At 51.6% G+C, this 70,250-nt stretch overlaps 1 protein-coding gene and 2 long non-coding RNA genes across 4 annotated transcripts; all 3 read left to right on the forward strand.

Moving 5' to 3' along the window:
* The first annotated feature begins 30,758 nt into the window (after positions 1 to 30,758).
* LOC131562466 (uncharacterized) lies at positions 30,759 to 35,724 on the forward strand. The gene is made up of 3 exons (XR_009275157.1): positions 30,759 to 31,445; positions 32,360 to 32,460; positions 35,621 to 35,724. It is a non-coding gene; the product is annotated as an uncharacterized LOC131562466 (long non-coding RNA).
* A 653-nt stretch (positions 35,725 to 36,377) lies between these two features.
* On the forward strand, positions 36,378 to 43,180 carry LOC131562280 (steroid 21-hydroxylase-like). The gene is made up of 10 exons (XM_058811877.1): positions 36,378 to 36,564; positions 36,931 to 37,020; positions 37,545 to 37,696; positions 38,168 to 38,263; positions 38,536 to 38,643; positions 39,300 to 39,386; positions 39,745 to 39,930; positions 40,617 to 40,777; positions 41,784 to 41,887; positions 42,477 to 43,180. Exons 1-10 carry the CDS (start codon positions 36,378 to 36,380, stop codon positions 42,722 to 42,724), a joined length of 1,419 nt encoding a protein of 472 aa, XP_058667860.1. The 3' UTR covers positions 42,725 to 43,180.
* A 19,455-nt stretch (positions 43,181 to 62,635) lies between these two features.
* LOC131562625 (uncharacterized) lies at positions 62,636 to 66,656 on the forward strand. 2 transcript variants are annotated; one of them, XR_009275167.1, is made up of 4 exons: positions 62,636 to 62,877; positions 63,502 to 63,565; positions 64,263 to 64,338; positions 64,456 to 66,656. It is a non-coding gene; the product is annotated as an uncharacterized LOC131562625 (long non-coding RNA). The 2 variants fall into 2 exon arrangements; XR_009275166.1 differs by having other exon boundaries at positions 64,263 to 66,656.
* The last annotated feature ends 3,594 nt before the right edge of the window (positions 66,657 to 70,250 follow it).

Genomic DNA, 70,250 nt, shown 5'->3' on the forward strand with positions numbered 1-70,250 from the left:
AGACCAGGCCCAGTGATCTCAGCCCTTTTAGCTCTTCCCCACAAGCTTTATTTTACTGCCAGCTCTCTTCTTGCAGCTTCAGCTCTGTGTTTTTCCAGCTTCAAATGCCAGCATCTGGCTCTTGGCTCCAGCTTGGAAACAATTCAGCTCCCGCACCAGCCTCCGAAAGCCCACCCCACCATCCATATGCTAGCCCTGCAGTGATTTTAGCCCCCACCGAGCAGTCCCCAGTCACTTTGCCACCCCCTGCGTAAGTTCTCCTGGATGCCCACAGCCCCGTTCACAGGTCTAGTGCCTTTGCCATTTCCATTGACGTTGCCAGCCCCGCAGTCCACTTCCCAGCCCCACAGTGCGCCCCAAGAGGTGCCATCACAGGCGCAGACAATATTCTGCCATCGACGGGGTTTTCAGGCGCAAGCTTCCAGCCTCCCTTTCGCCACCCCGCACATTCGGTTCTACTATTAGCGGCAATACCCAGCCCCTGCACCCATGTCACGGGCCTACAGTGATCTCGGCGCAAGAACGCTACAGTCTCAGGTACCAGCCCTAAGGTTGCTGCGATGTGTTAAGCCGCAATTCCAGTCGCACAATGACAAGACCAGGCCCAGTGATCTCAGCCCTTTTAGCTCTTTCCCCACAAGCTTTATTTTACTGCCAGCTCTCTTCTTGCAGCTCCAGCTCTGTATTTTTCCAGCTTCAAATGCCAGCATCTGGCTCTTGGCTCCAGCTTGGAAACAATTCAGCTCCCGCACCAGCCTCCGAAAGCCCACCCCACCATCCATATGCTAGCCCTGCAGTGATTTTAGCCCCCAGCGAGCAGTCCCCAGTCATTTTGCCACCCCCTGCGTAAGTTCTCCTGGATGCCCACAGCCCCGTTCACAGGTCTAGTGCCTTTGCCATTTCCATTGACGTTGCCAGCCCCGCAGTCCACTTCCCAGCCCCACAGTGCGCCCCAAGAGGTGCCATCACAGGCGCAGACAATATTCTGCCATCGACGGGGTTTTCAGGCGCAAGCTTCCAGCCTCCCTTTCGCCACCCCGCACATCCGGTTCTACTATTAGCGGCAATACCCAGCCCCTGCACCCATGTCACGGGCCTACAGTGATCTCGGCGCAAGAACGCTACAGTTTCAGGTACAAGCCCTAAGGTTGCTGCGATGTGTTAAGCCGCAATTCCAGTCGCACAATGACAAGACCAGGCCCAGTGATCTCAGCCCTTTTAGCTCTTCCCCACAAGCTTTATTTTACTGCCAGCTCTCTTCTTGCAGCTCCAGCTCTGTGTTTTTCCAGCTTCAAATGCCAGCATCTGGCTCTTGGCTCCAGCTTGGAAACAATTCAGCTCCCGCACCAGCCTCCGAAAGCCCACCCCACCATCCATATGCTAGCCCTGCAGTGATTTTAGCCCCCACCGAGCAGTCCCCAGTCACTTTGCCACCCCCTGCGTAAGTTCTCCTGGATGCCCACAGCCCCGTTCACAGGTCTAGTGCCTTTGCCATTTCCATTGACGCTGCCAGCCCTGCAGTCCACTTCCCAGCCCCACAGTGCGCCCCAAGAGGTGCCATCACAGGCGCAGACAATATTCTGCCATCGACGGGGTTTTCAGGCGCAAGCTTCCAGCCTCCCTTTCGCCACCCCGCACATCCGGTTCTACTATTAGCGGCAATACCCAGCCCCTGCACCCATGTCACGGGCCTACAGTGATCTCGGCGCAAGAACGCTACAGTCTCAGGTACCAGCCCTAAGGTTGCTGCGATGTGTTAAGCCGCAATTCCAGTCGCACAATGACAAGACCAGGCCCAGTGATCTCAGCCCTTTTAGCTCTTCCCCACAAGCTTTATTTTACTGCCAGCTCTCTTCTTGCAGCTCCAGCTCTGTGTTTTTCCAGCTTCAAATGCCAGCATCTGGCTCTTGGCTCCAGCTTGGAAACAATTCAGCTCCCGCACCAGCCTCCGAAAGCCCACCCCACCATCCATATGCTAGCCCTGCAGTGATTTTAGCCCCCACCGAGCAGTCCCCAGTCACTTTGCCACCCCCTGCGTAAGTTCTCCTGGATGCCCACAGCCCCGTTCACAGGTCTAGTGCCTTTGCCATTTCCATTGACGTTGCCAGCCCCGCAGTCCACTTCCCAGCCCCACAGTGCGCCCCAAGAGGTGCCATCACAGGCGCAGACAATATTCTGCCATCGACGGGGTTTTCAGGCGCAAGCTTCCAGCCTCCCTTTCGCCACCCCGCACATCCGGTTCTACTATTAGCGGCAATACCCAGCCCCTGCACCCATGTCACGGGCCTACAGTGATCTCGGCGCAAGAACGCTACAGTCTCAGGTACCAGCCCTAAGGTTGCTGCGATGTGTTAAGCCGCAATTCCAGTCGCACAATGACAAGACCAGGCCCAGTGATCTCAGCCCTTTTAGCTCTTCCCCACAAGCTTTATTTTACTGCCAGCTCTCTTCTTGCAGCTCCAGCTCTGTGTTTTTCCAGCTTCAAATGCCAGCATCTGGCTCTTGGCTCCAGCTTGGAAACAATTCAGCTCCCGCACCAGCCTCCGAAAGCCCACCCCACCATCCATATGCTAGCCCTGCAGTGATTTTAGCCCCCACCGAGCAGTCCCCAGTCACTTTGCCACCCCCTGCGTAAGTTCTCCTGGATGCCCACAGCCCCGTTCACAGGTCTAGTGCCTTTGCCATTTCCATTGACGTTGCCAGCCCCGCAGTCCACTTCCCAGCCCCACAGTGCGCCCCAAGAGGTGCCATCACAGGCGCAGACAATATTCTGCCATCGACGGGGTTTTCAGGCGCAAGCTTCCAGCCTCCCTTTCGCCACCCCGCACATCCTGTTCTACTATTAGCGGCAATACCCAGCCCCTGCACCCATGTCACGGGCCTACAGTGATCTCGGCGCAAGAACGCTACAGTTTCAGGTACCAGCCCTAAGGTTGCTGCGATGTGTTAAGCCGCAATTCCAGTCGCACAATGACAAGACCAGGCCCAGTGATCTCAGCCCTTTTAGCTCTTCCCCACAAGCTTTATTTTACTGCCAGCTCTCTTCTTCCAGCTGTGTCCCATTCTGCGATTAGTCCTCAGATCCACAGTGAGTATCTCTTGTAGCAGTGACTCTTTCTGCAGCACTGCAGTCCCCACCCCGGCCCCAGTGATTTCAGCTCCAGTCCCACAAGCTTTATTTAACTGCCAGCTCTTCTTTTACACTTTCTGCTCTAAATCTTCACAGTAGTGCCACACAATACTACTTGTGCTTCTCAGGACAGGATCTTTCTTTTAGCTCTCGTTCTTGAGCTCTGATCACAGCCCTTACAGCAATTTCAATTCCAACCATGCAGTTCACCTCCCCGCTCCGCAATCCCTATCCCAGCCCCACGGGGGTTTTACACCAAACCCTACCATATTTCTGTCTCCTCCAGGTCTGCTGCCTCAGCTCCAACTCCTCAGCTTCCTACTGGCTGCAGCTAAAAGCTGCTCATGCTTCTCACTGCACCTTGGGGCTGTTGATAAGGCCACAAATCAGTTACTGCCATCATTACAATTTCAGTATCTCTAGAAGCTGTCCCATCCACCCACCCAGCCCTAAGTGGCAACCCTAAGTGGCATCCCAACTCTGGGGACACTGGAGGCCTGAAGCTCAACATCCACCCTCCCCCTCACCCTGGCTCTCAGCCCAGCACCTGCACAAAGGCCTCCTCACCTCCCCTCAGGCAGCTCCAGGGGCTGGCAATAGCCACTGGACTCCTGCCCCCCCCCATCCCAAAAGGCACTCTTGGGCTGGTTCTTGGGCCCTAGAACCCTCTGAGCCCCCACACCCTCAGCCCCTTGTTGGTACCACAGGGCAGGGGCTGGGATCCCCCAGGCATAACCTGCAGGCCCTGTGCTGCAGCTCCATGCCTTCCTCCCATGGCATTTATCTAGCCTCAGCATTTCCACCACTCCACGTTGTTTTGGGCCTGGCTCATGCCAAAATCATTATTCCACACCCTGGGGTTTTATGTCCCCACTGCTCTCACAACTGGTGCTTCAGCCCCAGTCCCACAACCCTTACCGAATTAACATGAGATATCTAGTAAAGAAAACAAATCAAACCAAAAAGATGTATTAAAACGGGCAATAATAAAATAACACAATTAAGAAAAAAAACATAACAAGTAAAAACAAAATAAAGTAATAAAAATACAAAAAGCAAGCTTTATTCTTTGTATTCTGAACATTTCTTTAAATCCAGAAAACGCAAAACGGCTACTTTCCAGCCCCCAGTGACAGCAGGCAGTGCCCCCCCCCCGCACCGCGCCACTCCAGGCCCCACACTAGCCGCCGTCTACCTGAGCCACGCAGGGCGCGGCAGAAAGAACTGGACACGGCCGGCCCCAGATACGGCCGCAGGCGTCGCGTCCGTGCTCACCAGCGCTCCCCGGATCAGCTGCCGCGGGGGTCCCGTCCTGGCGCAGCGCCGCTCCTCGGACCGCGCATCCGCAGCTCCCGTCGCTCCCAGCTTCACCGCCGAACTGACGCCATCGCGCTCCAACGCCCGCTATTTATGCCCCACGGGCGGACAGCCAGCCAATCACAACCCGAGGCGGCGCCTGCCGGCTCCACCAATCCCAGCCCGCAAATTCCCGCCGCGCTCGGCTCCGTGACTCCCCGCGGTCCCCTCAAGCGCTGCTCCCGCCGCCGCCATTGCTGTGGCCGCGTCCGCCCGCTGCCCGCCGCCTGCCCGCTTCCCTGGACCAGAACCTGATCCCGACCAGGACCTGAACTGGAAGCTCCCGGCCGCCCTTCCCGTCCGCAACAGCGCCTGCCGAGGCAGCGGCAGCGGGGACGCTGCTCCGCCGGCTCCCAAAGCGGCGGTGGCGGGAGCGGCGCCTCAGACGTACGGGCGAGCGGGGCCAGTCTGAGGCGGCGAGCCGCGACTGAGCGGGCTGAGATCGGCGAGACCGCTTCCGGTTTGAAAGGGCGGCTGTGATTGGACAGGGCGGACGGAGAAAGGCGGGCCGTGATTGGCAGGCTTAGGAGCCGTCAGGCTGAGGCCCGTGGGAGCGTGGGGCGGAGCTCGGGCTGCCCGAAGGGCTCGCAGGCGGCGGCGGCGGCGGCGGCGGCGGCGGCGGCGGCGGCGGCGGCGGCGGCGGCGGCGGCGGCGGCGGCGGCGGCGGCGGCGGCGGCGGCGGCGGCGGCGGCGGCGGCGCTCGCCAAACCCCCGTCCCCTTCTCCGGCCTTCTCTCGTGCCCAGGTCCCGGCGAAAAGACCCCCGCAGAGCCCCTACCGGAGCGCCCCATCGGCACTCGGGGCAGGAGGCGGAGAGGAGTGTAGCCCGGGAGGAGTTCCGGGTCGTCTTTGCGGCAGCAGGGCGGACTAGGGAGCGGCGGCGATTTGGTGAGGAGAGGGCTCGGGAGCGGGGAGGGCGTGCAGCGCCCGCTGCGGGCTCTGGGTGCCTCTTCTACCGCAGTGCTTCCGCTTCTGCGGGGACTTGGCCTGCCCCGACTGGCCGAGATCAGCACCCTGGCCAAAGTTAAGTGCCCGCGTCCCCCTGCCCGCCCTCCGCCTGCTGCGGGCCCGCTGCTCACCCTCGTCGTCGGATGTTATAGATGATAAAACAATATTGGCTTTCACATTCATAGATTAGCTTTTTGCATTACAAGTATTTTGATATGGTAAAACTTATACTTACTTTTAACTGCTTTGTATAGTGTAATATGCCAGTTTATGTATGCACTGTATATTTCATATGAATAGTAGCCTGATAAATATATCGTAGGCTTTAGCAAAATGTTGAAATAGAAACTAAAGTACTTCTATGTAACTAACTCAGAAAATGGTGTAAAGCAATTATTCTGTTTCTTATAACTGCAGACTGCCCCTACCAAGTGATAATAGTGACAAAAAGAGCTTAAGCATCCAGGAAGCATTTATCGACTCTTATCGGTATTATCAGGGAGTGCGAAGCAACAGGATAAAACTACAGGAAGAAATAAAATGTGTAGACCTCATTTACAGAACGTTCTGCAGACAAGTCAGAGGTTAAAACCAAACAAGAGAGTTCCTGGAACATCAAAAAGTCAAAGGAATGTTTGAATAATGTGTAAGTTAATGAATATGCATGTAACCTCAGCAATGTAACAGTATATAGTGAACATGTTTTTAAGCTACCTCTGTGCTCTTTGGCTGTGTGCTAAAAGCATCCCAGTGCTGGATTATTTTGTCCTTTTATCCTTTAATAAACTTTTAAAAATTTTAAAGAATGAACTCTGTTTATCACATCAGTGAAGCTTAAGCTGATCTGCATCCAGGTGTTTTGGGACCTGCTGGGGCAGGCCATCGAGGTAAGTGTGGGGCTACTGCAGTGGAGGCCAAGTATTTCAACACAATAGCATAATCAGCAACGTTAATTAATTTTGTGTTCCTCATGCAAGCCTCAGCCTTAAGAACTCTACCAGCCTCTAATAGGATTAATAATACGCATAGTAAGTGTTACTAGTATTAATATTTAGGTAAGGATTGTTAGTGTTAACACTGGTACTAAGTATGTTAGCTGGTATTTACTGTGAAGCTCTGCTCTCCCACAGTATGACAAGGTCCTGAAGCTGTTCTCAGGTGCACAGTTAGGTGAGCACTGCTGTCCTTACCACGATCCCCCGATGGAGCCATGCTCCAGAGACGGGCAGCAATGAATCTGCAGGTGCCTTCCCAAGGTGACAGAGCTCGCCCTCCTTCCCATCTGCAGTCAGGGGATGTGAAGGCAACCATTGCTGTCCTCGGCTTCATCATCTGCAGTGCAGCCAAGCACAGCATAGACAATGAGTCTCTGTCAAGTGAGCTGCAGCAGCTGGGACTGCCCAAAGGCAGGGGAAGCCCTCAGGGTGGCACCATCAGCCAGACCTGCTGGGATGTTGCTTACAGTTCCCAGCCCTGCCTTCTTCACACCCAGATGGAGGGCAGGCTGCCTGCTGTGCTGTCCTCCATCACCTCCCTTCTGTACCATCCGTCCCTGGGGGCTCCTCAGGTGCTTTGGTGAGGTTTGGCAGCTGCAGGTCTGGTGTGAGCAGAGGGATTCTTCTCTTGTCTCCCCTCATAAGCAAAGCATGCCAGCCAGCTGTGCTGTTTTACATGTCACTGACCCACAAAATTGCAGGAGACTGAGGACTCGTAACAGGTGCAGGACAGGTTCAAAAGGAACTTGGGACAAAACCTCTGTCTTTGTCAGTCCAAAGGGACAGCAGAGCTCACATCTGCTCACAATAATCCTCTGGAGAGCGGAGCAATGTTTGTATGGAAAGATGACTGGGGGTAAAATCAGTGGAAACCGAGTTACATTTGTATCCTAACAGGATACAAATGTAGGATACAAATATCCTACATTTGTCCCCTATAATGGGACAGAAATTTTAGGGTAAAATACAGGAAAACAGTAGTCTTTTGCATCTGCATATCAGCTGTTGAAATTTTGGGTTCAATTTCTTGAATCACAAATGTCATAGGATTCCTCCCAGATGGCAGCTGCCATGAAGTATGGCTCTTCTTGGTCTTGAGTTTCAGGGGCTGTTTCCAAAGTGACCTACAGACATTGGAATGAAATCATTATTTACTGTGTAAAGGAATCGCTCTCCAAAGCATCAGCCAGGGTCTAAATGTGCCATTCTGCCTTTTAAAAGTACCAACATCACAGGATTTTTCTCAGATTAAAGCTTCCATGGAGTCGGATCTCTCAAGCCTGGCCCTTGAGAATTGTGGGCCTCCTGTGAACTGGTCTTGCCAGAAGGGCTTGCTGAGTTTTCCACTGTGTGGAAAAGAGATCCCATTTGGAGCCTGAAGCCTCGTGTTTCCTGTAGGATTTCCACTCCTAGAATTGCACACTTTGAAGGATTTCTTATAGCTGAAGTTTTCTGGGAGCTAGGACTCTGGCTGGATTTGGGTCTCTGGACTCTCAGGTGAAGTGACCTTGAGACACTAGGGCATGCAGATTTCCTTGCTGTTGAAGAGCTATTGTTCGCACCCAGGAGCCATGGTCTGAATGGGGGTGTCACCTCTTAAATTTGCAAATGTAACAGGATTTCTTCTAAATGAATGGTGCTAAGAACATAAGGTCTGGCTGGCTTTCGACTTAGAGGCGCCTCCTCTAAATTGGTCTTCAGATGCTAGGTTGGAAAGTGTTCCTACATATGCCAAATAGCCCTTGCTATGCAGTTAATAAGCTTCAAAGTACCATGGAGTAGCTGCCCCTGCAAAGATTTTGGCAGAGCCTGGTTGTGGTGCCCCATTCCACTCCACCCCCCTTAGCAGGTCCTTATGGTTGTATGGGGAATCATTGTGGAGCATGCCAACCCAGCTCCATCCTGGGAACAGCACCTGTATTTTACCCTAAAATTTCTGTCCCATTATAGCTCCTGTTAGGATACAAATGTAACTCGGTTCCCACTGATTTTACCCCCAGTCATCTTTCCATACAAACATTGCTCCGCTCTCCAGAGGATTATTGTGAGCAGATGTGAGCTCTGCTGTCCCTTTGGACTGACAAAGACAGAGGTTTTGTCCCAAGTTCCTTTTGAACCTGTCCTGCACCTGTTACGAGTCCTCAGTCTCCTGCAATTTTGTGGGTCAGTGACATGTAAAACAGCACAGCTGGCTGGCATGCTTTGTTTATGAGGGGAGACAAGAGAAGAATCCCTCTGCTCACACCAGACCTGCAGCTGCCAAACCTCACCAAAGCACCTGAGGAGCCCCCAGGGACGGATGGTACAGAAGGGAGGTGATGGAGGACAGCACAGCAGGCAGCCTGCCCTCCATCTGGGTGTGAAGAAGGCAGGGCTGGGAACTGTAAGCAACATCCCAGCAGGTCTGGCTGATGGTGCCACCCTGAGGGCTTCCCCTGCCTTTGGGCAGTCCCAGCTGCTGCAGCTCACTTGACAGAGACTCATTGTCTATGCTGTGCTTGGCTGCACTGCAGATGATGAAGCCGAGGACAGCAATGGTTGCCTTCACATCCCCTGACTGCAGATGGGAAGGAGGGCGAGCTCTGTCACCTTGGGAAGGCACCTGCAGATTCATTGCTGCCCGTCTCTGGAGCATGGCTCCATCGGGCGATCGTGGTAAGGACAGCAGTGCTCACCTAACTGTGCACCTGAGAACAGCTTCAGGACCTTGTCATACTGTGGGAGAGCAGAGCTTCACAGTAAATACCAGCTAACATACTTAGTACCAGTGTTAACACTAACAATCCTTACCTAAATATTAATACTAGTAACACTTACTATGCGTATTATTAATCCTATTAGAGGCTGGTAGAGTTCTTAAGGCTGAGGCTTGCATGAGGAACACAAAATTAATTAACGTTGCTGATTATGCTATTGTGTTGAAATACTTGGCCTCCACTGCAGTAGCCCCACACTTACCTCGATGGCCTGCCCCAGCAGGTCCCAAAACACCTGGATGCAGATCAGCTTAAGCTTCACTGATGTGATAAACAGAGTTCATTCTTTAAAATTTTTAAAAGTTTATTAAAGGATAAAAGGACAAAATAATCCAGCACTGGGATGCTTTTAGCACACAGCCAAAGAGCACAGAGGTAGCTTAAAAACATGTTCACTATATACTGTTACATTGCTGAGGTTACATGCATATTCATTAACTTACACATTATTCAAACATTCCTTTGACTTTTTGATGTTCCAGGAACTCTCTTGTTTGGTTTTAACCTCTGACTTGTCTGCAGAACGTTCTGTAAATGAGGTCTACACATTTTATTTCTTCCTGTAGTTTTATCCTGTTGCTTCGCACTCCCTGATAATACCGATAAGAGTCGATAAATGCTTCCTGGATGCTTAAGCTCTTTTTGTCACTATTATCACTTGGTAGGGGCAGTCTGCAGTTATAAGAAACAGAATAATTGCTTTACACCATTTTCTGAGTTAGTTACATAGAAGTACTTTAGTTTCTATTTCAACATTTTGCTAAAGCCTACGATATATTTATCAGGCTACTATTCATATGAAATATACAGTGCATACATAAACTGGCATATTACACTATACAAAGCAGTTAAGTATAAGTTTTACCATATCAAAATACTTGTAATGCAAAAAGCTAATCTATGAATGTGAAAGCCAATATTGTTTTATCATCTATAACATCCGACGACGAGGGTGAGCAGCGGGCCCGCAGCAGGCGGAGGGCGGGCAGGGGGACGCGGGCACTTAACTTTGGCCAGGGTGCTGATCTCGGCCAGTCGGGGCAGGCCAAGTCCCCGCAGAAGCGGAAGCACTGCGGTAGAAGAGGCACCCAGAGCCCGCAGCGGGCGCTGCACGCCCTCCCCGCTCCCGAGCCCTCTCCTCACCAAATCGCCGCCGCTCCCTAGTCCGCCCTGCTGCCGCAAAGACGACCCGGAACCCCTCCCGGGCTACACTCCTCTCCGCCTCCTGCCCCGAGTGCCGATGGGGCGCTCCGGTAGGGGCTCTGCGGGGGTCTTTTCGCCGGGACCTGGGCACGAGAGAAGGCCGGAGAAGGGGACGGGGGTTTGGCGAGCGCCGCCGCCGCCGCCGCCGCCGCCGCCGCCGCCGCCGCCGCCGCCGCCGCCGCCGCCGCCTGCGAGCCCTTCGGGCAGCCCGAGCTCCGCCCCACGCTCCCACGGGCCTCAGCCTGACGGCTCCTAAGCCTGCCAATCACGGCCCGCCTTTCTCCGTCCGCCCTGTCCAATCACAGCCGCCCTTTCAAACCGGAAGCGGTCTCGCCGATCTCAGCCCGCTCAGTCGCGGCTCGCCGCCTCAGACTGGCCCCGCTCGCCCGTACGTCTGAGGCGCCGCTCCCGCCACCGCCGCTTTGGGAGCCGGCGGAGCAGCGTCCCCGCTGCCGCTGCCTCGGCAGGCGCTGTTGCGGACGGGAAGGGCGGCCGGGAGCTTCCAGTTCAGGTCCTGGTCGGGATCAGGTTCTGGTCCAGGGAAGCGGGCAGGCGGCGGGCAGCGGGCGGACGCGGCCACAGCAATGGCGGCGGCGGGAGCAGCGCTTGAGGGGACCGCGGGGAGTCACGGAGCCGAGCGCGGCGGGAATTTGCGGGCTGGGATTGGTGGAGCCGGCAGGCGCCGCCTCGGGTTGTGATTGGCTGGCTGTCCGCCCGTGGGGCATAAATAGCGGGCGTTGGAGCGCTATGGCGTCAGTTCGGCGGTGAAGCTGGGAGCGACGGGAGCTGCGGATGCGCGGTCCGAGGAGCGGCGCTGCGCCAGGACGGGACCCCCGCGGCAGCTGATCCGGGGAGCGCTGGTGAGCACGGACGCGACGCCTGCGGCCGTATCTGGGGCCGGCCGTGTCCAGTTCTTTCTGCCGCGCCCTGCGTGGCTCAGGTAGACGGCGGCTAGTGTGGGGCCTGGAGTGGCGCGGTGCGGGGGGGGGGCACTGCCTGCTGTCACTGGGGGCTGGAAAGTAGCCGTTTTGCGTTTTCTGGATTTAAAGAAATGTTCAGAATACAAAGAATAAAGCTTGCTTTTTGTATTTTTATTACTTTATTTTGTTTTTACTTGTTATGTTTTTTTTCTTAATTGTGTTATTTTATTATTGCCCGTTTTAATACATCTTTTTGGTTTGATTTGTTTTCTTTACTAGATATCTCATGTTAATTCGGTAAGGGTTGTGGGACTGGGGCTGAAGCACCAGTTGTGAGAGCAGTGGGGACATAAAACCCCAGGGTGTGGAATAATGATTTTGGCATGAGCCAGGCCCAAAACAACGTGGAGTGGTGGAAATGCTGAGGCTAGATAAATGCCATGGGAGAAAGGCATGGAGCTGCAGCACAGGGCCTGCAGGTTATGCCTGGGGGATCCCAGCCCCTGCCCTGTGGTACCAACAAGGGGCTGAGGGTGTGGGGGCTCAGAGGGTTCTAGGGCCCAAGAACCAGCCCAAGAGTGCCTTTTGGGATGGGGGGGGGCAGGAGTCCAGTGGCTATTGCCAGCCCCTGGAGCTGCCTGAGGGGAGGTGAGGAGGCCTTTGTGCAGGTGCTGGGCTGAGAGCCAGGGTGAGGGGGAGGGTGGATGTTGAGCTTCAGGCCTCCAGTGTCCCCAGAGTTGGGATGCCACTTAGGGTTGCCACTTAGGGCTGGGTGGGTGGATGGGACAGCTTCTAGAGATACTGAAATTGTAATGATGGCAGTAACTGATTTGTGGCCTTATCAACAGCCCCAAGGTGCAGTGAGAAGCATGAGCAGCTTTTAGCTGCAGCCAGTAGGAAGCTGAGGAGTTGGAGCTGAGGCAGCAGACCTGGAGGAGACAGAAATATGGTAGGGTTTGGTGTAAAACCCCCGTGGGGCTGGGATAGGGATTGCGGAGCGGGGAGGTGAACTGCATGGTTGGAATTGAAATTGCTGTAAGGGCTGTGATCAGAGCTCAAGAATGAGAGCTAAAAGAAAGATCCTGTCCTGAGAAGCACAAGTAGTATTGTGTGGCACTACTGTGAAGATTTAGAGCAGAAAGTGCAAAAGAAGAGCTGGCAGTTAAATAAAGCTTGTGGGACTGGAGCTGAAATCACTGGGGCCGGGGTGGGGACTGCAGTGCTGCAGAAAGAGTCACTGCTACAAAGAGATACTCACTGTGGATCTGAGGATTAATCGCAGAATGGGACACAGCTGGAAGAAGAGAGCTGGCAGTAAAATAAAGCTTGTGGGGAAGAGCTAAAAGGGCTGAGATCACTGGGCCTGGTCTTGTCATTGTGCGACTGGAATTGCGGCTTAACACATCGCAGCAACCTTAGGGCTGGTACCTGAGACTGTAGCGTTCTTGCGCCGAGATCACTGTAGGCCCGTGACATGGGTGCAGGGGCTGGGTATTGCCGCTAATAGTAGAACCGGATGTGCGGGGTGGCGAAAGGGAGGCTGGAAGCTTGCGCCTGAAAACCCCGTCGATGGCAGAATATTGTCTGCGCCTGTGATGGCACCTCTTGGGGCGCACTGTGGGGCTGGGAAGTGGACTGCGGGGCTGGCAACGTCAATGGAAATGGCAAAGGCACTAGACCTGTGAACGGGGCTGTGGGCATCCAGGAGAACTTACGCAGGGGGTGGCAAAGTGACTGGGGACTGCTCGGTGGGGGCTAAAATCACTGCAGGGCTAGCATATGGATGGTGGGGTGGGCTTTCGGAGGCTGGTGCGGGAGCTGAATTGTTTCCAAGCTGGAGCCAAGAGCCAGATGCTGGCATTTGAAGCTGGAAAAACACAGAGCTGGAGCTGCAAGAAGAGAGCTGGCAGTAAAATAAAGCTTGTGGGGAAGAGCTAAAAGGGCTGAGATCACTGGGCCTGGTCTTGTCATTGTGCGACTGGAATTGCGGCTTAACACATCGCAGCAACCTTAGGGCTGGTACCTGAGACTGTAGCGTTCTTGCGCCGAGATCACTGTAGGCCCGTGACATGGGTGCAGGGGCTGGGTATTGCCGCTAATAGTAGAACCGGATGTGCGGGGTGGCGAAAGGGAGGCTGGAAGCTTGCGCCTGAAAACCCCGTCGATGGCAGAATATTGTCTGCGCCTGTGATGGCACCTCTTGGGGCGCACTGTGGGGCTGGGAAGTGGACTGCGGGGCTGGCAACGTCAATGGAAATGGCAAAGGCACTAGACCTGTGAACAGGGCTGTGGGCATCCAGGAGAACTTACGCAGGGGGTGGCAAAGTGACTGGGGACTGCTCGGTGGGGGCTAAAATCACTGCAGGGCTAGCATATGGATGGTGGGGTGGGCTTTCGGAGGCTGGTGCGGGAGCTGAATTGTTTCCAAGCTGGAGCCAAGAGCCAGATGCTGGCATTTGAAGCTGGAAAAACACAGAGCTGGAGCTGCAAGAAGAGAGCTGGCAGTAAAATAAAGCTTGTGGGGAAGAGCTAAAAGGGCTGAGATCACTGGGCCTGGTCTTGTCATTGTGCGACTGGAATTGCGGCTTAACACATCGCAGCAACCTTAGGGCTGGTACCTGAGACTGTAGCGTTCTTGCGCCGAGATCACTGTAGGCCCGTGACATGGGTGCAGGGGCTGGGTATTGCCGCTAATAGTAGAACCGGATGTGCGGGGTGGCGAAAGGGAGGCTGGAAGCTTGCGCCTGAAAACCCCGTCGATGGCAGAATATTGTCTGCGCCTGTGATGGCACCTCTTGGGGTGCACTGTGGGGCTGGGAAGTGGACTGCGGGGCTGGCAACGTCAATGGAAATGGCAAAGGCACTAGACCTGTGAACGGGGCTGTGGGCATCCAGGAGAACTTACGCAGGGGGTGGCAAAGTGACTGGGGACTGCTCGCTGGGGGCTAAAATCACTGCAGGGCTAGCATATGGATGGTGGGGTGGGCTTTCGGAGGCTGGTGCGGGAGCTGAATTGTTTCCAAGCTGGAGCCAAGAGCCAGATGCTGGCATTTGAAGCTGGAAAAATACAGAGCTGGAGCTGCAAGAAGAGAGCTGGCAGTAAAATAAAGCTTGTGGGGAAGAGCTAAAAGGGCTGAGATCACTGGGCCTGGTCTTGTCATTGTGCGACTGGAATTGCGGCTTAACACATCGCAGCAACCTTAGGGCTGGTACCTGAGACTGTAGCGTTCTTGCGCCGAGATCACTGTAGGCCCGTGACATGGGTGCAGGGGCTGGGTATTGCCGCTAATAGTAGAACCAGATGTGCGGGGTGGCGAAAGGGAGGCTGGAAGCTTGCGCCTGAAAACCCCGTCGATGGCAGAATATTGTCTGCGCCTGTGATGGCACCTCTTGGGGCATACTGTGGATCCAGTATATCCCAGGTACGTTCTAGGTATAGTTCTAGGTACAGTTCTAGGTTTCTGAGGTGGTCCTGAGTCAGCGCTGAGATTGTGCTGAGTGAGTGCTGAGATGGTCCTGAGTCTGTGTTGATTGTTTGCTGAGATGGTGCGGATTGGTTGCTGAAATGGTCCTTAGTGGGTGCTGATTGGTTGCTGAGATGGTCCTGATTGGGGGCGGATTGGTTGCTGCGATGGTGCTGAGTGGGTTCAGATTGGTTGCTGAGATGGTGCTGAGATGGTGCTGATTGGTCGTTGAGATTGTTTGAGTGGGTGCTGAATTGGTGCTGATTGGTTTCTGGGATGATGCTGAGTGGGTGCTGAGATGGTCCTGAGATGGTGCTGAGTAGATGCTGCGATGGTACTGATTGGGTTTTGATTGGTTGCAGAGATGGTCGTGAGTCGTTGCTCAGATGGTGCTTATTGGTTGCTGAAATGGTGCTGAATGGGTGCTGAGATGGTGCTGAGTCGGTGCTGAGCGGATGCTGATTGGTTGCCGACATGGTGCTGAGATGGTGCTGAGTGGGTGGTGTGAAGGTCCTGAGATGGTGCAGATTGGTTGCTAAGATGGCCCTGAGTGGGTGCTGAAATGGTGCTGATTGGTTGCAGCGATGGTCCTGAGTGGGTGCTGATTGGTTGCTGTGATGATGCTGAGTGGGTCCTGATTGGTTGCTGAGATTGTTATGAGTGGGTGCTGATTTGTTGCTCCGATGGTGCTGAGGGTGTGCTGATTGGTTGCTGAGATGGTGCTGAGATGGTGCTGAGATGGTGCTGATTGTTGGTGAGATGGTGCTGAGTAGGTGCAGATTGGTTGCTGCAATGGTCCTGAGTGGTTGCTGATTGGTTGCTGTGATGGTGCTGAGTGGGTCCTGATTGGTTATGGAAATTGTTATGAGTGGGTCCTGATTGGTTGCTGAGATTGTTATGAGTGGGTGCTGATTGGTTGCTCAGATGATTCTTTGGGGGTGCTGATTGGTTGCTGAGATGGTGCTAAGTGGGTGCTGATTGGTTGCTGCAATGGTGCAGATTGGTTGCTGAGATGGTGCTGAGATGTGTCTGATTGGTGGTGAGATGGTGCTGAGTAGGTGTAGATTGGTTGCTGAGATGGTGCTGAGTGGGTGGTGCGAAGGTCCTGAGATGGTGCAGATTGGTTGCTGAGATTGTTATGAGTGGGTCCTGATTGGTTGCTGAGATTGTTATGAGTGGGTGTTGATTGGTTGCTCAGATGGTGCTTTGGTGGTGCTCATTGGTTGGTGAGATGGTCCTGATTATGTGCTGATTGGTTGCTGAGATGGTGCTGGGTGGGTGCTGAGTGGTTGCTGAGATAGTGCTGAATGGTTGCTAAGATGGTGCTGAGTGCCTGCTGAGATAGTGCTAGATGGATGCTGGGATGGTCCTGAGGGGGTGCTGCTTGGTTGCTGAAATGGTCCTGAGATGGTGCTGAGTTGGCGCTGTTTGGTTGCTGGGACGATGCTGAGTGGTTGCTGATTGGTTGCTGGGATGGCCCTGAGTGGGTGCTGAGATGGTTCTGAGTGGGTGGTGCGAAGGTCCTGAGATGGTGCAGATTGGTTGCTAAGATGGCCCTGAGTGGGTGCTGAGATGGTGCTGAATTGGTGCTGATTGGTTACTGAGATGGTCCTGAGTGGGTGCTGAGATGGTGCTGAGTGGATGCTGCCATGGTCCTGATTGGGTGCTGATTGGTTGCTGATATTGCTATGAGTGGGTCCTGATTGTTTGCTAAGATGGTGCTGAGTGGGTGCTGACATGGTGCTGAGATAGTGCTGAGATGTTGCTGATTGGTGGTGAGGTGGTGCTGAGTGGGTGGTGCGAATGTCCTGAGATTGTGCAGATTGGTTGCTAAGATGGCCCTGAGTGGGTGCTGAGATGGTTCTGAATGGGTGCTGATTGGTTGCTGAGATGGTCCTGAGTGGGTGCTGAGATGGTGCTGAGTGGATGCTCTGATGGTCCTGATTGGGTGCTGATTGGTTGCTGATATTGTTATGAGTGGGTCCTGATTGGTTGCTGAGAATGTTATGAGTGGATGCAGATTGGTTGCTGAGATGGTGCTGAGTGGGTGCTGATTGGTTGCTAAGATGGCCCTGATTGGTTGCTGAGATGGTGCTGAATGGGTGCTGATTGGTTGCTGAGATGGCCCTGAGTGGGTGCTGAGATGGTGCTGAGTCGGTGCTGATTGGTGGTGAGATGGTGCTGAGCGGGTGCTGATTGGTTGCCGAGATGGTGCTGAGTGGGTGGTGTGAAGGTCCTGAGATGGTGCTGATTGGTTGCTGAGAGGGTCCTGATTGGGTGCTGATTGGTTGCTGAGACGGTGCTGAGAGGTTGGTGCGAAGGTCCTGAGATGGTGCAGATTGGTTGCTAAGATGGCCTTGAGTGGGTGCTGAGATGGTGCTGAATGGGTGCTGATTGGTGCTGAGATGATACTGAGTGGGTGCTAATTGGTTTCTGAGATTGTCCTGAGTTGGTGCTGATTGGTTGCTGAGATGGTGACCATCTCAGACACCAATAAGCACCCACTCAGCACCAAATAAAGACAATCTTAGGAACCAATCCGCACCCACTCAGGACCATTGCAGCAACCAGTCAACACCATCTCAGCAACCAATCAGCCCCCACTCAGAACTATATCAGCACCCACTCAGCACCATCTCAGCAACCAATCGACACCATCTCAGCACTGACTCAGCACCATCTTTGCACCCATTCAGCACCATCTCAGCAACCAATCAGCACCATCTCAGGATCTTTGCACCACCCACTCAGAACCATCTCAGCACCATCTCAGCAACCAATCAGCACCCAATCAGGAACATCTCAGCAACCAATCAGCACCCATTCAGCACCATCTCAGCAACCAATCAGGGCCATCTTAGCAACCAATCAGCACCCACTCGGCACCATCTCAGCAACCAATCTACACCTACTCAGCACCATCTCACCACCAATCAGACACATCTCAGCACCATCTCAGCAACCAATCAGGACCATCGCAGCAACCAATCAGCACCCACTTAGCACCATCTCAGCAACCAATCAGCACCCCCAAAGAATCATCTGAGCAACCAATCAGCACCCACTCATAACAATCTCCACAACCAATCAGGACCCACTCAGCACCATCACAGCAACCAATCAGCAACCAATCAGGGCCATCTCAGCAACCAATCAGCACCCACTCAGAACCATCTCAGCAACCAATCTGCATCCACTCATAACATTCTCAGAAACCAATCAGGACCCACTCATAACAATATCAGCAACCAATCAGCACCCAATCAGGACCATGGCAGCATCCACTCAGCACCCACTCAGGACCATTTCAGCAACCAAGCAGCACCCACTCAGGACCATCCCAGCATCCATCTAGCACTATCTCAGCAGGCACTCAGCACCATCTTAGCAACCATTCAGCACTATCTCAGCAACCAATCAGCACCCACCCAGCACCATCTCAGCAACCAATCAGCACATAATCAGGACCATCTCACCAACCAATGAGCACCACCAAAGCACCATCTGAGCAACCAATCAACACCCACTCATAACAATCTCAGCAACCAATCAGGACCCACTCATAACAATCTCAGCAACCAATCTGCACCATCTCAGGACCTTCGCACCACCCACTCAGCACCATCTCAGCAACCAATCTACACCTACTCAGCACCATCTCACCACCAATCAGACACATCTCAGAACCATCTCAGCAACCAATCTGCACCATCTCAGGACCTTCGCACCACCCACTCAGCGCCATCTCAGCAACCAATCTACACCTACTCAGCACCATCTCACCACCAATCAGACACATCTCAGCACCACCTCAGCAACCAATCAGGACCATCGCAGCAACCAATCAGCACCCCCAAAGCACCATCTGAGCAACCAATCGGCACCCAATCAGGACCATCGCAGCATCCACTCAGCACCATCACAGCACCATCTCAGCACCCAATCAGCACCATCTCAGCAACCAATCAGCACACCCTCAGCACCATCTGAGCAACAAATCAGCACCCACTCATAACAATCTCAGCAACCAATCAGGACCCACTCATAACAAACTCAACAACCAATCAGGACCCACTCAGCATCATCGCAGCAACCAATCAGCACCCACTCAGGACCATCGCTGCAACCAATCAGCACCATTTCAGCACCCACTCAGGGCCATCTTAGCAACCAATCTGCACCATCTCAGGACCTTCACACCACCCACTCAGCACCATCTCAGCACCATGTCGGCAACCAATCAGCATCCGCTCAGCACCATCTCAGCACCGACTCAGCACCATCTCAGCACCCATTCAGCACCATTTCAGCAACCAATAAGCACCATCTGAGCAACGACTCAGGACCATCTCTGCAACCAATCAAAACCCAATCAGGACCATGGCAGCATCCACTCAGCACCATCTCAGCACCCACTCAGGACCATCTCAGTAACCAATCAGCACCCATTCCGCACCATCTCAGCACCCACTCAGGGCCATCTTAGCAACAAATCTGCACAATCTCAGGACATTCGCACCACCCACTCAGCATCATCTCAGCAACCAATCAGCACCCACTCAGCACCACCTCACCACCAATCAGCAACATCTCAGCACTATCTCAGCTCCATGTCAGCACCCACTCAGCACCATCTGAGCAACCAATCAGGACCCACTCATAACAATATCAGCAACCAATCAGCACCCAATCAGGACCATGGCAGCATCCACTCAGCACCATCTCAGGACCATCTCAGTAACCAATCAGCACCAATTCAGCACCATCTCACCACCCACTCAGGGCCATCTTAGCAACCAATCTGCACCTACTCAGCACCAATCAGACACATCTCAGCACCATCTCAGCAACCCATCAGCACACCCTCAGCACCATCTGAGCAACAAATCAGCACCCACTCATAACAATCTCAGCAACCAATCAGGACCCACTCATAACAAACTCAACAACCAATCAGGACCCACTCAGCACCATCTCAGCAACCAATCAGCACCCACTCAGGACCATCGCAGCAACCAATCTGCACCTACTCAGCACCATCTCACCACCAATCAGCAATATCTCAGCACCATCTCAGCACCCACTCTTAACAATCTCAGCAACCAATCAGCACCCACTCAGCACCATCTCAGCAACCGAGCAGCACCCGCTCAGCACCATCTCACCAGCAAACAGCACCCACACAGGACCATCTCAGCAACCAATCAGCACCCACCCAGCACCATCTTAGCAACCAATTATCACCTACTCAGGACCATTTCAGCAACCAATCAGCACCCCCAAAGCACCATCTGAGCAACCAATCAGCACCCAATCAGGACCATCGCAGCATCCACTCAGCACCATCACAGCACCATCTCAGCACCCAATCAGCACCATCTCAGCAACCAATCAGCACCCATTTAGCACCATCTCAGCAACCAATCAGCACACCCTCAGACCATCTGAGCAACAAATCAGCACCCACTCATAACAATCTCAGCAACCAATCAGGACCCACTCATAATAAACTCAACAACCAATCAGCACCCACTCAGCACCATCGCAGCAACCAATCAGCACCCACTCAGGACCATCGCTGCAACCAATCAGCACCACCTCAGCACCCACTCAGGGCCATCTTAGCAACAAATCTGCACCATCTCAGGACCTTCACACCACCCACTCAGCACCATCTCAGCACCATGTCGGCAACCAATCAGCATCCGCTGAGCACCATCTCACCACCAATCAGCACCGACTCAGCACCATCTCAGCACCCATTCAGCACCATTTCAGAAACCAATAAGCACCATCTAAGCAGTGACTCAGGACCATCTCTGCAACCAATCAGCACCCAATCAGGACCATCGCAGCATCCACTCAGCACCATCCCAGGACCATCTCAGCACCCACTCAGCATCATCCCAAAAACCAATCAGCACCAATTCAGCACCCACTCAAACAATCTCAACAACCAATCAGCACCATCTCAGCACCATCTCAGCAACCAATCTGAACCCAATCAGGACCCACTCATAACAATCTCAGCAACCAATTAGGACACACTCATAACAATCTCAGCAACCAATCAGCACCCAATGAGGACCATGGCAACATCCACTCAGCACCATCTCAGCAACCAATCAGCACCCACTCAGCAACCAATCCGCCACGACTCAGGACCATCTCAGAAACCAATCAGCATCGACTCAGGAGCATCTCAGCAACCAATCAGCCCCCAATCAGGACCATTTCAGCAACCAATCAGCACCCACTAAGGACCATCTCAGCAACCAATCCGCACCATCTCAGCACCCATTCAGCACCATCGCAGCAAACAATCAACACCGACTCAGGACCATCTCAGCACTCACTCAGCACAATCTCAGCATTGACTCAGGACCACCTCAGAAACCTAGAACTGTACCTAGAACTATACCTAGAACGTACCTGGAACGTATTGGATCCACAGTGCGCCCCAAGAGGTGCCATCACAGATGCAGGCAATATTCTGCTATCGACGGGGTTTTCAGGCGCAACCTTGCAGCCCTCTTTTGCCACCCCGCACATCCTGTTCTACTATTAGCGGCAATACCCAGCCCCTGCACCCATGTCACGGGCCTACAGTGATCTCGGCGCAAGAACGCTACAGTTTCAGGTACCAGCCCTAAGGTTGCTGCGATGTGTTAAGCCGCAATTCCAGTCGCACAATGACAAGACCAGGCCCAGTGATCTCAGCCCTTTTAGCTCTTCCCCACAAGCTTTATTTTACTGCCAGCTCTCTTCTTGCAGCTCCAGCTCTGTGTTTTTCCAGCTTCAAATGCCAGCATCTGGCTCTTGGCTCCAGCTTGGAAACAATTCAGCTCCCGCACCAGCCTCCGAAAGCCCACCCCACCATCCATATGCTAGCCCTGCAGTGATTTTAGCCCCCAGCGAGCAGTCCCCAGTCACTTTGCCACCCCCTGCGTAAGTTCTCCTGGATGCCCACAGCCCCGTTCACAGGTCTAGTGCCTTTGCCATTTCCATTGACGTTGCCAGCCCTGCAGTCCACTTCCCAGCCCCACAGTGCGCCCCAAGAGGTGCCATCACAGGCGCAGACAATATTCTGCCATCGACGGGGTTTTCAGGCGCAAGCTTCCAGCCTCCCTTTCGCCACCCCGCACATCCTGTTCTACTATTAGCGGCAATACCCAGCCCCTGCACCCATGTCACGGGCCTACAGTGATCTCGGCGCAAGAACGCTACAGTTTCAGGTACCAGCCCTAAGGTTGCTGCGATGTGTTAAGCCGCAATTCCAGTCGCACAATGACAAGACCAGGCCCAGTGATCTCAGCCCTTTTAGCTCTTTCCCCACAAGCTTTATTTTACTGCCAGCTCTCTTCTTGCAGCTCCAGCTCTGTATTTTTCCAGCTTCAAATGCCAGCATCTGGCTCTTGGCTCCAGCTTGGAAACAATTCAGCTCCCGCACCAGCCTCCGAAAGCCCACCCCACCATCCATATGCTAGCCCTGCAGTGATTTTAGCCCCCAGCGAGCAGTCCCCAGTCACTTTGCCACCCCCTGCGTAAGTTCTCCTGGATGCCCACAGCCCCGTTCACAGGTCTAGTGCCTTTGCCATTTCCATTGACGTTGCCAGCCCCGCAGTCCACTTCCCAGCCCCACAGTGCGCCCCAAGAGGTGCCATCACAGGCGCAGACAATATTCTGCCATCGACGGGGTTTTCAGGCGCAAGCTTCCAGCCTCCCTTTCGCCACCCCGCACATCCGGTTCTACTATTAGCGGCAATACCCAGCCCCTGCACCCATGTCACGGGCCTACAGTGATCTCGGCGCAAGAACGCTACAGTCTCAGGTACCAGCCCTAAGGTTGCTGCGATGTGTTAAGCCGCAATTCCAGTCGCACAATGACAAGACCAGGCCCAGTGATCTCAGCCCTTTTAGCTCTTCCCCACAAGCTTTATTTTACTGCCAGCTCTCTTCTTGCAGCTCCAGCTCTGTGTTTTTCCAGCTTCAAATGCCAGCATCTGGCTCTTGGCTCCAGCTTGGAAACAATTCAGCTCCCGCACCAGCCTCCGAAAGCCCACCCCACCATCCATATGCTAGCCCTGCAGTGATTTTAGCCCCCACCGAGCAGTCCCCAGTCACTTTGCCACCCCCTGCGTAAGTTCTCCTGGATGCCCACAGCCCCGTTCACAGGTCTAGTGCCTTTGCCATTTCCATTGACGTTGCCAGCCCCGCAGTCCACTTCCCAGCCCCACAGTGTGCCCCAAGAGGTGCCATCACAGGCGCAGACAATATTCTGCCATCGACGGGGTTTTCAGGCGCAAGCTTCCAGCCTCCCTTTCGCCACCCCGCACATCCTGTTCTACTATTAGCGGCAATACCCAGCCCCTGCACCCATGTCACGGGCCTACAGTGATCTCGGCGCAAGAACGCTACAGTTTCAGGTACCAGCCCTAAGGTTGCTGCGATGTGTTAAGCCGCAATTCCAGTCGCACAATGACAAGACCAGGCCCAGTGATCTCAGCCCTTTTAGCTCTTCCCCACAAGCTTTATTTTACTGCCAGCTCTCTTCTTCCAGCTGTGTCCCATTCTGCGATTAGTCCTCAGATCCACAGTGAGTATCTCTTGTAGCAGTGACTCTTTCTGCAGCACTGCAGTCCCCACCCCGGCCCCAGTGATTTCAGCTCCAGTCCCACAAGCTTTATTTAACTGCCAGCTCTTCTTTTGCACTTTCTGCTCTAAATCTTCACAGTAGTGCCACACAATACTACTTGTGCTTCTCAGGACAGGATCTTTCTTTTAGCTCTCATTCTTGAGCTCTGATCACAGCCCTTACAGCAATTTCAATTCCAACCATGCAGTTCACCTCCCCGCTCCGCAATCCCTATCCCAGCCCCACGGGGGTTTTACACCAAACCCTACCATATTTCTGTCTCCTCCAGGTCTGCTGCCTCAGCTCCAACTCCTCAGCTTCCTACTGGCTGCAGCTAAAAGCTGCTCATGCTTCTCACTGCACCTTGGGGCTGTTGATAAGGCCACAAATCAGTTACTGCCATCATTACAATTTCAGTATCTCTAGAAGCTGTCCCATCCACCCACCCAGCCCTAAGTGGCAACCCTAAGTGGCATCCCAACTCTGGGGACACTGGAGGCCTGAAGCTCAACATCCACCCTCCCCCTCACCCTGGCTCTCAGCCCAGCACCTGCACAAAGGCCTCCTCACCTCCCCTCAGGCAGCTCCAGGGGCTGGCAATAGCCACTGGACTCCTGCCCCCCCCCATCCCAAAAGGCACTCTTGGGCTGGTTCTTGGGCCCTAGAACCCTCTGAGCCCCCACACCCTCAGCCCCTTGTTGGTACCACAGGGCAGGGGCTGGGATCCCCCAGGCATAACCTGCAGGCCCTGTGCTGCAGCTCCATGCCTTCCTCCCATGGCATTTATCTAGCCTCAGCATTTCCACCACTCCACGTTGTTTTGGGCCTGGCTCATGCCAAAATCATTATTCCACACCCTGGGGTTTTATGTCCCCACTGCTCTCACAACTGGTGCTTCAGCCCCAGTCCCACAACCCTTACCGAATTAACATGAGATATCTAGTAAAGAAAACAAATCAAACCAAAAAGATGTATTAAAACGGGCAATAATAAAATAACACAATTAAGAAAAAAAACATAACAAGTAAAAACAAAATAAAGTAATAAAAATACAAAAAGCAAGCTTTATTCTTTGTATTCTGAACATTTCTTTAAATCCAGAAAACGCAAAACGGCTACTTTCCAGCCCCCAGTGACAGCAGGCAGTGCCCCCCCCCCGCACCGCGCCACTCCAGGCCCCACACTAGCCGCCGTCTACCTGAGCCACGCAGGGCGCGGCAGAAAGAACTGGACACGGCCGGCCCCAGATACGGCCGCAGGCGTCGCGTCCGTGCTCACCAGCGCTCCCCGGATCAGCTGCCGCGGGGGTCCCGTCCTGGCGCAGCGCCGCTCCTCGGACCGCGCATCCGCAGCTCCCGTCGCTCCCAGCTTCACCGCCGAACTGACGCCATCGCGCTCCAACGCCCGCTATTTATGCCCCACGGGCGGACAGCCAGCCAATCACAACCCGAGGCGGCGCCTGCCGGCTCCACCAATCCCAGCCCGCAAATTCCCGCCGCGCTCGGCTCCGTGACTCCCCGCGGTCCCCTCAAGCGCTGCTCCCGCCGCCGCCATTGCTGTGGCCGCGTCCGCCCGCTGCCCGCCGCCTGCCCGCTTCCCTGGACCAGAACCTGATCCCGACCAGGACCTGAACTGGAAGCTCCCGGCCGCCCTTCCCGTCCGCAACAGCGCCTGCCGAGGCAGCGGCAGCGGGGACGCTGCTCCGCCGGCTCCCAAAGCGGCGGTGGCGGGAGCGGCGCCTCAGACGTACGGGCGAGCGGGGCCAGTCTGAGGCGGCGAGCCGCGACTGAGCGGGCTGAGATCGGCGAGACCGCTTCCGGTTTGAAAGGGCGGCTGTGATTGGACAGGGCGGACGGAGAAAGGCGGGCCGTGATTGGCAGGCTTAGGAGCCGTCAGGCTGAGGCCCGTGGGAGCGTGGGGCGGAGCTCGGGCTGCCCGAAGGGCTCGCAGGCGGCGGCGGCGGCGGCGGCGGCGGCGGCGGCGGCGGCGGCGGCGGCGCTCGCCAAACCCCCGTCCCCTTCTCCGGCCTTCTCTCGTGCCCAGGTCCCGGCGAAAAGACCCCCGCAGAGCCCCTACCGGAGCGCCCCATCGGCACTCGGGGCAGGAGGCGGAGAGGAGTGTAGCCCGGGAGGGGTTCCGGGTCGTCTTTGCGGCAGCAGGGCGGACTAGGGAGCGGCGGCGATTTGGTGAGGAGAGGGCTCGGGAGCGGGGAGGGCGTGCAGCGCCCGCTGCGGGCTCTGGGTGCCTCTTCTACCGCAGTGCTTCCGCTTCTGCGGGGACTTGGCCTGCCCCGACTGGCCGAGATCAGCACCCTGGCCAAAGTTAAGTGCCCGCGTCCCCCTGCCCGCCCTCCGCCTGCTGCGGGCCCGCTGCTCACCCTCGTCGTCGGATGTTATAGATGATAAAACAATATTGGCTTTCACATTCATAGATTAGCTTTTTGCATTACAAGTATTTTGATATGGTAAAACTTATACTTACTTTTAACTGCTTTGTATAGTGTAATATGCCAGTTTATGTATGCACTGTATATTTCATATGAATAGTAGCCTGATAAATATATCGTAGGCTTTAGCAAAATGTTGAAATAGAAACTAAAGTACTTCTATGTAACTAACTCAGAAAATGGTGTAAAGCAATTATTCTGTTTCTTATAACTGCAGACTGCCCCTACCAAGTGATAATAGTGACAAAAAGAGCTTAAGCATCCAGGAAGCATTTATCGACTCTTATCGGTATTATCAGGGAGTGCGAAGCAACAGGATAAAACTACAGGAAGAAATAAAATGTGTAGACCTCATTTACAGAACGTTCTGCAGACAAGTCAGAGGTTAAAACCAAACAAGAGAGTTCCTGGAACATCAAAAAGTCAAAGGAATGTTTGAATAATGTGTAAGTTAATGAATATGCATGTAACCTCAGCAATGTAACAGTATATAGTGAACATGTTTTTAAGCTACCTCTGTGCTCTTTGGCTGTGTGCTAAAAGCATCCCAGTGCTGGATTATTTTGTCCTTTTATCCTTTAATAAACTTTTAAAAATTTTAAAGAATGAACTCTGTTTATCACATCAGTGAAGCTTAAGCTGATCTGCATCCAGGTGTTTTGGGACCTGCTGGGGCAGGCCATCGAGGTAAGTGTGGGGCTACTGCAGTGGAGGCCAAGTATTTCAACACAATAGCATAATCAGCAACGTTAATTAATTTTGTGTTCCTCATGCAAGCCTCAGCCTTAAGAACTCTACCAGCCTCTAATAGGATTAATAATACGCATAGTAAGTGTTACTAGTATTAATATTTAGGTAAGGATTGTTAGTGTTAACACTGGTACTAAGTATGTTAGCTGGTATTTACTGTGAAGCTCTGCTCTCCCACAGTATGACAAGGTCCTGAAGCTGTTCTCAGGTGCACAGTTAGGTGAGCACTGCTGTCCTTACCACGATCGCCCGATGGAGCCATGCTCCAGAGACGGGCAGCAATGAATCTGCAGGTGCCTTCCCAAGGTGACAGAGCTCGCCCTCCTTCCCATCTGCAGTCAGGGGATGTGAAGGCAACCATTGCTGTCCTCGGCTTCATCATCTGCAGTGCAGCCAAGCACAGCATAGACAATGAGTCTCTGTCAAGTGAGCTGCAGCAGCTGGGACTGCCCAAAGGCAGGGGAAGCCCTCAGGGTGGCACCATCAGCCAGACCTGCTGGGATGTTGCTTACAGTTCCCAGCCCTGCCTTCTTCACACCCAGATGGAGGGCAGGCTGCCTGCTGTGCTGTCCTCCATCACCTCCCTTCTGTACCATCCGTCCCTGGGGGCTCCTCAGGTGCTTTGGTGAGGTTTGGCAGCTGCAGGTCTGGTGTGAGCAGAGGGATTCTTCTCTTGTCTCCCCTCATAAGCAAAGCATGCCAGCCAGCTGTGCTGTTTTACATGTCACTGACCCACAAAATTGCAGGAGACTGAGGACTCGTAACAGGTGCAGGACAGGTTCAAAAGGAACTTGGGACAAAACCTCTGTCTTTGTCAGTCCAAAGGGACAGCAGAGCTCACATCTGCTCACAATAATCCTCTGGAGAGCGGAGCAATGTTTGTATGGAAAGATGACTGGGGGTAAAATCAGTGGAAACCGAGTTACATTTGTATCCTAACAGGATACAAATGTAGGATACAAATATCCTACATTTGTCCCCTATAATGGGACAGAAATTTTAGGGTAAAATACAGGAAAACAGTAGTCTTTTGCATCTGCATATCAGCTGTTGAAATTTTGGGTTCAATTTCTTGAATCACAAATGTCATAGGATTCCTCCCAGATGGCAGCTGCCATGAAGTATGGCTCTTCTTGGTCTTGAGTTTCAGGGGCTGTTTCCAAAGTGACCTACAGACATTGGAATGAAATCATTATTTACTGTGTAAAGGAATCGCTCTCCAAAGCATCAGCCAGGGTCTAAATGTGCCATTCTGCCTTTTAAAAGTACCAACATCACAGGATTTTTCTCAGATTAAAGCTTCCATGGAGTCGGATCTCTCAAGCCTGGCCCTTGAGAATTGTGGGCCTCCTGTGAACTGGTCTTGCCAGAAGGGCTTGCTGAGTTTTCCACTGTGTGGAAAAGAGATCCCATTTGGAGCCTGAAGCCTCGTGTTTCCTGTAGGATTTCCACTCCTAGAATTGCACACTTTGAAGGATTTCTTATAGCTGAAGTTTTCTGGGAGCTAGGACTCTGGCTGGATTTGGGTCTCTGGACTCTCAGGTGAAGTGACCTTGAGACACTAGGGCATGCAGATTTCCTTGCTGTTGAAGAGCTATTGTTCGCACCCAGGAGCCATGGTCTGAATGGGGGTGTCACCTCTTAAATTTGCAAATGTAACAGGATTTCTTCTAAATGAATGGTGCTAAGAACATAAGGTCTGGCTGGCTTTCGACTTAGAGGCGCCTCCTCTAAATTGGTCTTCAGATGCTAGGTTGGAAAGTGTTCCTACATATGCCAAATAGCCCTTGCTATGCAGTTAATAAGCTTCAAAGTACCATGGAGTAGCTGCCCCTGCAAAGATTTTGGCAGAGCCTGGTTGTGGTGCCCCATTCCACTCCACCCCCCTTAGCAGGTCCTTATGGTTGTATGGGGAATCATTGTGGAGCATGCCAACCCAGCTCCATCCTGGGAACAGCACCTGTATTTTACCCTAAAATTTCTGTCCCATTATAGCTCCTGTTAGGATACAAATGTAACTCGGTTCCCACTGATTTTACCCCCAGTCATCTTTCCATACAAACATTGCTCCGCTCTCCAGAGGATTATTGTGAGCAGATGTGAGCTCTGCTGTCCCTTTGGACTGACAAAGACAGAGGTTTTGTCCCAAGTTCCTTTTGAACCTGTCCTGCACCTGTTACGAGTCCTCAGTCTCCTGCAATTTTGTGGGTCAGTGACATGTAAAACAGCACAGCTGGCTGGCATGCTTTGTTTATGAGGGGAGACAAGAGAAGAATCCCTCTGCTCACACCAGACCTGCAGCTGCCAAACCTCACCAAAGCACCTGAGGAGCCCCCAGGGACGGATGGTACAGAAGGGAGGTGATGGAGGACAGCACAGCAGGCAGCCTGCCCTCCATCTGGGTGTGAAGAAGGCAGGGCTGGGAACTGTAAGCAACATCCCAGCAGGTCTGGCTGATGGTGCCACCCTGAGGGCTTCCCCTGCCTTTGGGCAGTCCCAGCTGCTGCAGCTCACTTGACAGAGACTCATTGTCTATGCTGTGCTTGGCTGCACTGCAGATGATGAAGCCGAGGACAGCAATGGTTGCCTTCACATCCCCTGACTGCAGATGGGAAGGAGGGCGAGCTCTGTCACCTTGGGAAGGCACCTGCAGATTCATTGCTGCCCGTCTCTGGAGCATGGCTCCATCGGGCGATCGTGGTAAGGACAGCAGTGCTCACCTAACTGTGCACCTGAGAACAGCTTCAGGACCTTGTCATACTGTGGGAGAGCAGAGCTTCACAGTAAATACCAGCTAACATACTTAGTACCAGTGTTAACACTAACAATCCTTACCTAAATATTAATACTAGTAACACTTACTATGCGTATTATTAATCCTATTAGAGGCTGGTAGAGTTCTTAAGGCTGAGGCTTGCATGAGGAACACAAAATTAATTAACGTTGCTGATTATGCTATTGTGTTGAAATACTTGGCCTCCACTGCAGTAGCCCCACACTTACCTCGATGGCCTGCCCCAGCAGGTCCCAAAACACCTGGATGCAGATCAGCTTAAGCTTCACTGATGTGATAAACAGAGTTCATTCTTTAAAATTTTTAAAAGTTTATTAAAGGATAAAAGGACAAAATAATCCAGCACTGGGATGCTTTTAGCACACAGCCAAAGAGCACAGAGGTAGCTTAAAAACATGTTCACTATATACTGTTACATTGCTGAGGTTACATGCATATTCATTAACTTACACATTATTCAAACATTCCTTTGACTTTTTGATGTTCCAGGAACTCTCTTGTTTGGTTTTAACCTCTGACTTGTCTGCAGAACGTTCTGTAAATGAGGTCTACACATTTTATTTCTTCCTGTAGTTTTATCCTGTTGCTTCGCACTCCCTGATAATACCGATAAGAGTCGATAAATGCTTCCTGGATGCTTAAGCTCTTTTTGTCACTATTATCACTTGGTAGGGGCAGTCTGCAGTTATAAGAAACAGAATAATTGCTTTACACCATTTTCTGAGTTAGTTACATAGAAGTACTTTAGTTTCTATTTCAACATTTTGCTAAAGCCTACGATATATTTATCAGGCTACTATTCATATGAAATATACAGTGCATACATAAACTGGCATATTACACTATACAAAGCAGTTAAAAGTAAGTATAAGTTTTACCATATCAAAATACTTGTAATGCAAAAAGCTAATCTATGAATGTGAAAGCCAATATTGTTTTATCATCTATAACATCCGACGACGAGGGTGAGCAGCGGGCCCGCAGCAGGCGGAGGGCGGGCAGGGGGACGCGGGCACTTAACTTTGGCCAGGGTGCTGATCTCGGCCAGTCGGGGCAGGCCAAGTCCCCGCAGAAGCGGAAGCACTGCGGTAGAAGAGGCACCCAGAGCCCGCAGCGGGCGCTGCACGCCCTCCCCGCTCCCGAGCCCTCTCCTCACCAAATCGCCGCCGCTCCCTAGTCCGCCCTGCTGCCGCAAAGACGACCCGGAACTCCTCCCGGGCTACACTCCTCTCCGCCTCCTGCCCCGAGTGCCGATGGGGCGCTCCGGTAGGGGCTCTGCGGGGGTCTTTTCGCCGGGACCTGGGCACGAGAGAAGGCCGGAGAAGGGGACGGGGGTTTGGCGAGCGCCGCCGCCGCCGCCGCCGCCGCCGCCGCCGCCTGCGAGCCCTTCGGGCAGCCCGAGCTCCGCCCCACGCTCCCACGGGCCTCAGCCTGACGGCTCCTAAGCCTGCCAATCACGGCCCGCCTTTCTCCGTCCGCCCTGTCCAATCACAGCCGCCCTTTCAAACCGGAAGCGGTCTCGCCGATCTCAGCCCGCTCAGTCGCGGCTCGCCGCCTCAGACTGGCCCCGCTCGCCCGTACGTCTGAGGCGCCGCTCCCGCCACCGCCGCTTTGGGAGCCGGCGGAGCAGCGTCCCCGCTGCCGCTGCCTCGGCAGGCGCTGTTGCGGACGGGAAGGGCGGCCGGGAGCTTCCAGTTCAGGTCCTGGTCGGGATCAGGTTCTGGTCCAGGGAAGCGGGCAGGCGGCGGGCAGCGGGCGGACGCGGCCACAGCAATGGCGGCGGCGGGAGCAGCGCTTGAGGGGACCGCGGGGAGTCACGGAGCCGAGCGCGGCGGGAATTTGCGGGCTGGGATTGGTGGAGCCGGCAGGCGCCGCCTCGGGTTGTGATTGGCTGGCTGTCCGCCCGTGGGGCATAAATAGCGGGCGTTGGAGCGCGATGGCGTCAGTTCGGCGGTGAAGCTGGGAGCGACGGGAGCTGCGGATGCGCGGTCCGAGGAGCGGCGCTGCGCCAGGACGGGACCCCCGCGGCAGCTGATCCGGGGAGCGCTGGTGAGCACGGACGCGACGCCTGCGGCCGTATCTGGGGCCGGCCGTGTCCAGTTCTTTCTGCCGCGCCCTGCGTGGCTCGGGTAGCCGGCGGCTGGTGTGGGGCCTGGAGTGGCGCGGTGCGGGGGGGGGGGGGGGGCACTGCCTGCTGTCTCTGGGGGCTGAAAGTAGCCGTTTTGCGTTTTCTGGATTTAAAGAAATGTTCAGAATACGAGGAATAAAGCTTGCTTTTTGTATTTTTATTACTTTATTTTGTTTTTAGTTGTAGTGTTTTTTTTTCTTAATTGTGTTGTTTTATTATTGCCTGTTTTAATACATCCTTTTGGTTTGATTTGTTTTCTTTACTAGATATCTCATGTTAATTCGGTAAGGGTTGTGGGACTGGGGCTGAAGCACCAGTTGTGAGAGCAGTGGGGACATAAAACCCCAGGGTGTGGAATAATGATTTTGGCATGAGCCAGGCCCAAAACAACGTGGAGTGGTGGAAATGCTGAGGCTAGATAAATGCCATGGGAGGAAGGCATGGAGCTGCAGCACAGGGCCTGCAGGTTATGCCTGGGGGATCCCAGCCCCTGCCCTGTGGTACCAACAAGGGGCTGAGGGTGTGGGGGCTCAGAGGGTTCTAGGGCCCAAGAACCAGCCCAAGAGTGCCTTTTGGGATGGGGGGGGGCAGGAGTCCAGTGGCTATTGCCAGCCCCTGGAGCTGCCTGAGGGGAGGTGAGGGGGCCTTTGTGCAGGTGCTGGGCTGAGAGCCAGGGTGAGGGGGAGGGTGGATGTTGAGCTTCAGGCCTCCAGTGTCCCCAGAGTTGGGATGCCACTTAGGGTTGCCACTTAGGGCTGGGTGGGTGGATGGGACAGCTTCTAGAGATACTGAAATTGTAATGATGGCAGTAACTGATTTGTGGCCTTATCAACAGCCCCAAGGTGCAGTGAGAAGCATGAGCAGCTTTTAGCTGCAGCCAGTAGGAAGCTGAGGAGCTGGAGCTGAGGCAGCAGACCTGGAGAAGACAGAAATATGGTAGGGTTTGGTGTAAAACCCCCGTGGGGCTGGGATAGGGATTGCGGAGCGGGGAGGTGAACTGCATGGTTGGAATTGAAATTGCTGTAAGAGCTGTGATCAGAGCTCAAGAACGAGAGCTAAAAGAAAGATCCTGTCCTGAGAAGCACAAGTAGTATTGTGTGGCACTACTGTGAAGATTTAGAGCAGAAAGTGTAAAAGAAGAGCTGGCAGTTAAATAAAGCTTGTGGGACTGGAGCTGAAATCACTGGGGCCGGGGTGGGGACTGCAGTGCTGCACAAAGAGTCACTGCTACAAGGGATACTCACTGTGGATCTGAGGACTAATCGCAGAATGGGACACAGAGCTGGAAGAAGAGAGCTGGCAGTAAAATAAAGCTTGTGGGGAAAGAGCTAAAAGGGCTGAGATCACTGGGCCTGGTCTTGTCATTGTGCGACTGGAATTGCGGCAAAACACATCGCAGCAACCTTAGGGCTGGTACCCGAGACTGTAGCGTTCTTGCGCCGAGATCACTGTAGGCCCGTGACATGGGTGCGGGGGCTGGGTATTGCCGCTAATAGTAGAACCGGATGTGCGGGGTGGCGAAAGGGAGGCTGGAAGCTTGCGCCTGAAAACCCCGTCGATGGCAGAATATTGTCTGCGCCTGTGATGGCACCTCTTGGGGCGCACTGTGGGGCTGGGAAGTGGACTGCGGGGCTGGCAACGTCAATGGAAATGGCAAAGGCACTAGACCTATGAACGGGGCTGTGGGCATCCAGGAGAACTTACGCAGGGGGTGGCAAAGTGACTGGGGACTGCTCGCTGGGGGCTAAAATCACTGCAGGGCTAGCATATGGATGGTGGCGTGGGCTTTCGGAGGCTGGTGCGGGAGCTGAATTGTTTCCAAGCTGGAGCCGAGAGCCAGATGCTGGCATTTGAAGCTGGAAAAACACAGAGCTGGAGCTGCAAGAAGAGAGCTGGCAGTAAAATAAAGCTTGTGGGACTGGAGCTGAAATCACTGGTGCCGGGGTGGGGGCTGCAGTGCTGCAGAAAGAGTCACTGCTACAAGGGATACTCACTGTGGATCTGAGGACTAATCGCAGAATGGGACACCCAAAATCCACCCTGCCCTAGACACCCAAAATCCACCCTGCACCCCCCAAATCAACCCTGGGATCCTCACAAACAACCCCTGGGACACTCCAAATCCACTCAAGAACATCCTGATCCCTCAAATTCACCACGAGACACCCCCTCCCCCCCCCCCCCCCAGACACTCTCTACTCCCTGGGACCCTCTGGCAGCCCCCAAATGTAACCTGAAAACCTCTCCCTCCCTCCCAGGAATCCCCCAAACACCAACTGGGACCCTCCAGACTGCCCTTCCACCAGTCTACCCTGGAACACCAAATTCCACCTTCAGAATCCCCACAAACACTCTCTGGAACCCTCAAACCCCCTCCAGACCCCCTAAACCCACCCTCATACACCCCAGAGTGCCTGGGAACCTCACCCCCTCCCAGGACCCTCCAACCCCCATTAGATGCCCCCAAATCCACCCCAGGATCTCCCCTGGGGTCCCTCACCACCTTCTGGATCCCCCAAATCCACCCTGCGATGTGCAAACATCTGCTGAGAAGCCCCTGGGACCACCCAAATCCACCCTGGGCCCCCCTAAAGACTCCCTGGAGGCCCCTGGGACCACCCCTACACAAAGCCCCCCCTCCACACTGTTCCAGCCCCACCACGTCCTTGCCTTCCCCCCAGCACATGGCCTTGTCCTCCTGCAGTGTCCTTGTGTGCCTCCTGATGTCCTTGCGTCCACCCATCCCCCAGGGGATGCATGTCCCCTGTGCCCCTTCCCCTGTGGTGGCACTGGCGCCCTGTCCCATTTGGGGGTCCCTAGAGCACTGTCTCCATGCCCCTAGGCTTTGTGTCCCCTTTCCCCACAGTGGATGTTGCCAGGGGGGTGCCCTCCAAGTCCCCACGCTCAGGATCTCCCCAGGATGTCACCCCCTTGTCCCCCTTCCTGGGGTGTCCCCAAGGTCTCCCCAGGGTGATATGGCCCCAGATCAGGATGTCCCCATCCTGTCTTCCCATGTCCTGATGTCTCCCACAGCCCCCCTCCATGTCCCCTACGCCCACCCACATCATTCCGACTCCTGTGCCTTCCATGACCCCGATGTCCCCATGTCCCCCATATCCCCCTCGTGTCACCACGTCCCCCATGTCCTCCTATGTCCCCCAACATTCCCCGTGTCCCCCTGTGTCAGCTGGTGCTGCAGGGGGACCAAAGATGGTCCAAGGGGAACCCTCCTGTGGGGGTTTGGGGTGGGGGGGCTGGGAGGGTTCTGTGGGCAGTTGGAAGGGAGCTATGGGTACTCAGGGGGTGGGGGTGTCCAGAGGGGCTGTGGCAGATCCTGGGGGTGGCTCTGGGGGCTTAGGGAGGTCTAGGAGGATATCTGTGGGTGCTAAGGGGACGTTGTTGGGGCTCAGGGAGAGCCCATGGGGCTGACAGGTTTGTAGTGGCGGGGGGTCTGTGGCCTCCATGGATGGAGGGCTGTGGGAAGTGCTATGTGGGGGCCCCTTCCCCCAGGGGGAGGTCTGTCAGGGTATGGGGAGAGGGTCACTTGATACTGGGGCCCACTACCCACTTTGAGGGGTACAGGGTGTTTGAGCTGCCAGTGGCTGGATTTGAAAGGACCCTGTGCCCTGAGAGTGTGTTTAGGGGGTTTCTGCCCCTGGGAGATGCTGCCAAGGGGTCAGGGGATGCTGAGGGGCTTCAGTGCAGGTGATGGAGGATTCATAACTGTTCTCACTGCCCACTGCATCCTCTTGCTCCCCAAGGACCTGCAGCTGGCCCAACACCTGCAAGGGCCCCAGAGGGGGAGCGTCTGATGGGGGGCACCCCCGGGATCCCCACACCATGGCCCAATCCCTGGCACCCACCCACAGGAGCCCCCCTCCTGACACTTTCACATCCCTAATCCTATTGGGGGGTCCCTGAGAGATCCCCACATTGAGACATGCCCCACCTGGAACTCCCTTCTCAATACTCCTCCTGAGGGCCCCCACCATAGCACCCCACAAACTCCCCGGGCAACACATCCCCGGGTGGGGGTCCCCTTCCTGACTTCAGCACTTCTCAGATTATTGTGAGTCCCCACCTGTAATCATTCCAGGACCCGGGAACTGGAGGGACATCATCCCCCAAGGGGACATCCCTAGGACTCACACTCTATTGGAGACCTCCCTCACTTCTGCTGGACCCCAATAAATGTCTCTGATCCTCAAATGCTGCTGCTAGAGTGAGGGAAATTGGGGGCAGGCACCTGTGAAGGAGGCTCTGGGTGCAGGGACTTAAGGGGGGGGGTGGGAGCACCTCCACGAGGGCTGTGGGAATTGGGATAGGGGATATTTGGGGAGGTGAGGAGGAGGGTGAAGCTTAAAATGTCCCCTTAATAAGGTGGTGTTTGGAGGGGCAGGGCTTGAGGGGGCACTTTTATAGTGGTGGGGTCATTTTGGGGGGTTAGGGATTAGAGGTTTGCTTTATGGAGGAATCAATGCATCAGGAGTCAGGGATCCCGGGGCAGGGACTTCGGGTCTGTTTTATAGAGGATGGGGGGCTGCCTCCAGGGCAGGGGCGTAGGGCTCCCCTTTACAAAGGCAGAGCGGCCGGTGCGGGGCAGGGCTTGACGTGAGACGGGGCTTTAAGCCTCCCGTGTGAGGCCCGAGCCTCGAGGGGTGGGGTTTTAAGGGGCGCTCTTTATGGGGCTGGGCCCAGGGTCCACTTTTATGCTGGCGGTGGCGGGTTGTCGTAGTAGGGTGCGTGTGCGCCACCTGAGAGGGGCAGGACTTAGGGGGTGGGGCTGCATGGGGCGTGGTTGTGGGGTTCCCCAATATAAGGGCTCTCCGGTCCGCCCCCCCACCCCGCGGGCCATGGCGGCTGCGGCGCTGCTGCTGGGCCAGCTGTCGCTGTCGCTGCTGTCGCGACTGTCGCGGCGTGGCGATGGGCGTGGCCCGCGCTGGGGCGTGCTGCACCTGCTGCACCCACAGGGGGCGCTGCACCTGAGCCGCCTGACGCGGCGGCACGGGCCCGTGCTGCGCCTGCGCGCGGCGGGCCGCGGTGAGTGCGGGATCCCCGACCCCAGCCGAACTTGCCCGGAACCCCCGAACCCGACCCTGACCGAGCTGCCCGGGACTCCCGAACCCGACCCCACCCCAGCCGCCCGGGACCCCCGAACCCGACACCAACCCAACCGCCCGGGACCCCACAGCCCCCCAAACCCCCCTCCCTGCTCCCCAGGGACTCTCCGAGCCCCCAACTCTGCCCTTTCCCCCTGCGGTGGGGACCTCTCCTCAAACCCCCCCAAACCTTTCTTGGGGCCCTAATCCCCCGATGCTCTCCCCAAAATCCCACGCCAGGACTCCCCACTTGGTTTGGGATCTCCCCCAGTTTTGGAGTACCCCCAGCCCCTCCTCTTCCCTGCAGAGGTGCTGGTGCCGAGCTCGGTGGCGACCATCCGCGAGGCGCTGGTCCGGCACTGGGGGGACTGGCTGGGGCGCCCCCACAGCTATCTGGGTATGGCAGCGGGGTGGGGGGCGGTTGGAGGGGTTCCTGTGGGGTTTGGGGAGTATCCTGTGTGTAGTGAAGCCCTTCGGGGGATTTGAAGGGAGTCACTGTGTGGTTTCTGGGGTTCTCTGTGGGGCTCGGGGAGGGTCTCTAAGGGTTTGGGGGGGCCCTGTGGGATGGCAAGTCCTTATGGGTTTTGAGGGCGTCCCTATGAGATTGAAGGGGTTGTTACGGGATTGGGAGGGGGTCCCAATGGAGTTGGGGACATGGGTACTGGGGGGGGGGGGGCAGTTCTGGAGGGGTGGGTTGTCTGTAGGGGCTAGGGCAGTTTCTAGAGGTCTCTGCCCCACCAGACACACCCTTCAGCCTCCAGGGTGGCATTAGGAGGGTCCCATGGAGGAAGCGGCTATGGGGTTGAAGGAGGCTTTATGAGGTAGTGGGGCCCTGTAGCACACCCCTGGTGTATTGGAGGTGGGTCCCTATAGGGGCTGGGGGGTTTCTGGGGGTCCCTTACTGCTCCTGCCCAACCCCAGGGTTGCTGGTGTCACGGGGGGGCCGGGACCTGGCACTGGGAGACCCCTGCCCTGGCTGGCGGCGGCAGCGGGGAGCAGTTCGGGGGGCACTGGCACGGGCTGGGGGGCGTCTCGGGCCCCTCCTTTGGCTGCAGGGCCGGGAGTTGTGTGAGGTGAGACCCTGAAACCGACTCCTGCCCAAAATGATCCTTCTGCAACCCCGACACCCCCAAAACTGATCCTCCCAGCATTGCAAAACAGATCCCCACACAATATTGACCAGCAAAACCCTGGCCAATGCACCCCAAAACTGATACCTTGAGTCTCACTCCCTTCACCCAAACCCCACCCATGCACCTTAACCATGTCCCCTGCATCTGGAAACTGCCCCCCAAACCCTACCCCCTGCACTCATCCCCCAATCTCTGCATCCCAAACCTGATCCCCAAACCCTGCACCCGCATCACTGTCCCCCAAAACTTACCCACCCAAACCTCACCCTCTGCACCCCAAAAGGGCATTATCCCTGTGAGTCCCCATAACTCCCTCAGAGCTCTGCACTTCTCTTGTGCGACCCCCTAAACCAGCCTTGGAGTCCCCCTTTATTTGCTCTGGGGCTCTCTCTAACCTTCTCTTTCCCCCAGGAGCTGCGTTCGTATGGGGAGGCCCCCCTGGACCCCTTTGAGGTGTTCACCTTCCACACCTGCAGCACCATCGCACGCCTCCTCTTTGGGGAGCTGGTGAGGATCTGGCAGGGGGCCCAGGATGGAGACAGGGGTTTGGAGGAGGACCCCAGTTTTTATGGGGGCCCAGGGTTTGGGGGGGACCCAGGAGTCTGTGGAGGGAACATCCAGCTGTTTGGGGGGACTGACCAATTTGTGTGTGGGTGGCAGGGGTTTGGGGGCACATAGGAATTTGAGGGGACCCGAATGTCTGAAATGATGTTCGGGGTGTTCTGGGGGATCCAGAGACAATTGAGTACTGGGCAGTACACAGGTGTGTTCTCCTCCAGGTGCCCCCTCCAGGGGAGCTCCGGGCCTTCTCACGCTGCCTGGGGGAGCTGCTGCAGGTCTGGGGGCACAGCAGTGTTCGGGTGCTAGACCTGCTGCCCCTGCTGCGGGTGAGCCTGGCAGCTCCTGGGGGTGGCTGTGGGGCTGTGGCCTTTTTGCTCAATGAGGGTCTATGGAGCCCAGAGCTATAGAGCCCTATGGGGGCAATAAGGGAATTGTGGAGATCTACAGGGGGACTATGGGCCCTTGGGGGCCTGGGAAGGGCTGTGAGTCTCAGGGGGATTATATGGCCCATGGGAGAGATATGGGGCTGGTGGGATTATATGGGGTTGGGAGTGAGGTTATAGCATCTGTGTGGGACTGGAGAAGGGTATGGAGAGCTGACAGAGAGCTTATAGGGTCCATAGAGAGCTTGGGTGGTGTCTGTGGTACTGGGAAGGGACCCTATAACTCTAATGGGGCTGGACAGGGGTTATAGTGTTTGTGTGGGGCTAGGGTGAGTGTTACAGGGTCTATATGGTGTTGAGGATCTCTGGGCCTGGGAGGGGCAGTTGTGGGGGCTGTATAGGGCTGAGGTGGGGTAAAGTGTCTCTGTGGTGCTGAGGATGCCTGTAGGACATTGGAGGGGTCTGTATGGCCCAGGGGAGCGGCCATAGGGTATCTCTGGGGCTCAGGAGACTCAGGCAGCATCTCTGGGGGAGCGGGTGTCTCTCTGAGGTCAAAGGTTTCTTGGCGGTGGGGGTCCCCATGGAGTCCCTGTGTGCAGGCCCTGCCCAACCCGGGACTGCGGAAGCTGCTGCAGCTTGTCCAGCACCGTGACATGTTTGTGGAGACCCAGATCCAGCGGCATCAGGTGGGGAGGCCCGGGGAGCTGGGAGGCAGCCCGAGGTCAGGAGCGGTGCAGTTGGAACAGAGCCTCAGGGGAAACCCAGGGCTTTGGAAACTACATGGGGGTCTGGAAGGACTCAGGTTCTGGGTGGAAACCAGGAGTTTGGGGGCTACCCAGGGGCTTGGGGGCACCCACATATTTTTGGGGAAACAGAGGTTTGGGGGGACCCAAGGGGATGGGAGGAGCCGGGGGTCTGGGAGGCTTGTAAGGCCTTGGGGAGGGCCAGGGGTTTAGGTGGACTTGGGGATTTGGAAGAGACTCCCGTGTTTGGGGGCAGCTGGGGATCAGGAGAAACCCCCAACACGTGTCACCCCTTTGCCAGGCGTGCCCCTCCCCTCCCCCGGACTCAGTTCTGGGGGCACTGCTGGGGCGTAATCCTGGGGCACGGGAGGGCCCCCTGAGCCCCCCCCGGCTGCACATGGCGCTGGTGGACCTGTTCATTGGGGGAACTGAGACCACTGCGGCGGCGCTGGGCTGGGCTGTGGCCTTCCTGCTGCACCGCCCCGAGGTGAAACACATGTCCCTCCATGTCTTCCATGCAGCCCTGGGGGGGTCCTCTGTGTCCCCAGGGGTCCTGTGTCCCCCCCTACATCCTGTGTTCCATATGTCCCTCATGTTCCCTTCTCCGTGGGTTTCCTGCTGCTCTGCCCCCAGATGATGTGGAGCACCCTCTGTCCCCTGTACAGTGCCAGGGCTCCATGTGTGTACTTGGGGGTCCCATATCCCCACCTGTGTCCTACATGTCCCCCACGTCCTCCTCCCCATGGCTGACACTGTGCCCTTGCACCACCCTGAGGTGCCCCATGGATCTCTCAGACATTTCAGAGCTGTGTCTGTGTCTCTATGTGGCTCCTTGGTTTGGGGTTTCCATGGAGAGGTGGCTCAGGGTCCAGGGATAGAGGGTCCTAAGAGAGAGATCTGGGGGCTCAGGGGTGTCCCCAAGGAGGAGGGAGGAGCAAGTCTGGGGTGGGTGTTGGGTCTCAGGACAGGTCTGGGGAGGATCTGGGAGTTCAAGGGGGTTGCCAAGGGAGAGGGCCAGGCTTGAGGATGGTTTGGGGTCCCAGGGGCAGGTTGGTGAGTTTGGGGGGGTCTGGGGTTCTGGGGAGTCGCCCTGTCATCCCATTGCCACTGTGTGCCCCCTGGGATGCACCCCCTCCCCTGGTGCCCCATGGCAGACATGGCACACCTGTGCAGCTGCAGGTGCGGCTGCGGGCGGAGCTGCAGGGGGCACAGGGACCACCCGGGCCAGGGGACATGGGGCGCCTGCCCCTTCTTCAGGCCACCGTCAGCGAGACCCTGCGGCTGCGACCCCCTGCGCCCCTGGCGCTGCCCCACTGCGCCCTGCGCCACACCAGGTACCAGGGCAGGGAGGAGCCGCCACCGGCCAGCCTGGGTGAGGGGCAACCACCACAGAACAGGAAGGGTCCACCTGGTATCATCAGTAGGGTCCGGGAGAACCCAGCAGAGCCCATTAGACCCCAGCAAGTCCCGCTAAGACCCATCAGGTCCCAGCATGGCCCGGGTAAGACCCGAATATGCAGAATATTTACCAGTAGGGCCCAGTAGAAGTAGGCCCACAGTAGACTCCAATAGACCAGTACAGTCTGGTAAGTCCTTGTAGGACCCAGTAGGCTTCAACAGGGCCCAATAAATCCCAGTAAGACTCATTAGGTCCCAGTAGGCCCCAGTATAACCCCAGTACATTCCACTTGCCCCAGCAGGTTCTGGTATGACCCCAGTAGACCCTAACAGACACTCAGTAGATCCTAGAAGATTCCAGAATAGCCTCAGTAGGCCCCAGCAGAGCCCAGAAGATCCCAGCAGGAGTTCCCAATATATCCTAGTAAGTCCAAGGTAGCCCCACGAAACCCCAGTAGACATCCAGTAGCCCCCAGAAAAGCTCACGATGGGTCCAGCAGTTCCCAGTGAGCCCAGTAGACCCCAGTATGGCCCCAGTAGACCTCGAACAGATAGCCAGTAGATACCAGAGAGCTCCAGTAGGACTCCACCAGATCCCAGTATGGCGCTAGCAGATCCCACCCAGTGTGCCAGTAGACCCCAAATAAATTCTAGTAGGTGTCAGTATGGCTCCAGTAGATTCCAGTATAGCATCAGCAAATTCCAGTAGGCACCTAATAGATCCCAGGAGACCCCAGAGAGCCCCAGTAGACTCCAACAGACACCCAGTAACTCCCAGCAGCACCTACCAGATCTCAGTATAGACCCTGTAGACCCAAACAGACATCCAGTCATACCTAGTGAGCCCCCAGAGAGCCTCAGTAGGTCTCAGTATGGCCCATGTAACTTTCAGTAGCCCCCAGCAGACCGCAGTCTATCTCCATGCACCTTGTCCCCTTCCAGTCTTGGGGGGCTCCCCGTGGCAGCCGGCACTGTCCTGATCCCCAACCTGCTGGCAGCCCAACAGGACCCTGACATCTGGCAGCACCCTGAGGTCTTCCTGCCCGGTATGTGGGTATGCCTGCACTCTGAGTGCCCCCCTGAACTCCTGGGTTTCCTCAAACATCAAACTGGGTTCCCCCAGCCATGGTGTTTTCCCTGATTCCTGGGTATCCTGGGAACACCTTTGTGTCATGAGTGTCCCCCCCCCCCCGATGCCTGAACCACCCCAACCCCACACCCCCTCCCCCAAACCTGTGGTTACCCCCCACCATCCCCATTAGTTCTCCCATATATCTGTGTACCCCCCTCAAAACCTGTTCCTCCCCTCTACCCCCCTGCCGAAACCCCTGAGACCCCCCTCAGGTGTCTGAACCCTCCCCAAACATGTGAATCCCCTCTGTCATCCTGGGGTCTCCCCCGAATCTTAGGCTCCCTCTGAGCCCCTGGGTCACCCCAAACCCCCATGTTTCCCTTCTGAACCCCGAAGTCCAACCTGGGGAACCCCCAGGCACCCTCCAAACTTGTGGAGGTCCGCCCCTAAGTCCTGGGTCCCCCCATGGCGCCCGCTCCCCCCAAGCCTGTGGGTCCCCCCCCGGAACCCCCCGATCCTGCGGGTCCCCCCGCACCCCTCGGAGCTGACCCACCGCCCCCGAGAGCGGTTCCTGGCGCCGGGCGCCCCCTCGCGGTCACTGCTGCCGTTCGGCTGCGGGGCGCGATCGTGCCCGGGGGAGGGGCTGGCGCGGGCCGAGCTCTTCGTGTTCCTGGGGCTGATCCTGCGGGAATTCCGTCTGGAGCCGGGCCCGGAGGGACTGCCGGGGCTGAGGGGCTCACCGGGCACGGTGCTGCGCTGCCCCTCCTTTCGCCTGCGTATGGTGCCCTGCCAGCCCCCGGGCTTACCCTGACCCTGGCCTGACTCCACTTGACCACTTTATTACTTTTCTGAACACACTGTGACTCACCTGAGGTTTTTTTGACCCTTCTTGAATACACCTGACTTCACCTGAGCCTGTGTGACACTGCCTGAACCTGGCTGACCGTGACCCCCTGACTGACCCCACCTGACATCGGCCTCACCCCTGCCAACCCTATGCCTCACCTTGACACCGGCTATGACCCCAGCTGTGACCCTACCTAACCCCATCTGACTCTGCTTGAACCCTGCGTGACTCCATCCCAACTCACCTGACACCTGACCCCTGCGTGCCCCCATTCAAAACCAGATAGCTGGGTCTCTCCCGGATGCCTGAGTCAATGCAGTGTGGGAGGGCCCCATTTATCTCCTCCTAATAAAATTTGTGCTTTTGAACCCACAAGTCCCGGCTCTTCCTGGGACCCCCTAAACGTCCGGAACGCCCGAAGCCCAGCCTTGCGCCCACCCTGACCGGCCATTCTCGGCACCCGCCACAGCCCTCGGACAGCATCAGAAGATAGCGGTCTGGCTGATTTGCACTTCCCCGCTCCGCAAAGCCCTCCCCGGAGAGGCTGCGGTCCGGGTTGGGCTCGCAGCCCTGCGAGATACGGCGGGTTTGTGCGGGGCGCTGCGTTCTGCTGATCTGACTGGCAACAGGCGACTCAAAGCATGAAGCGCTCTGATTGGCCGAGGCCTGGTGTGCCTGGCAACCGATTGGCTTAGAGCTGTTGGGGGCGGGAGGGGAGTAGAGCGCCGTCCCCAGAGCGAGGGCCTGGAGGAGCGGGCGCTGCAGGGTGGAGTGCCCGCTCCGAACATAGCGGGGGCACTCAGGAGCACTCACCCGGCGCAAAAACCCGAGGGAGAGAACAGCGAGGAGGGGCAGGGAGGGAACGAGACCGTCCGCGCCCCTCGAGTCATGTGTCGAAATGGGGGCAACGGCAAAGGAGGGGTAGGCAAGGCAAGGGAACGGAAAGGTTGGTCGGTGAGGAAAGGCAAAGGAGGAAGAGGCAATTCAAGAGGGCACCAATGCAAGTGTGGGTTAGGTAAGGCAAAAAAAGGAAGGGTACGAAACGCTATGCAAGGGAGGGTTAAACAAGGCAAAACAACAGAGGAGAAGGCAAGACGACAGAAGGGAGGGTTGGTAAAGGCAACACGAGGAAAGGGAGGGGCAGACAAGGGGTCCAGGCAAGGCAAGGGGAGGCAGTGGAAGCCAAGATAATGGAAGGAAATGGAGAGGTAGACCAGATAAGGCAGTACAAGGCAACGGAGGGGTTGTTACCTGAGCTATCCAGCTGCAGGGTAAATGTTCAAAATAAACATTGGACCCTCAAGGGAAGAGTCTGCAGGGTGCCGCACCGGTCCCGGGGCCCCCCGCCCCGCGGGTGCCGCCCGCAGCTCCCGCTCCATCATCCCCACAGCCCCTGCGCTCCCCCCGCCCCGGTGACATAACTCAGGTTTCCCACAGGGTCCGCATGATTTGCGGAAAAAACTCCACAACTAGTAAAAGTCGTGAAGTGGGTATGTATCTTTATTCAGCGTCGGACGCATGCAGGATAACTCCTTAAAGAACATGCGCGCAGAGAGTCCAAACTCCCCTTTTTCCCCCAGCCTATTGCATATGCATTAAGTTTTGCAATAGGTTCATGCATATTCATCGCATTACAATTAGTTAATGTCAGTCCTTGAGCAGAGAGCTCGCTGTTTGTCAGTTGTGTCCTGCAGCCTCAGTTTTGGCTTGCTTCTTATTTCAAGGTCCAAGGGGCCCCTCTTACCTTCCTCTAGCTTGGAAGCTCACATTCCTTTCACCTTGTTTGAGACAATTTTGAGAGCTACAGGCTTTTTTGAACACAGCAAATTTAACAGACTAAACAACTTAAACAATTCAAAACAGCATATTCCACTTAAATCTGAAGTTGATTTCTAACCCAAGTTAATTCCTAACCTCATGTCTCATTTGACAGGAGATGAAGGATTTTTAGGGATTTTTTTTTAGGACTATTGAGGGTAATTTTAGGACTTTTTATGAGTTAGGGTATCTTTAGGGCTTTTGAGGGAATTTTAAGGTATTTTTTGGGGTAGATTTTTTAGAATTTTAATGAGTTTTGTCCGGAGTGAGTCCCTGTGTGTTCCTTGCCAAATTCGATGACTCTAACGACTTTTGTGTCCAAGTTCTGATTGTTCGTAGGGTCCTGTACCACGCAGATGAAGAAGTGTATCACCTTTTTGAAGAACCCAACCAGCTCCACAAAAGAGAAATAGTAACAGTTATAACTATCGCAATGCTGCTGGGCCTAGGAACAGCAGGAACGGCCACGGGAGTCTCAGCCTTGGTGACCCAGCACCAAGGACTGTCCCAGCTGCAGGCAACGATTGACGAGGACCTGCAGAGGATCGAGAAATCCATCTCCTATCTAGAGAAGTCGGTCTCCTCACTCTCAGAAGTGGTCCTACAAAACAGGCGAGGTCTGGACCTCCTGTTCATGCAGCAAGGGGGCCTGTGTGCCGCCTTGAAAGAGGAGTGTTGTTTCTATGCAGACCACATGGGAGTCGTGAGAGACTCCATGGCAGAGCTCCGAAACAGACTGGCTCAGAGACAGAGATACAGGGAAGCCCAACAGGGTTGGTTCGAGTCCTGGTTCAATCGATCGCCATGGCTGACCACCCTAATTTCTACCCTAATTGGTCCATTGGCAATGCTACTTTTAGCTATCACCTTCGGATCATGCCTGCTGAACAAACTAGTCTCATTCGTTCAGACCCGCCTAGAACGGGCCAACATCCTGTTCATAGGCCGACAGCAAATGCTGTGACCAGAGACAACCTCATGCCTCATCTCAGTACCTATGAGTATGACTACTTCGTTCATTTGTAAAAAAGGGGGGGGAGATGTAGTGGATAGGGTCGGGCGGTCGGAAAATCTCGCGATGTTACGGAAAGCAGCAGAGCTCCTCTCCCCCTAACTCCTAGTGATAAAGGATCACCCAAGAATGTTGTCCCCCCTAACATTAGTAACTTTCTGCTCCTTACTAACCAATTACAATAAAGTAAGACCCCCTGACGTAGGGAAAAAACTTTCCCAGTATAAAACCCGATGAGGCGGGACAATAAAGGTCTTGAACCGTCCACCACACTGGTGTCTGCGTGTGTTCTTGGCCCGAGTGACCCTGGGCAGTGGGTCGCCGTGCCGTTTCCTCAGAACCAGGTCACCTCGCCTTGCATCTGAAGGCGACAGTTTTGGGGTAGAAGGAAAGGCAAGTCTGGCACCCCATAGTTTAAGGGGCAGACGAAGAGCTGTGTAGGGAAGGGAACACCCCACATGACCTTTTTTCACCTCGTCCCCCGCTCCAAGGTCTAGCAGCCCCCCACGCGACCAGCTGCTTTCAGAGGGTTACCCAGGCACACCTGCACAGGGAGCTGCTAGTCCACAGGGGCTAACGGGGGTATCCCAAGCATCCCTCTGGGAGCTATGGTTGAAGCATCCAGCAGGGACTAGGGAGCTGCTAGGCCAACCTGGGCGTAGAGCATCACTTTGAGAAAATGCCAAGGGAAGAACCCTCTTGCCAAGGGGCAGCACCCGAGCAGGCTAGGCAGCATGTACTACTGATGTACTACTTAGTAATCACCAAGGAATAATTACATAAGTTAACAGCAAATTACCCAATTTAGCTAGATGAACATAGATAGAACAAAGTTTTATGTTTTACCAGATTTCTGTTCTTCTGCTCCAAGTAGTTGTTGCAAAAAAGAAAGCGCTGTTATTTTTCTGTAGAGTTTTCTTCTATAACAAGCCCTTTACTGCCCTTGAATCTGAGCCAGAGAAGCCAAACAGCTGCAGCTGCTCTGAGGGCTTGGTGGGATTCGCCCCCTCCCTTTTCCTGGGTGCCATGGGAACGAGAGGCGAGCACAATCAGGGGTATATTAACCCCAGCCTTGGCTGAGGAGCTTCATTCCCTCTCTGGGATGTGCTGGGGTAAGAACTCTCCTCTCATTTCATTGAGGAGGCTCTTTCAGCTTATCTCAGCTTGTTTTCAGCAGGTGTTTCTGGGCATCTAAAGCAATAGAGGCTTGGAAGAGACTGAAGAAAACAGCATGGAATACAGGGAGTATTTAAGTTAACAATTTCGGGTTTTGTGTTTAGGGGTGGTAAAGTGCATTTGCAAATTCTGGTGTTGTTCTTGTTTTGTTTTTTATTATTTTTTAGGAGGAGTAGATCTTCCAGAGGCTCCCAGTTCTGTCAAGTATAACACTTTGTTCAGCAGATTCATCATGTTGTCACAAGAGGGATCTGCCTAGTGTCAAAGATGATGTTTGAGATTGAGGCTTCAGGCGAGTTAAGGGTTGTGACTAGGAGAGGGAGGGTGAGCAGGTATCCAGATAGGAGTTATTGTGGGTGGGGGGAGATTTGAAGGCAGCAGGGTGAGAAAGGCTGTTGATTTGAGGACACATTCCCCCCCCCCTCCCTCCCCCGCCAAGAGACTTCTCAGAAGCCTAGCAGAGGTTTTCACATGTCTTAAAGCACACAAGGTGATCCACTGCACTCACAGGAATGCCATTTAACTTTGCCTTTCTCTAACCCAGGTGCCACCCCTAATGAAGGCCACAGCCTTGGAATCAGGATGAAGCTGGAGCCTGAAGGAGCCAGGCACACTCAGGAGAGGGCAAGTAGCTGCCTTGCTGGGATTAGGCCCACATAACTCTGAACTCACACTTTGGTTTTGGTTTTCTTTATTGTAGCTGACCAGAGGCTAACAGGTGATCATGGGGCCCTCCGAGGCAGACTCATTGCAGGTGCAACATGGATTCCCATCACCTATCATCCAAAAGATAAGTCGGGGGCCACAGCCTGGAGATGGGAGAGTAGCAAGTTGGGAATCCCTGGGACAGATTTAAAAATTGGCATGTATGTAAGCATGTCGCCTTATATTGTGTGTACTTACACTCTATGTGGACTTGCACTGTATGCATCAGCTTATATTGTGTGTACTTACAGTGTACCACTTATGATCGCAGCTGCCCTGCCCTGGCACGTAGTCACAGTTAGGTAGAACAGTTATAACAACTTTACTGTTCATCTGTCTTTCGTGGGATTTTGGGTAGAAAATTTATCAGTCCAGAGTGGGGACAAGTCCTAGCTGTCAGCCACCTGTTGACCCTTCCTGTTGACTCACAGGTCCTCGTGGCTGCTGTTTTCCCCAGGATCTGCCATTTACCTCAAGGAGCGGCAGCCAGAAGATGTGTCAAAGCACCTTCTTCAGCATCTCAGGTAAGGGCCACAGTGAGCATGTAAGTGGAAGGAGTATGTGTGAGAGCACGTGGCTGTGTCTGTCTGCTCGTCTCTGTGTGTGTGAGCGCATGCTGACTGGATTTAACCTTGTGTGTGTGACTTTTGCTTTCCAGGTTTTGCAACTCCTTGTTAAATTTAGAATAAAAAATCCCCAGCTGCCTTCCACCCTGGCTGATTTTTTTTTTGGTCCCGGCCAAGTAAAAACCCAGAAAAATACCACAAGATAGGCTAGAAAAGAACCAAAAAACCAAGAAAAAAAACCCAATATGGGTGAGAATACCGAGAAAAAAACCCCCAAGATGGGCAAGAAAAAAATGCAGAAAACACCCACAGAAAACCAAGAAAAAAACCCCAGGATGGGCAAGAAGAATCCCAGAAAAACAATGCTACATGGACCAGAAAAAACCCAGGAAAAACCAGAAAAAAAAACGGAAAAAAAAGGGAAAAAAATCCCAAGATGGGCAAGGAAAAAAACCCCCCCAAAAAAAACCACAAGATGGGCAAGGAGAAGATCCACAAAAAACCCAGAAAAATCACAGAAAAACCCCCAAGAAGGGCAAGAAAAAACCCAGAAAACACCCACAGAAAACCAAGGAAAAAACCCCAAGATGGGTGAGAAAACTCCCAGGAAAAAAAACCAAGATGGACCAGAAAAAACCCTTAAAAAACCAAGGAAAAAAAAAAACAAAAAAAAACGGAAAAAAACCCAAGGATAGGCAAGAATACTCCAGAAAAAACCTCAGAAAAAATCTGCAAGATGGGCAAGAAAAAACCCAGAAAAAAACACAAAAAAAACCCCCAAGATGGGCAAGAAAACCCAAGAAGAAATCTGGAACAAACACCCCAAGACTGGAAAGAAAAAACGCCAAGATGGGCAAGAAAAAACTGACGTAAAACCGGCCGCAAAGCGCGACTGTCGTAAAAGGTGCCGTAAAGCGCGACTGTCGTAAGACCGGCCGTAAAGCGCGACTGTCGTAAAAGGTGCCGTAAAGCGCGACTGTCGTAAAAGGTGCCGTAAAGCGCGACTGTCGTAAAAGGTGCCGTAAAGCGCGACTGTCGTAAAAGGTGCAGTAAAGCGCGACTGTCGTAAAACCGGCCGTAAAGCGCGACTGTCGTAAAAGGTGCCGTAAAGCGCGACTGTCGTAAAACCGGCCGTAAAGCGCGACTGTCGTAAAACCGGCCGTAAAGCGCGACTGTCGTAAAAGGTGCCGTAAAGCGCGACTGTCGTAAAACCGGCCGTAAAGCGCGACTGTCGTAAAAGGTGCCGTAAAGCGCGACTGTCGTAAAAATGTGCCGTAAAGCGCGACTGTCGTAAAAGGTGCCGTAAAGCGCGACTGTCGTAAAACCGGCCGTAAAGCGCGACTGTCCTAAAACTGGCCGTAAAGCGCGACTGTCGTAAAAGGTGCCGTAAAGCGCGACTGTCGTAAAACCGGCCGTAAAGCGCGACTGTCGTAAAAGCTGCCGTAAAGCGCGACTGTCGTAAAAGGTGCCGTAAAGCGCGACTGTCGTAAAAGGTGCCGTAAAGCGCGACTGTCGTAAAAGGTGCCGTAAAGCGCGACTGTCGTAAAAGGTGCCGTAAAGCGCGACTGTCGTAAAACCGGCCGTAAAGCGCGACTGTCGTAAAACCGGCCGTAAAGCGCGACTGTCGTAAAAGGTGCCGTAAAGCGCGACTGTCGTAAAGACAGCCGTAAAGCGCGACTGTCGTAAAAGGTGCCGTAAAACGCGACTGTCGTAAAACCGGCCGTAAAGCGCGACTGTCGTAAAAGGTGCCGTAAAGCGCGACTGTCGTAAAAGGTGCCGTAAAGCGCGACTGTCGTAAAACCGGCCGTAAAGCGCGACTGTCGTAAAAGGTGCCGTAAAGCGCGACTGTCGTAAAAGGTGCCGTAAAGCGCGACTGTCGTAAAAGGTGCCGTAAAGCGCGACTGTCGTAAAACCGGCCGTAAAGCGCGACTGTCGTAAAAGGTGCCGTAAAGCGCGACTGTCGTAAAACCGGCCGTAAAGCGCGACTGTCGTAAAAGGTGCCGTAAAGCGCGACTGTCGTAAAAGGTGCCGTAAAGCGCGACTGTCGTAAAAGGTGCCGTAAAGCGCGACTGTCGTAAAAGGTGCCGTAAAGCGCGACTGTCGTAAAACCGGCCGTAAAGCGCGACTGTCGTAAAAGGTGCCGTAAAGCGCGACTGTCGTAAAAGCGGCCGTAAAGCGCGACTGTCGTAAAACCGGCCGTAAAGCGCGACTGTCGTAAAAGGTGCCGTAAAGCGCGACTGTCGTAAAAGGTGCCGTAAAGCGCGACTGTCGTAAAAGGTGCCGTAAAGCGCGACTGTCGTAAAAGGTGCCGTAAAGCGCGACTGTCGTAAAACCGGCCGTAAAGCGCGACTGTCGTAAAAGGTGCCGTAAAGCGCGACTGTCGTAAAAGCGGCCGTAAAGCGCGACTGTCGTAAAAGGTGCCGTAAAACGCGACTGTCGTAAAACCGGCCGTAAAGCGCGACTGTCGTAAAAGGTGCCGTAAAGCGCGACTGTCGTAAAACCGGCCGTAAAGCGCGACTGTCGTAAAAGGTGCCGTAAAGCGCGACTGTCGTAAAAGGTGCCGTAAAGCGCGACTGTCGTAAAAGCGGCCGTAAAGCGCGACTGCCGTAAAACCGGCCGTAAAGCGCGACTGTCGTAAAAGGTGCCGTAAAGCGCGACTGTCGTAAAAGGTGCCGTAAAGCGCGACTGTCGTAAAAGGTGCCGTAAAGCGCGACTGTCGTAAAAGGTGCCGTAAAACGCGACTGTCGTAAAACCGGCCGTAAAGCGCGACTGTCGTAAAAGGTGCCGTAAAGCGCGACTGTCGTAAAACCGGCCGTAAAGCGCGACTGTCGTAAAAGGTGCCGTAAAGCGCGACTGTCGTAAAAGGTGCCGTAAAGCGCGACTGTCGTAAAAGGTGCCGTAAAGCGCGACTGTCGTAAAACCGGCCGTAAAGCGCGACTGTCGTAAAAGGTGCCGTAAAGCGCGACTGTCGTAAAAGGTGCCGTAAAGCGCGACTGTCGTAAAAGGTGCCGTAAAGCGCGACTGTCGTAAAACCGGCCGTAAAGCGCGACTGTCGTAAAAGGTGCCGTAAAGCGCGACTGTCGTAAAAGCGGCCGTAAAGCGCGACTGTCGTAAAAGGTGCCGTAAAGTGCGACTGTCGTAAAAGGTGCCGTAAAGCGCGACTGTCGTAAAAGGTGCCGTAAAGCGCGACTGTCGTAAAAGGTACCGTAAAGCGCGACTGTCGTAAAAGGTGCCGTAAAGCGCGACTGTCGTAAAAGGTGCCGTAAAGCGCGACTGTCGTAAAACCGGTCGTAAAGCGCGACTGTCGTAAAAGGTGCCGTAAAGCGCGACTGTCGTAAAAGGTGCCGTAAAGCGCGACTGTCGTAAAACCGGCCGTAAAGCGCGACTGTCGTAAAAGGTGCCGTAAAGCGCGACTGTCGTAAAAGGTGCCGTAAAGCGCGACTGTCGTAAAAGGTGCCGTAAAGCGCGACTGTCGTAAAACCGGCCGTAAAGCGCGACTGTCGTAAAAGGTGCCGTAAAGCGCGACTGTCGTAAAAGGTGCCGTAAAGCGCGACTGTCGTAAAAGGTGCCGTAAAGCGCGACTGTCGTAAAAGGTGCCGTAAAGCGCGACTGTCGTAAAACCGGCCGTAAAGCGCGACTGTCGTAAAAGGTGCCGTAAAGCGCGACTGTCGTAAAACCGGCCGTAAAGCGCGACTGTCGTAAAAGGTGCCGTAAAGCGCGACTGTCGTAAAACCGGCCGTAAAGCGCGACTGTCGTAAAACCGGCCGTAAAGCGCGACTGTCGTAAAAGGTGCCGTAAAGCGCGACTGTCGTAAAAGGTGCCGTAAAGCGCGACTGTCGTAAAAGGTGCCGTAAAGCGCGACTGTCGTAAAACCGGCCGTAAAGCGCGACTGTCGTAAAAGGTGCCGTAAAGCGCGACTGTCGTAAAACCGGCCGTAAAGCGCGACTGTCGTAAAACCGGCCGTAAAGCGCGACTGTCGTAAAAGGTGCCGTAAAGCGCGACTGTCGTAAAAGGTGCCGTAAAGCGCGACTGTCGTAAAAGGTGCCGTAAAGCGCGACTGTCGTAAAACCGGCCGTAAAGCGCGACTGTCGTAAAAGGTGCCGTAAAGCGCGACTGTCGTAAAACCGGCCGTAAAGCGCGACTGTCGTAAAAGGTGCCGTAAAGCGCGACTGTCGTAAAAGGTGCCGTAAAGCGCGACTGTCGTAAAAGGTGCCGTAAAGCGCGACTGTCGTAAAACCGGCCGTAAAGCGCGACTGTCGTAAAACCGGCCGTAAAGCGCGACTGTCGTAAAAGGTGCCGTAAAGCGCGACTGTCGTAAAACCGGCCGTAAAGCGCGACTGTCGTAAAACCGGCCGTAAAGCGCGACTGTCGTAAAAGGTGCCGTAAAGCGCGACTGTCGTAAAACCGGCCGTAAAGCGCGACTGTCGTAAAACCGGCCGTAAAGCGCGACTGACGTAAAAGGTGCCGTAAAGCGCGACTGTCGTAAAAGGTGCCGTAAAGCGCGACTGTCGTAAAACCGGCCGTAAAGCGCGACTGTCGTAAAACCGGCCGTAAAGCGCGACTGTCGTAAAACCGGCCGTAAAGCGCGACTGTCGTAAAACCGGCCGTAAAGCGCGACTGTCGTAAAAGGTGCCGTAAAGCGCGACTGTCGTAAAAGGTGCCGTAAAACGCGACTGTCGTAAAAGGTGCCGTAAAGCGCGACTGTCGTAAAAACGGCCGTAAAGCGCGACTGTCGTAAAAACGGCCGTAAAGCGCGACTGTCGTAAAAGGTGCCGTAAAGCGCGACTGTCGTAAAAGGTGCCGTAAAGCGCGACTGTCGTAAAAGGTGCCGTAAAGCGCGACTGTCGTAAAACCGGCCGTAAAGCGCGACTGTCGTAAAAGGGCCTAGGTAGGTTCTAGATATAGTTCTAGGTCTAGTTCTAGGTGCGTTCTATGTATGTTCTAGATGTAGTTCCGTACACTGAATATGGTCTGGGTGTGGTCTAGATTACGTTATAGGTGCATTCTAGACTGCGTTCTAGACTGCGTTCTAGGCATGTTCTGGGTTACGCTCTAAGTTTGTCCTAGAGCGCGTTCTAGGTACGTTCTAGATTGCGTTCTAGGAGTGTTCTAGATTGCGTTCTAGGTGTGTTCTAGATTGCGTTCTAGGTGAGCGCTAGATTGCGTTCTAGGCACGTTCTAGACTCTAAATTGCGTTCTAGATTGCTTTGTATTGGCCTCTAGATTTGCGTTCTAGGTGCATTCTAGACATGTTCTAGACTCTACGAATCGTTGTAGATTGTGTTCTAGGTATGTTCTGGGTTCCGTTCTAGGTACAGTTCTAGGTACGTTCCAGAATGTTATGTTCTGTATATGTACTAGATATGTATTAAGTATGCTTCCGGATATGGTTCTAGGTATGGCTCTATGTTATATAGAATTATGTATAATATATATTAATAATATATAATACATACAATATATAATTCTATATAATCTATATAATACAATATATAAAGTATATATTCTATTTACAAATATTAATTGGTTTCACTCCAAGTATGAATTGAATTTGGCTGCTCAGTCATGCAACAAGCTGGTCCTTCATCTGAATGGATGTGCTTGCTTGAATGCTGGCCAGTGCCTGATGGCTGGAAGGCAAATGAAACTTTCCCTCACAAAACTGTGCAGTGGTATCATGGGTTGACTGGGAAAAAATAATGTATTTTCCTATGCCCGTTTCAGTTACTGTTGATTATTTTCAGATTCAGAATAGAAGCATAAATTGTCAAAGCAAAATACCAGGTGAGAATTCTCTGAGGAAGAAGGAAAAGCCAGGCGTTTTTATAATCCCTAAAAGTTTGTTCTTTAGAAGAATCCAAACATAAACTTAACTCTTGAGCATTTATGTTTATACAATTCATTGTACTCACAGGAAATAACATTAGGAATTGATTACTGCTGGTATCACCCCCTTCATAGCTGTGTGGACTAAGTTGATTCCAGTCATGTACAGAACTTGTGGGATTTTACTTCTTCAATTGTAATTGTTGTCCCAACCTCAATTTGAACCTGAAATGTCACCAGACTATCCTTTTTAGGTTAAAATAGAAAATAAAATATTGGAGCCTTTTGACTTCAGTAGTCTAACTCTGCTGAGTTTCCAGGATCCATCTGTAAATTAGTTTGGCTTTCAGCTTCCACTGTCCATAACATGTTCACTGTTCATGATTTTAACTTCAGACAGGGAACTGATGTTCAGGCAAAAATGGATGGTTTAACACATAGCTCTAGATATAGCTCTAGATATATAGAATTAGATATAATATATAATAATAATATATAATATATAAAATATATAATTATATATAACAATAGATATAATATTATCTATAAAGTATATATTCTATATAAGATATATTTCTATGAATACTATATATTTATATACATATTTTCAACTGCTTCTCAGATGAAAATGATTCAAGAACACTCCTCTTTCCAGACCAGTGACAAAATTGGATTTTCAGCAGAACAAAACACGTGTGAGCTCTCAGGTGGGGAGCTCCAGAGTCCTGAGCCCCCAGCTGATTCCAGTGCTGCCTTCTGTCTAATCCCAGCCTGTGTTGGCAACCTGCCCTCCCATTTCAGCAGAAATTCAGAGAGGTGAGCTGGAGTCACTGGGCACAGCACAGTGGCTGGAGCTCATCAGCCTGTTCCATACAGAAACCAGCTCTAGCAGAGTTATTCTGCTCCTGTGGTGTGCTCAGCTGGGCTGAGGTGAATCAGTCTGTTTGAATGGATTGCCTGGGAGCATCATGCAGTAATAGTCTCAAAGTGCATTGTCACCATATCCTTACCTGCTCAAGGAAAATTCCCTGGAGCTTTGAGTGCTAAGAACATGGAGTGCATGGAGGAATGGTTTCCTTCAGGCTCTCTGGTTTCCCAATATGTTTTTGGTGGCGACTGGTTCATGGAGAGGATGAGAAACAAGTATGATGTTCTGTAGAAGAAGGTTTATTAGTTCTGTTGGTCTCTGACTATATTTCTGTTATTAATCTGTTTTAGTTAGTAATTGGACAGGTCACCTGTGCATAGGACTGGGAGTTGTTATAACTCCTCTAGGTGAGGCTGTAGCATGTTTCTTCAATCCTTGGCATAGAGAGGAGTCAATACCATGTTATTTAATGGAGGCTGAAGAGTGTTTGTGCTCCTAAAATATTTGAGACAAGGAAGATCCTGTCCATAGTGATTTGATAAAGGACAGGGATCCTACCCTTTCTGTCTGTCAGTGCTGACTCACACATGTTTGTTATTTGCACCATACCACTGCCTGTGTAGCTCTTAAGACCCCCTTAGGCATCCAGACACAGTCTGTATCTCAAACAGCCTAAAAATTCAATGATGGGATGAATTCTTTTGGAGACTATTTTTCTCTTATTAGGTTCCTATCTCAAGTGAACAAACTGCTTGATTTACAGCACTGTTGTTTGAGAGGTTCCCTTGTGTAGCTGAAGATTCGTGTAATTGCTACTTTGCAGCAAATAAAAAAAATTTCTCTGGTTCAAACTGCAATTTGACTATTTCTGATGTGTAGAGCCCATTATCAGAGCCTTGATGAGGCGCAGAACAGATTTGGATGAAAATGATGAGATTTGGATGAAATGGCCCTCCATCAGGGCAGGCTACAAAGATCCTCCTCTTTGAGGTATTGGCCCTTTTGATGCATAAAATGCATGAAAATTTGCTTGAAAAGTGCAAGTTGATGAGTAAAAGAGAATTCACAGTAATTGTAGTGAAATGAAAAAAGAAAACAGGCAAAAGCATTGGAAAGAATATGTTTAATTGCATGTAATTACTTGATGTGGGTTTCAGTCAGGGAAAAAGGAAAAAGGAACATGCTAAATAGCGCTGGTGTGGCAATTACTCTTTGATGATTTTCTCAAATGACTGAACTTTGTGTATTATTAAAAAAAATAAAGATACAGCGACAACAAAAACAAAAAAAAAAAAACCCAACCAGGAAAACCACACACACTACTTTATGTTGTAAGAACTTTGCTGTATCAGTCAAAATGCTCTGCCACGTCTTTCACCTCATGATTTTTGCATGTGTAGACAAAATGAACTTTGTTTCCTGGTAATGCTGTGTCAACATGCTAGGTGGGATGCAAGTTTAATAGTTTTAACTATCAGGGTGTGAGTAAAACATTGCCTGGGTTATCTGATAGCCTAAGCACTTTGAGATGGAGCTTCTCAGTTGAACAATTTTTTGACATGCCAGGTTTGCTGACAAACAAATCTGAACAAGTTGCAGTCTGGTGAAATAAAAATACAAGAGAAGCAGAAATAGAGGTCCAATAGAGGTGGGACAAGGTTCCTAGCACTAATTCAAATGGTTTTGTCTCTAAACAAGTAATCAGACTGTGGTGGTGTTTGAGGGTCCCCAGGACAAGGGAAGAAATGACATCTGATAATGCCTCATCTTCCCTGAGGAGGCTTCCAGTAAGGAAAGGACAAATGCGGGAGTCTGGGGCTTCCCTTCTGGGAAATTGAAAATCGAGGAAGAAAACTAGATAGGGACAAAGAAAACTGATGCTATCCTTCTGATAACAGAACTGAAGTCATAAATGAATTTAGGACTGGTCCTCAGCATCTTTTAGGATTCTGTCAATGCACCTGTGACTGAGACTGGCAGTGATTTTCCCAGGTACAAAAATACAACTTCATTTCAATGTGAAGGATTAGTCAAGGTCCAGCAGTATTTTGCTTGGAAAAAAATTCTGCCTGCTATATCTGCACCAGAACAGGCTTATTGGTGGAATTCTTTTCTGCAGATGTGGCAATTTTTGGGGGGGCTGTTTTTGGTCCTAATCTGGATTATTTCTTCTGGTTTTTGTGATAACTTTCACAGATAGGCAGGTAACTGGTAGTATTCTCCCAGTCTAAGTAGGTTTCTAGGAAAATGGAGTAGTAATAAAAAAGTAGGCATAGCAAGCTAAAGAAAGAAAAGACCTGTGCTGCATCTTTGTAGCCTTTTTTTTATTTCACTGTGATGGAACACCACTCAGCTGAGTAGGGAAATATTGTCCAGTTCAGACTGTAATTGAGTAGAATCTGACTTATTTGGGGCTGAACACAAAAGTGAGGATAAATCAAGGAATTAACAAGACCGAGAGAACAGACTCTACTTTCCAAATCCCAGAGTGCCAGTGCTGGAAAGTTTATTGTAATGGAATTTCAAGCCAGGATTTCCAGGCTCAGGAGGTTTAGTTATTTTGGATGCATTTCAGATCAGCAGTGCCTGCTTGGCATGCTGTCTGCTCCTGTTGCAGCATTTAGTTTTGTGACAGGTTCTGTGTGAGAAACAAGAATGGCCCATATCAGCACACCTTGGCAGCTTTATTTCAGCTGTAGCATTTTCAAGGAGAAGTTCCACAGCTGTTATTCCTTGTAACCCTGGGCCGGTGTCTTTGCTTGAAATGGTTGAAAAGGACGTGCAAACTGAAGGCTCTTCCCCATAGAAAGGTGTCAGCTCAGCTGCTCTCGCTCCCAACGTGTGCAGAGTTACAAACACAGAGCCCTGGGGCAGCAATGCCATCAGCTGGCAGTTCAGCAGTTATAATTTACCACAGGGGATGGAATGGTTTTTTTGTGAGGGTTATCTTAGCAAGGCGCTCACTGGGGGACCCATCTGTTTCTGCTCATGTGCTTCCAAGGGTGACGTTTGCTAGCAGGGCCAAAAACCCCCCGGGAAACTGCATGTGAGCACAGTTCTCATGCGTAACCCATTGTAACTACATTTCCTGCTGTCTGTGATCTGCAGAACTCATCTGATAGGGAGTTTCTTTCCCAGTACTTTGGGTGAGTAGACTCACTAAATCCTGCTTCCTCTGTTTCTGCACTAGGGTTCATCCAGCACTGAGTACTGTGGGAATGCGTAAAATCAGAGGGGTTTGGGAAAGCTGCAAAAGGCAGGCCTCAGAGACAGCAGAACTGTGATCAGAGCTGAGCAGCAGCCATGAGATTGGTCAGCAGAAAAACTATTTAAACTGTGGAAAAGCAAGGACAAATAGAACAATGGTCTGTGTATTAACACTTGCCTAGAATGACTCCCTAAGCTACAGAAAGTTTATCTAGCAAGATATTAGGAAGTTCTAGGCTTAATACTGGAGCTCTGTGCATTGTGTTTAAGGCTCACAAGCAGGTATTGTATTTGAAATAAGCAAGCATTGTTTAACCAAAGGTACCTGTGCTTACAGTGGTTGGATAGAGCTACTGTCAATGTGCTTTTGCTTTGTGTGATTGGGCAAAAAACTGATAAAGTGAGTTGTGACATTGAGTTCTTGGTCTGCTGCCTGGGATGTGAGCTGGTGGCATCTTCCCATTGCCGTAACCATGGAATGAGGCTGATGCTGGAAAATCAAACGGCTCAAGGCAGTTCCCAGCAGCCCTGCCCTGTTTGTGATTTGTGCACAGACCCCTGCCAGTGTCAAGTACTTGGCACAGAGCTATGGTGAGAGGCACTGTGAAACTCCTGATCTCCTGCCTTCCTGCTTCCTCCCCATTTCCCTGATCCCTGAAAGCGTTTAGCCATGACAGCACTTCTCTTCACTTTAGCCATGACAGCACTGCACTTCATGTTCTAACAAGTGTTGGTTGCACAGAGGTAGTGCTGAAACTGTTGATGGTGCTGTTATTAGATGACCCCTGACACTCACCAACTAACTGAGAAACTGGACACCATGAATTTCCCATTTCTCCTGAAATCACTTTCTTTCAGAAACTGCTGCACAGTCTTCCACACAACGCATTACTTAAAGGCAGAGATGAGAATTCAGGGAGTGGGGTCTGACTTCCAGCTGAGGTAATTGTGCAAGGCTACTGCCAGGGAAGAAGGGAGGCAATCCTGACTGGATTGAAAGCTGCCTCACTGTGAGCAACCCCTGAACCTGGAGAGAACATCTGAGTGCTTGTTAGGCTGCTGAGAGGTGGGTCTGACAGCTGCTCCTTGTGTGCATAAAGACACAGAAAGCACACAGTCCTGAGGAAGGGAAAGTTGGATGTTAATTGGCTCCGAGTGACTTCTGGTGCCAGGAATGCTCAGTATGGGATGATGCTGGGGATGTAAATGGCAGGAGAGAATTAATTGCATATTGTGAGTGAGGAAGGACTATGGTGCTCAGAAATGAGTTTAGCTTGTTTTGTTGGTTTTCTGGTAATTTTTCTAATTTGGGTTAATTTTGTGGTAGTGATTATGCCTAAATATTGTTCTAAGTCTGAAATTAGTACTGTGGTTATCTGTTGAAAAAGTTCTTAGTCTCTTATCAGGTTTTTTTTGTATATATATATTTGTATATATTTATTTAATTTAAATAAATATAAGTAAAAAAATATGATACAGAAAATATATATCTATTATTATATTAGAAGGTATTCTCTCTAATATATATAATATCTATGAATAAAATAAATAAAAATATCCATATAAATATCATTAAATTTTGAAAAATAAATTTACTTTCTAAATTTTAAATCTGGTTCAAATAAAGGGGTGTCCTTGGTTTTTATTTGGTTAGAGGCAGGAGTTTTATTTTAAATAATATAAGTAATATAGAAATGTGGATCTTAAGATAGAAATATATAATAAATATATAAAGAGAAATTGCTAAAGTATGAATATAAATTTATATATAAATATATGTAAGTAATAGGAAGAGTTGTAGTATAGAATATAAATAACATTATATGGGAATATAAATATAAAAATATGTAAATATAGTTTAAAAGAAAGGGAATGTTTTGGCTTTTATTTAAGTAGAGGCAGGGGTTTTATTTTGAATATTATAAGTGTTAGAGAAGTAAAAATCTTGACGCAGAAATATTTAATCAATGCATAAAAATATGTATAAAAATATATAAATATCTACTCGCATCAGATGTAATATAGAATATAAATTTATTTATAACTTGACATTGGTAAAGATAAATGTATAAGTAAGCAATAGACATTAATATATATTATAAATACAAATATGAATATAAAAATCAGACATAAGGATAAAACATATTTAAATATTTTTTAAAAGAAAGGGTTGGGGTCTTTTTTATTATTGGGTTAGAGGCAGGGTTTTTATTTTAAATAATATGAATGTAGATATTATTGTTATATATTTCTAAATATTGAGATATAAAATCAAGATATAAATATATATATATAAACACAAAATTTAAGTAAATATAAATAATAGGAAGAGATGTAATGGAGAATACAAATAAGAGTATACATTAGTATACATTTTAAATGTAAAAGTGAATATGAACCTGAAAAACAGAATTTTAAAAAATATTTAAATACAGTTGAGAAGACTGAGGTTCTTTTTGGCTTTAATGTGGGTAGAGGCAGGGGTTTTATTTTAAATAATGTAAGTGTTACAGATGTAAAAATCCTAACACAGAAAGATATAATAAATATATAAAGATATGAATAAAAGTATATAAAAATATAAGTAATAGGAACACATGTAACATAGAATATAAATTTATAAATAAATCGCTAAATATAAATGCAAAATCGATCATACATCAGTAAACATTTTAAATATAAATTTGAAAAATGTTTTTTTAAAAAACTTAAATACAGTTGAGATGAAAGGGGGTTTTATTTGCCATGTATGGGGTAGAGGCAGGGGTTTTATTTTGAGTACTGTGAGTGTTACAGAAGTAAAAATCCTAACAGAAATATATACTTACTATGTAAAAATATGTATAAACATATAAAAATAAATTTAAGTTTTAGGGATATATGCAATATGGAATAGAAATGTATTCATAAAAACAAATGTATAAATGGACAGTGTACATCAATATACATTGTAAATAGAAATGTGAATATTAATATGAAAAAAATATTTTTTTAAATATTTAATTTTTTTTTAAAGAAATTGTTGAGGTTTTGTTTTGTTTTGTTCTATTAGATTAGAGGCAGAAGGTTTTTTTTTCCTCTTCCCGGTTGTTTTGGGGCATTTATTTCAGAGTAGTTTTTGTCGGGGGTCGCCCCTGTTCTTTTTTGCCGCCTTCGCTGCCCGCAGCCCCGAGGCGCGCTGCGCCCCCGGCTGGGGCGGGCGGCAGTGCTGCCGCCTTGTGGGCAGAGCGCGGTACTGCAGCCCTGCACCGAGAGGCCGCCACCTTGGGAGTGGCGCGTCGCGGATGTCGCGGACTTTTGGTTGACCTTCTCAACAGGGCGGCGAAAAGGGCGGGGAAGTGGAGGACCGGGGTGGGTGTCAGTGGACTGCCTGCATAGAATACCGACCCCGGCGCGGCCCCGGTGGTATTTTCTGTGACGTTTCAAGTGTACCCGACACATGCTGTGGTCTCAGCGGCGCCGCGGGCGGGCGTATTTCGGCGGGTTTGTGACAGGCATGTGGGGAAACGCCTCGCTGTGCCGGGGTCCTCTGACAGCCGCTTTCCCGCCCTGAGGGAGCCGAGCCGGGCCGAATTGTTCCGAAGAGCCGAAGAGCCGAGTGTGGGCGAAAACAGCCGAGTTTCCCCGAAGAGCCGAGTGTAGCCGAAAACAGCCGAGTTTCACCGAAGAGCCGAGTGTAGCCGAAAACAGCCGAGTTTCACCGAAGAGCCGAGTGTGGCCGAACACAGCCGACTTGAGCCGAAGAGCCGAGTGTAGCCGAACACAGCCGACTTGAGACGAAGAGCCGAGTGTAGCCGAACACAGCCGACTTGAGACGAAGAGCCGATGATAGCCGAGTGTAACCGATAGCCGACTGTAGCCGACATTGGCCGCATTTAGACAAAGAGCCGAATATGACCGACTTTAGCCCAACCGGGCCGAGTTCAGCCGAAGAGCCGGAAAAGCCGAATTTAGACGAAAAGCCGAACCGAAACGATTTTAGACCTAAGCCGAACCAAGCCTAATTTAGCCGAGTTTATTTAAACAGAACCGAACGACGCCGCAGCACTCTGCCTGCAGAGCGCCGGTGCAGACGGCAGGGGGCGGTGTATAAAGCGAGTATAAAATATCAACTGTATATAAGAAGGAATAAAAAGCTCTGTGTCATGTGCAGCAGTAGAAAATTTCAGGCTCCCAGGGAATAAATAGTTTTCTTTCAATCATTATAGTTTTGGGGTTTTTTTTACTCCCAGGTAGCCAGAAAGTTACTACTGCTGCTTTTTGATTCTAAAGCTAGGAAGGAAAACCAAGATTACAAATACAAGAAAAAGAAAGGGAAAGGGAAAGGGAAGGGGAAAAAAAGGAAAGGAAAGGAAAGGAAAGAAAGCAGGAGAGCAGAAGGGAAGGGAAGGGAAAGGGGTGAAAAACAGCGTTAAAAAAAGAAAAAGAGTTGGAGGGGAAAAGAGAGGGCATTCGGGAGGAGCGGTCCTGCCTCAGGTCCTTCCCCGCCCTGGGGCGAAGGACCCGTTTGATGCCCGGGAGGGACTGCAGCTCCCGGTGGCGGGGGACGGAGCCGTGGCTGTCAGCCCGAGACTCCAACTCCCGGCAGGCCCTGCTGCCGGCGCGGCGTGTGACGCAACGGCTATCGCGGCACATGAGTGGCTACCAGCCCGAGACTCCAACTCCCGGCAGGCCCTGCTGCCGGCGCGACGTGTGCCGCAACGGCCGACGCTGCCCGGCATTGTTCTCTAAATCGGCAGTAAATACAGCTGAGTAAAATTAGCTTGGTTTTCTTCCTTCTTTTTTAACTGAATTGTTTTTATTAAAAATACTATTTGAATATGTAGAAAAAGTGGGGATGTCCTGTACTATATCCTAGCTTTTCTTGTTTATAGGGTGCTCAGAAAACATGCGTCCCTTAGAGTCCCTCAGAAAGGTTCTCAGTGCGATCTCTACCAAGGTATGTATTTACTAATAAGTGATCCCTTTAGATATTTGCCTGTGTACCTTTTCCTGTAATTCAGAGCTTGCGTTCTGTGGGTTTTATGATAAACCTGTAAAATATGTAAGAATGCTTTTGCAAGTCTGAATCGTTGAAGGCAGCAGTAAGTGGATTTAGAGCCTGTTCTTGACCAGACAACGGGAAAAAGTGTGACTTTGATGCTGAACTTGTTTTTTTCATTTTTCATTTGACTTGTCTGGAATGATTTAGGAATAGAGAGAGCTAGAAAAAGAGAGAAATAGAATTGATTATTGAGCACTCCTCAAATGCTCACCACGATTCAGTGTAGAGCCGAAGTGAAGGGTGATGGAACAGAGCTCTGTGCTTTAGAAGGAAATAAATTTAAACCTGACCTCCGCACAGAGTCTCACTAACTTCTTTTGTTTTAAAATACAAAATATTATTAGGAAGTGTTGGAAGTTAGTGTTTTGGGAAAGAAACGGCAGTTCCACAGAACATTCCATTTAACAGAGGCTCTGGGAAGGATTCATGTTGTAACTGCTGTCACTGCAATCAGTTGGTGGTTCAGCCTTGAAATGTGCACTTGCCCTTCTATAAAGCACTGTTTTGTTTGCCTTTCAGTGCTATGAGTCTTGATAAATTGGAGAAGAGCCCAAGAGCAATTTTTCATCCCTTGATATAAAAGGTAGGAAGTGACTTTTTTTGGTTTGGTTCTTTTTCTTTATTATTTCCTGGAAATAAAAGTAATTAAGTATAGGTACTACTGGTTTGTTTCTTCCAGTAGCAGATGATAACAATAGCAGTAGTAATAGTAAAAATAATAATAGAAATAATAATAATAGCAATGTAATACTACCTAAACTGTCTTTATCCATTGAACTGGCCATTTCAAATCAAAACTTCTAAACACAAATCAAACCATCATCCTCGTAGAATCTTTCACAGCAGTGGGCTATAGATCCTGGTTTTGTTGACAGGATTTATTGGTTCTGGAATAGCAAGAGGGAAGTACAAGCCTAACTACTTCTAGCTCACAGACCCATCCAGTGAATACTGCTTTGTGTTTTGGTGGGCTTGTGATGACTTTGAAATCAATTGCTCATTCCAGTAAAAAAAATTAATGTTTTTTTGAACCTGACAGCAGAAATAACTTTAGGCACCAACTTAATAATAACAGATCACCAATTTAAGTTCATAATTTTATGCTGTACTATCAAAGTTTAAAGGTAAATTTTTACTTATTAGGAGATGGTATAAAGTGTATGTTCCAATGTGTTGGATGTATGCAAAGGTACATACGTACCCGAAAGTCCTTAGAGGAAACAAATTTTTACGTCTGCTGTTTGATTGTTTATCATACAATATTTGGTTTTATTTCCCAGGGATCGGTGAATTTTAACTTTGGAGTCCTCTGTGCTAAGGATGCTCAGCCTACAGATGATGAAATGTTCAGTAATGGTGAGTTTTTCACCTTCTCTTTAATTGCTATGCTGATCTGAATAAGAAAAAAACAAAAGCAAGAGAAAAAAAAAGGATGGTTTATTATTTTTTACGCTGTTATGTTTGTTTCCTCAGTATTTGCTGCAGCTCTGCGAACCCAAGCTTTGGGTTCCTTCTGTCCCACTGGGAGTTGCCCAGTTTGGTTGCATCTGGTGAAATTCACCCTGAGACCTTACAGAGCTAGCTCAAACTACGTGAGAGCCATTTGCAGTTCTCTCCAGACACCTGGAGAATGGGTGATGTTTCTGAGGGTCTGGCAAGTATACTTGTATCAAAACTCAGTCTGTGAAATTTCTGGGGAAAACCCTTCTGTGTCCTGAAGGGTTCAAACTCTGGTGAGGATCCAGTTATCAGGTGCTCACCTGGATGGTTCCAGCTCTTAAAGTGAACACTTGTACTCTTACCCTGTAGTTTACATCTATTGTATTTTTGTTATTTTGCAAGATTTTACGGCTTTGCAAAATATTGTGCATTTCACTCTTTGGAACCTCTCAGATCGTTCTTTGGTGCAGCACCATCCCATGGGACACTTGGCTGCCGTCCTGAAGGGGTTGGTCGCTAGAATTGTAAATCCTGGAGAGTTTGTAAGTCTTCTGTCCCCAGGGAGGTACCATGCTTTGTTTACTTTTGTTCTGTTTGTTAGGCGCTGCTTCTCATTGGAAGTATGAATTTCAAACTACCCTGTTCTTATTTTAACTGTTTTCCTGGTTCTCTCCCTACGGCAGGGAAAGACTCTCGTATCCTTGTCGTCGGGCTCGGTGCTGTCCAAGAAGATGCAGAGACTAAAAAAATCATAAGAAGCAAAATATGACTGCAGGGAAAACAAGCTGGAGAGAACAAAAGGTGATATTGTTACCCTTACCCTGTATTAGAAACATCCGCTGTGCTTTGATGCTGGCAGCTGCCAGGGGCTTGTTAGCTCTTTGTAGGCAGGTGTAGGTGTTCACTTGTAGGTTTTTTCTCTGGACAAGTCAATTCAAACTTTGCTAAGCTTATATTTGCAAATTACTCTCTAGCACAGTCCAGCATGACATTTTTGAATGTTGTAAAAATACCATGTTACTTGGAAATTGCTAATGATGAGAAGCTTTAGGGAAAAATAAGATGTCAGGGTTGGGAGATGTGAGAAGAATTTTGAGGGGATGTTAGACTGAAATAAAGCACACTTGAAGCTGGACTGGCACGCTGGCAGATCCCCTATTAAACAGTAGTGCTGAGATTAGCCTGGGGGTTGCCCGTTGTTTCTGTAGAAATCAATGTTTTCTGGTCTTCAGAGGTAAGCTGCTTTGAAAAGCTGGAAGGCACAGCATAGTGACAATCCGTGTGCTTCGCATTAAAAATAGATTTCAGAAGGGTCCTAGGCTTTTGTCTTTTCCTAGAAGTCGATGTAATCCTATTGAGGAGTTTTTAATTCTGTGCTGCCATGTCATCGATCAGGGCCCTGTCGTACTAATCATCATACAGATGCAAAACAAAAAATCAGACCCTGTCCCGACCACTTAGAGCCCAGAACACGATTTCCTCAGGCTGCCATTTGTGTGCCATCGGTACTCACCATGGAAGCGAGCTGGGGATTGTTGCACCCGTTGGGAACAAACCGCTTCTCGTCACACAGAAATGGAATTGGGACGACGCCTCAGCCAGCCTCTCTCTCCTGAATCTGCAGCAGAGCAGTTCCAGTCCATGCGGGCAATCCAGTTCCTGACGATCTGAGCGCACGGAGCAGCGCTCAGCTGCTGTGGGGGGCTCAGGGAAGGCAGAGTGTGCATTGTCATCTTCCTGAACCTACAGACGCGAATCAAAGTGAGAAGCCACAGGGTGGAAATCAGTCGCATATATGCTAAATAAAACTTGCAGGTTTTTTTTAAGAATTGTTTTTGCTTGTTCTTTGTTGTGCTTCTGTGCTTAGAAAACCTCCCTTTACAATCAGTTCAATTCATCAATTGAACCTTTGTTTGCAGACTCTCACTGAGCAGAATTTGTTGCAGACTCAGTGCACGCTGTGCAGGCCTCCCGGGAGTGTGAGGAGCTCATGTGCGCTACTTTTTGCTTTAGGACGCTCTGAGGTATTTATTCCTTTTGGGATACATGATGAGAATTCCCAAGAGAGGTAGTTATAAGGTATGACATCGGGAAAAAGCCTGTGTGGTTGGAATGTTGTTGCTGTCAAAAGTTAATTTTTTCTTAGCCAGTAGTTAGCTTTTTGCTTTATTTTTGTGGTATCAATATTTTATTGTTTAAAAAATTCCTTCAAAATAACTTCAGTGGTCGCCCACCAGTACCTTGTTCAGATTTGCCTATTTGCTTGTAGCTGAAATGTTCACATCTTGTTTATCATTCTATTTAAGAAACTGCTGCCCAGCCAACTAATAACTGAATATCCATCTGTCTAGGACACGGGGAGAGGATTTAGGTAATGTCTTTATTTCCAGAAAAAAGTTCCAGTGTAGTTTCTAAATAGAGGAGAAGGGGGTGAAGACTCGGGGCTCTGATGCCGTTGGGGCACCCCAAGGTCCCCAGGAGAGGGGGCCCCACTGCGGTGCAGGAGCAGGTGTGTTCTCATGTAATATTGAACAAATTATAAATATAAATATGAAAATTATAAACATGAAAATATTTTTAAAATACTTAAATAAAGCGGGTTTTCTTTATTGGTCAATAGGCAGTGTTTTGATTGTAAAAATTATAAATGCAAATAATATAAAGGTAGAAATCTAAGTTTAGAAATATATAATAAATACATACAGATAAATATAAAAATTTAAAATATCAGAAAAAATTAGTTGTAGCAGTAGATATTATACATAATTTAAATAATAATTTAAATCTATTTTAAAATTTTATATATATATCATTATTAATGTAATACATCCAAAGAAACGATAAATTAAAATATGAATGTATAATTATACAAAGTATAAATAAAAAATATTGCAGTATCCTTTAAAAGAAGGGTTTTTTTATTTATTTGGTTAGAGACGGGGTTTTTATTTGGAATAATGGAAGTATTATAGAAGTATAAAATTAAATATAGAAATATACAGTCAATATAGAAAGATATTTGTAAAAACACGAGCGAACGACGCCTCCTTCGGCCGAACCAAGGCGAGACCGGCGGAACCTGACGGCCTCGAGCGAACCGAGGCCAGGCTTGCGAGGCTGCCTGAACGGAGCCGAGCTCAGCCGAACCGAGCCCGCTGCTCTCGTGCGCGCTAATTAGCGCGAGTGCGGTCACTGCCCAATGAGCTCCTGTGCCACGCCGCGCTCCCGATCGTGTCCGTGCGATGGCCGGGCCGCCCGCGGGACGCGGCAGCAGGAGAGCCCCGAGCCGGGCGAGTTTAACGTGAGGCGGCGCCGCTTGCCCGCCGTCAGGGAGCCGAGCCGAGGCGAGCTCAGCCGAACGCGGAGAGAGCGGCTCCGAGTTGGGCCGAAGCGAGCCGAGCCGCGCCGAGGGCAGAGAGCGGCTCCGAGTTCGGCCGAAGCGAGCCGAGGCGCGCCGAGCGCAGAGAGCGGCTCCGAGTTCGGCCGAAGCGAGCCGAGCCGCGCCGAGCGCAGAGAGCGGCTCCGAGTTCGGCCGAAGCGAGCCGAGCCGCGCCGAGCGCACTGATCGGCTCCGAGTTCGGCCGAAGCGAGCCGAGCCGCGCCGGGCGCACTGATCGGCTCCGAGTTCGGCCGAAGCGAGCCGAGCCGCGCCGGGCGCAGAGAGCGGCTCCGAGTTCGGCCGAAGCGAGCCGAGCCGCGCCGGGCGCACAGAGAGGCTCCGAGTTCGGCCGAAGCGAGCCGAGGCGCGCCGAGCGCAGAGAGCGGCTCCGAGTTCGGCCGAAGCGAGCCGAGGCGCGCCGGGCGCACTGATCGGCTCCGAGTTCGGCCGAAGCGAGCCGAGGCGCGCCGGGCGCACAGAGAGGCTCCGAGTTCGGCCGAAGCGAGCCGAGCCGCGCCGGGCGCACTGATCGGCTCCGAGTTCGGCCGAAGCGAGCCGAGCCGCGCCGGGCGCACAGAGAGCGGCTCCGAGTTCGGCCGAAGCGAGCCGACCCGCGCCGAGCGCAGAGAGCGGCTCCGAGTTCGACCGAAGCGAGCCGAGCCGCGCCGGGCGCACAGAGAGCGGCTCCGAGTTCGGCCGAAGCGAGCCGAGGCGCGCCGGGCGCAGAGAGCGGCTCCGAGTTCGGCCGAAGCGAGCCGAGCCGTGCCGAAGGGTCGAGTCCAGCCGAATGCAGATGACAATGGCCGAGTTTAGCCGATTAGAGCCGAGTTTAGCCGAGCAGCTGTGAGCCTTGCACGCTTGAGGTGAGCGTGCATCGTTGCCGGCCTGGGATTGAGTGAAATGCACTAAGGAAACCAGCTCTGGGGAGGGAGGCAGGGAAATCCTCTCTTAACGTTTACCAATTCGTCCGTCAAACTCATCACGGCAGGACAGAGTGAAGACTGAAAGTGTAAGAAGATGTGGAGGGAAACAGAGAATCTGGCAGGAGCATCGAACGCACAAGTGCACGAATTTTGCTTTTTGCTTGGATGTAAACTCAGAAGTTGTAAGGAATTTGGGAAGGAGAAGGGACATTTCAGAAGGAGAAGAAGTTGTTGTTGGAGTCCTGGCAAAAGCTTTAAAAAAAAAAAAAAAAAGTGGTTTCTTTTTTCTTCACTATTATATTCTTTGGTGGTATATGGTGTGCTGTTTTATTTCTTGGTGTTATTAGCTCTGTGTAAATTGTTTATTGAGTCAAGCTAACTTTGCATGGGTTGTTTTGTATTTGAGGTAGGATCAATTTCAAGAGGTTTCTTTCACAGACTTCTGATAGGTATTACTGGGATTTTGGTTTTGTTTACTGTATGCATAAACATAGAGATTTGGTAGGGCCAGCTGGGCTGCTGGAGTTTTGGGTGTGAATTTATTAGATGGCTTTTGGTAAACACAGAATAATTATGTAAGGTAACAGCAAATTACCCAATTACCCAATTGATCTAGCTATGTAACCTTACCACAAAGTTTTATATCTTGCCAGTTTTCTGTTCTTCTGCTCCAAGTAGTTGTTGCAAAAAAAGAAAGCACTGTTACTTTTCTGAAAAGTTTTCTTCTATAACAAGCCCTTTACTGCCCTTGAACGTGAGTCAGAGGAGCCAAACAGCTGCAGCTGCTCTGAGGGCTTGGTGGGATTCGCCCCCTCCCTTTTCCCGGGTGGCATGGGAACGAGAGGCGGGCACAATCAGGGGTATATTAACCCCAGCCGTGGCTGAGGGGCTTCATTCCCTCTCTGGGATGTGCTGGGGTAAGAGCTCTCCTCATTTCAGTGAAGAGGCTTTTTCAGCCCGTCTCAGCATCTTTTCAGCAGGTGTTTCTGGGCATCTAAAGCACAGAGGCTTGGAAGATTCTGTGAAGAAAACAGCATGGAATACAGGGAGTATTTAGGTTTGTGATTTTGGGTTTTGTGTTTAGGAGTGGTAAGGTGCTTTTGTAATTTTTAGTTTTGCTCTGGTTGTTTTTTTGGTTGGATTTCTTTTGGTGGAATTTTTGGTTTTTTTTGGTTTTCATTTTGGGGTTTTTAGTTGGTTTTTGTGGGGGTTTTGGATTTTTTGATGTTTTCTGTGGTTTTTTTGTTTCTGTGGGGAGTTAGGTGTTTTGGGATTTATTGTTTGTGTGGGTTTTGTTTGTTTGGTTTTTTTTCTTTGTTTGTTTTTGGGATTGGTTTTGTTGGGTTTTTTTTGTTTTGTTTTTTTTTTTAATTGAGGAGTGCAACTCCCTGAGATTCCAAGCTGTGTCAAGCACAACATTTTATTCAGCAGATTGATCATGTCACAAGAGGGATCCGCCCAAGGTCCAAGATGATGTTTGAGATTGAGGCTTCAGGTGAGTTGAGGATTGTGACTGGGAGAGGGAG

This window comes from Ammospiza caudacuta, chromosome 11, assembly GCF_027887145.1.
Source record: "Ammospiza caudacuta isolate bAmmCau1 chromosome 11, bAmmCau1.pri, whole genome shotgun sequence".
NCBI classification, from domain to species: Eukaryota; Metazoa; Chordata; class Aves; order Passeriformes; family Passerellidae; genus Ammospiza; species Ammospiza caudacuta.

Coding starts and splice junctions, on each gene's coding strand:
- LOC131562280 (XM_058811877.1), top strand. CDS start 36,378: ATGGCGGCTGCGGCGCTGCTGCTGGGCCAGCTGTCGCTGTCGCTGCTG. Junction 39,387..39,744: donor CCCAGATCCAGCGGCATCAG/GTGGGGAGGCCC, acceptor CCCCTTTGCCAG/GCGTGCCCCTCCCCTCCCCC. Junction 40,778..41,783: donor TGCGCCCTGCGCCACACCAG/GTACCAGGGCAG, acceptor GTCCCCTTCCAG/TCTTGGGGGGCTCCCCGTGG.